Below are 69,872 nucleotides of genomic sequence, written 5' to 3'. Positions count from 1 at the left end.
TGTCGTCGTCAGCAAGCGGGTCCGGGCTTGCGTTGTGGGAGTCTGTGGTTAGCTCGGAGGCCGGTGGAAGAGTGCCGCCCGGCGCAAGCTCCGCGCTCTCGTCCATCGAATCAGATTTGCATCAGACCATGTCAATTTGCAGCTTGACCCTAAATTTGCAAAGAGGAATGAATGTCAAATTGCCACTTCAACTTCACCGACGTATTGCCAGAGGACTAACGTTAATAAAGTGGTGCATTGACGCTTTACTTTTTTCAGCCGACGTAAGCTCGACTAATACATGTATTATTATCTACTTTATTAGTGTAATACCTACGGCCCGGATACTGGCTCCTTGGTTGCATGGCAACATCCGTGCAAGTCGGAGCTGTCCTTGCCGTTTGGGTCCTCATGTCCTACACCACCTCTAGGGTCGGGTAGTCCGCGGCTGTTTAGGGAGTACGGTCTCGAGTAGTGGCAGGAACGGTAGCACAAGATAACTTAATACACCAAAAAGCTTCTTGTTTGTTTCTCTCACTCAGCTTAGGCAAGAGGTAGTAAATGTAAGACTGAGACTAATGAACGAGGGCCTACCGCCAACTCGCTTTTCCTATACACGACACCGCTTAAGTATATCTTGATCCAAAAGAGTCCTTCTCCATGACATCCGTCCTCGTGCGGCGACAGGAAGGTCCGAGACGCGGTCCTCCTTGCGCATCCGGCCTTGTCCCCAGCCACGTAAGACGATAGGAGGGAACTCGCACACCGTTCCAGTACTCCACCGTAGCGTTCCAATACAATCACACCATAGCTTCACCAGTCTCCTGTGCGAAGTGAGTGGGAGCTTGCGGGGTCAACGGGAACCAGCCTCCCGCCGTCGCAGCACGCTGACCTTCGCCGAGGTCCCTTGTCACAAAAGCCGGCCCGCCAGCGCCTGGCACGACGCCTACATTCCCGGGTACGGGACATACTCCCCGACTTGGAGTTTGCCGTCCTCGGCGAACGGATGGCCAACGCTGGCGGCGCAGGCGAGCCATTGTTTCGGGCGCACCCGAAAGGTCAATAGGACGTTCCGTGGATTGCTCGGTTCCATAGGAGTTACCCAGGAATGCTTCCGTAGTAGGGGCCTCTTCTTCCGCCGCTTGAAAGTCGCGTAACCCTTCGATACCATCCTTGTATCGCAAGCGTTCCAAGCAAAGCGCCTCGGCACGCCTACGCTTCGAAGCGTTCAGTTGGGTGTTAGCCAAAGCTTGACGGACCACACTCTGGGGAGCCATCGAAAGCAGCGGGATATCCTCTTCACACAGACGCAGGGCGTGCGAAATCACACCGGTCACTGCGACGAAGAGAGGCCCCAGCAGGTCCCAGCGAGTCCATTCGTAACAGTAGTCGTACGTCACTAGCAGCATAAGTCCGATGGCAACACCGATAGGTCCTTGTAGGACGAACTCCACTAGGTCGTAGAGGTTAATAGGTACGAACAGCAGCAACGACAGGCACAGCAACGCGACCCAGCAGACGAACTCGCCAACGCCATAACAACGAAGTAGAGTAGCCCGGCTGGCTTCCCATGAAGCGTTCCAGTAACGCTTCGCAGAGTCCTTGGTGTCCACGAGCACGTTAGGTAGGTACTCGGCGAAGGTGACCTTGCATGCCATCCACCAACTACGGAGCATCCTCCCATAAGCACCGTATCTCGCATCCTCGTCCTGAAGGACCCAGGTAGGGGCGTTAAAGAAAACACTCCAAGCCGCGAAAGCGTACACCGAACCGCGTAGCTGGCGGAGTTCACGGTCTTGCAGAGTGTGTCGGTAAGAAGAGGCACACTCTCCACAAATTTCGAGGTTCATGGATAGAACGCGCCAAACCTGCGTCAGGAATACCCCACCCGACGCTTCTTATTGGGAGTCGTCAACACCCAGGCGCGGATCACGCTGGTGTATACTGGGCATAGCTTCCACCGCGCGTATTTCAGGACGAGGCTTGCTTGAACCCCCATTCCTTGTGAAGAACTTTCACAAATGAGAAGAAGACACGTCCGACTCCGTCGTGTACCGTTCCTCCAACTGCGTGGTCATCGCCCATCAATCGTTCACAGTCGACACCTGGGAGAGGGTAGTCGATAACCAACGGCGAGGTTCTCGAGAAACGCCAGAGACGGCAACCAGTCTGTCAATTTTCCGCCTCATTCGGCAATTTGCCTCCCCGCGACGCAGACGCCAACACCCGACGACCCGTCTCCCAGCACCAGCGCCAGCGGTATGGTCGGCTCCCGGCGATAAGGATCGCTACAAGAAACTCCGTGAGGTCGTCGAGGAGGAGTCCTCCGACTCGTCCGAAGGAACGCCTCGGCCGCAGGACTCCGCCGCCGATGTCTGCTTCTGGCTGGCGATGCGCGACGTGCTCGCCATCAACGAAGAAGCTGTGGGGATGGGGATACTGGACGAGATAGCGGCGGCCATCATCCAGGGCAGCGGTAAGGCCAGCGAGGCCTTGACAGGTCCAGTTATGATCCTGCCTTCACCCTCGCGACAGCACGCCCGCGGAAAACCACCACAGGATCACCGCTTCGCTAGAGTCCCGCTCCCTGCGCCACAGAAGGCTAGACCGGGCTCGGGAAAGAAGAAGACGCAGGGCTCTCAAGGCACGTCGTCGCAGGGGCGCAAGGACCGGTCTTCCCCTCCCTTCGACTTACCATTCGAACTCGCCGACAGGACTCCCCCGCGGGTGCGCCGCGATCTCGAAGAGATATATCAAGAGGCCGTTTTGCTCGGGCTGGAGCCGTTCATGATGGCTTTCCCGTGGAGAGGGTCCGTCCTCTGGTACAGTCCCTTCGATTTTCCCTTAGTGCACGTAGCGCATTGGCGCTTCTGGAACCGGAACCGCGCCCGCTTCTGGGACTGGCAGCTCAATGCGCCTCTCAAGAACTCCAGCGCTCGCCGTAAGGCTAAGATGTTGGCTCTCGTGGCCCGCGTGCGCTTCCTTAGTATCTGCATCGAAACGTGGGGTTACTACGGCTTTCTTGAACTGTTCGAGAGGTGCACGAGCCGGCGTCGTTTAATGTGGATGGGCGGGCAACCAGGCCGGAACACTCCCGATGCCAAGTCGTACCGGGGCCCCGTGATCGATAGTTTGACTCGCCTATATCAGCACGACCAAAACGGTTACGTTCGACGCATCCGGGGCGCTCTGAAGCCTTTCGGCATCGACGAGGGCGGCTTTGCTACTATGATGGAGCTCTTACTCCACACGGGCGCCCTGGATCCGAACAGCGCGAAGGCAGACAGTCAGCTCTCGGATCGCGCCTTGGCTCGGGTACTTCACGACGTCAAGTCCAAGGCCAAGCACGCTTCTCATTGGGTTGGAGATCTCTCAGACGGGGTGTGGCACGCTCTTACTCACTGTCCACGTCTCAAGAAGTTGGAGGTCAAGATAGCCCGCGAACTCCGCGATGGGACGCTCAAGGCACCTAGGATCGCTCTCTTTGATTCCTCTGAAGCTGATCAGGACGGGTACGCACCGCTCGAGCGTACCAACGGAACCTCCACCGCGTCTTGGGCAGGGGTCGAGGAAGAAGACGCCGAATCGGAGGACGAAGAGTCCGAGAACGAGGACGACGGACCCGACGGAGTTGACGGCAAAGACGCACGGGGCTACGAACCCTGTTCGGACGAGAGTGGGGCCGGTGGCAAGCGTCCCGTTAAGCGTCTGCACTTGTCATGTTCTCCTCCTAAGTCGAAGAAGTCGGCCAAGCGTTCCACGTCACGCTCTCGTTCACCACGGCGTTCGTACAAGCGGAAGAGTCGCTCGCGGTCGCGCGAGCGTTCACTTACGCCCGAGCGACCTCCTTCCCCCAAGCGCGCAAGCGGCAAGCGCAAGGCTAGCATCTCGTATTCGAAGCGATCGCGTTCGCCTACTCCTGTAAAGAAGAAGTCCCGACGCGCACTGTCGCCCAAGCGTTCTCGCCATCCGTCACAGTCTCGGTCACGATCGGCGTCTCCGGAGAAGAAGAAGTCGAGGCGCACGCTTTCTCCTAAGCGACCGGCGCCGCAGTCCAAGTCTTCGACCAAGCGGGATTCGGCGCAGGCCATTCGACAGTGTTCGGCTTCTAAGTCTCCTCCTTCAAAGGAAAAGGGGGCGGCGGAGACTGCTCCTTCGAAGCGCTCCAAGTCACGATCGCGTTCGGCCTCGCCTGCCAAGAAGACTCGTCGCGCATTCGCCCAAGCGTTCGGCATCGCCGGCGGGGTCGTCGTCCAAGAGGGGAACCTCGCGAGTCTCGCGTCGGCGTTCGTCTCCGAAGCGTTCCCCACACCGTTCGCTCTCTCCGCCTCCTGAGACGAAGAAGCCCGAAGAGTAGCCAGACAAGCAAGCAGCGGAAACTCCGTCGGCCACCAAGAAGAAGCCCAAGGATTCCGAGGAGCGTGCCGAGTCGCATTCACCTTCGCCTAAGAAGGCTACGGTGTCTTCGGACCGTTCGTCGTCCAAGTCGCTACCATCGAAGAAGTCAGCGTAGTCACGCTGTCCAGCGTTCCTTTCCCACGCCCGTAGTGATCCAGACCGTCCCAATTAGAAGCGGGTAGGAGAAGTAGTGTCGTTTCATAACTAGTTTTTCGTTTTGTTTTTCTTTCAACAAGCCCCTTGTAGAGTTCATCTCGCGTCCGATGACTTGTTGGTCTCTCTTCGTAATGCATGAGGCTTGAAACCGTTTCGTAATATCCAGAAATATGCAAAATAAAAGTAGGGAGTGTTTCACTGCACACTCCCCCTCAAGACTGACTTTAGAGTCCACCGTGACTCGAAAGGCCAATCTCACTCCACTACTCTTTAGAAGAGTAGTTCATCTTCGTCCACAGCGGCGTTAGCTTCTTCCAGGCGCGCGCTGCGGCGAAGTTCCGGAAGCCCAGCCTCCTTCCTTCTCGTATCTTCGAACGCTTTAATCAGAGTGGCGTAAGTAGGCAGTAGAGTATTTCTTGGTCTCCATAAAGTCTCGTAAGTCGCCAATAACACTAGGAACTGTTCCTCCCGATTCTTCTTGCGTCTCGCAACGATATCTATCACAGGGCAAGGCACACCTGTCAAAGCCGTCTCCTCACCACCAATGAGCAGTCTTTCCACGTAACTAGTGGAAGGGAGATCACCTTCGGTCAAAGGACCGTCGTCATCCAACCTCCGGCACTTCAGACGGGAACGGTCTACTCCAGCGTCCACGGAAACGCTTCAAGCGGTTGACATTGATGGTCACCACTCGGTTCGGATGGGTAGGAATGGCTATACGATAAGCGTTTTCACCAACTGTTCCCACCACACGATAGGGACCATGCCACGAGAAGGCTAGCTTCTTGGTTGTTCGTTCGCCACGTCGAGCCCTGAAATACTGGTACACCCACACCGGGTCGCCTTCTGCGAACTTCACGGACACTTGACTGCCCAAACGTTGTTCGTGCCGACCTTGAGCTTTCAGAAGTTGGCGTTCTACCATGCGTCTAGTGTCACGGAAAGACAAGAACAGTTTCCGACGATAGCTAGCGACCTCGTTGCTCTTCCACTCGTTGTTCGTATTGAGGAACGCTAGATCCAGAGGCAATACTGGGTCTCTACCATAGAGACTGAAGAAGGGCGAATCCCTCAACGCCTCATGATAGGAAGTACGGTAAGCAAAAAGTACCCGCGGCAAGTACAAATCCCAGTCGGTCTGCGACTCGTTGACGTACATTCGTAACATTCCCAAGAGCGTACCATTAAAACGCTCTACCAGTCCTTGCGTCTGAGGATGATAGGCAGCGCCAAACAGCTTCTTGATTCCGAGAGTCTCGTAGAAAGAGCGAGCCAATCCCGAGATGAAGCTGGAACCTTGGTCACTGAGCAGCCGCTCAGGAACACCATGGCGGGAGATCACTTCGTTCACCATCACTTCCACGAACGTCACCGTATCAAGCCGAGCCACCGGGAACGCCTCCACCCACCTAGTGAAGTAGTCCGCGAAGACCAGAATGAACTTGTTACCTCTAGGAGTAGCCACCAAGGGGCCTACAGCATCAACGACCAACAAGGAGAACGGTCCGGATAACGCTTGCACAGGCATCTTCTGCATGAGACCATTCTTCCACGGTCGATAACCTTTACCACTTCCACAGACAGTACACTCCCGAACGTACTCAGCTACATCCTTCTTCCAACCGTGCCAATAGGCATGCTTACGGACTCGATCCATCGTCTTGGTAACTCCCACGTGTGCCGATAACACATCCTTATGACAGTGGTGAAGAACGGTTGAGATGAACGGTAGCGGAATCACGGGCACTTCGAGGTTGGACGCGGGTCCAGCTCGAGCCTTCAGGTGTACTCGACGCATCAAAACACCGTTCTTCACAGTGTAGTTAGGAGCCATCAGTAAGACCTTCGTCCGTAGCTGGGGATCCAAGGCGAGAGCTCCGTCGTTCAGGAACGCGATCATCGCCTGAATCCAAGGCGTTCTCTTCTGCTCTTCTAAGAATCGAGTCTGCTGGAGTCCGAAAACATCGACCGGGGACACCAAGAGCTGTTCCTCGGGCTCGTCTTCCTCCGCAGGCGCGACAGGGTCAGCACTCGCAGCGTTCTCGGTACCGGACTCTACCACGACGGGGTCTACACCGGGAGTCGAAGACTCCCCGACTTCGGCTGAATCCGGCTGAGCGTCGTTCGCATCGTTAAGCAGATCCGACATCGAGATAGCACTGATCGTTTGAGAGTGAAGCCGAGATAGACCGTCCACGTGACCCATGGACGTCCCAGGTTTGTGGAACACCTTGAAACGCAGTTGAGACAGCTCCATCGCCCACCTTGCCAGTTTAGCGTTACTAGTACGGTTAGTCTCGTTGAAAACCCAGGTCAACGCCTTGTGATCGGTATACAGGTCGAATTCGCACCGGTCCAAATAGCAGCGGAACTTTCGAGAGGCCCAGACAATTCCCCAGCATTCAATCTCCGAGGTGCCGTCCTCCTTGCGAATCCAGTTCTTCTCGGATCCTACTAGCAACTTAGAAGCGTACGCCACCACTCGCTCTGGCCCATCGACAGTCTGCATCAAGCACGCTCCAACTGCTAGCTTCGATGAGTCCACATACAGCTGGAAGCGTTTCGAGAAGTCAGGATACGCTAGGATAGGAGGTTCCACCGGTTTGCGTTTCAGTTGTAGGAATGCTGATTCACAGTCTTCGGTCCAGACGAATTGAGCTCCCTTCATCTTCAAGCGTTCGATCGGAGCCGAAATCGCAGCGTACCCAGCAATGTAGCGTCTGAAGTAGCTCGTCAGGCCCAGGAACGCTCGAACCGTATGCAGATCGTGAGGTCTCTGGACGTGCATCACTGATTTCACCTTTTCAGGGTTAAGCAGTATGCCCGAAGGAGTGACGATGTGTCCCAGGAACGCCACTTGGTCCCGGGCCCACTTGCACTTCTTCATCTTGAGCTTGAATCCAGCGGATCGGAAACGTTCCAGTACTTGCTTTAGCCGTACTAAGTGAGTAGGGAAGTCTTCGCTGAAGACCACACAGCCATCGAGGTACACCAGACATGTTCTCCACTTGAGATCCACCAGAACCGTCTCCATCAGGCGCTCGAAGGCCGGAACAGCATTGCACAGTCCGAAGGGCATCACCAGCCATTCGAACAGACCGTACTTACAAGTGAAAGCTGTTTTCTCCACACTATCAGCAGCCATAGGGACGTTCCAATATCCAGAGGCAATATCCATAGTTGAGAACAGTTTGGCGTTCCCTAAAACGTCCAGGATATCGTCTATAAGGGGCATGGGGTAACAGTCCTTGATGGTGACAGCGTTCAACCTTCGGTAGTCAATACAGAACCGTATCCCTCCGTCAGGCTTGCGGATCATCAGAACTGGGCTGGCCCACGGACTGGTAGACGGTCGTATGAGGTTCTGACTCAAGTATTCTTGGATCTCAGGACGTCGCCCTCGGCCTTGGATACTCGGTAAGGAGGTTGTTTAATCGGCGCGTAGTCGCCCGTGTCGATCGAGAATTCCAGCAAATCAGTACGTCCAGGACGCATAGAGGTCTCAACGAACATGTCCTTGAACGGTTGCAAAACTTCGCGGAACAGTTCTTTCTGTTCGTCTCCGAGCTTAGAGCTCTCCAAGTCGACTTCCAACTTTTCCGCGGGGCCACGGTCCTGGTCAGGCGGAGGCGTTTCGGTGTTCTCAGACCTCGCGTCCGCGGTACCTTTGACAGAGAGGATCCAGTCAGCAGGCTCTCTGGGGATAGCGTACGAGGGTGGCTGCGGTAGCTGAGGGATCGACTTCGCCAGACTGTTCGAACCGCGCTTGATAGTCGAAGTTCCCAGCGAGAAGGCCGACTCCGGTACTACCGTTAAAGAGGCCAACAGCGTTCCCCTTTTAATAACCACGTCTTCCTCCGTAGGGTTGCACACTTCTACAATCACTCGACCCTTGCAGACTGTACACAGTGAGCGAGCGATCTTGACAGTATTATCCAGAGTCGCGAGACCCTCGACGAGAACGGTCGTACCGTCTTCGACCTCACCCTGGACGTCAGCGACTACAAGAGCTTGCGCTCCACGGTAGACACGAACATTAGAAGTGATTCGAGACAAGTAGCATTCTTCGACGCGAGGAGAACCGATCGGGAACACCTCTCCAGTGTCCTTCAGCGTCACAGTGTTAGCGTCCAGATCTACCACGGCTCTGAATTCCCGTAGAGCGTTAGTCCCTAGGATAGCATCCACGTGTAGAGTATCGACGACTGCGAACGGAATTCTTCTCTCGACGGACCCTAGCGTCACCGGCAGGTCAATGACACCTCTGATGGAAATAACGGATCCGGACACTCCCTTCAGGCTTCCAACATAGGGCATCCTTGGAGCGTGACTTAGGCCTAGGCGAGCTAATACGCGGCTGTGCACCAGACACGCTACTGCTCCCGAGTCGATTAGTAGTTCCGCAGGAGTGTCTTCTATGAAACCCCACGATAACGCTTCTACTCCGCCAACAGATCCAATCACACGCTTGCCGTTCGGGACCACAAAGTCGTCATCTTCGGTCGAGGTGTCCGCCATAGAGTCAGGCACTTCTCGGAGTCCAGGATTTCTCTTCGGAGCGGGTCGGTCGGCCACAACGTTCACGTAACCGTATAAACCATTTTCCGAGTCTCCCGACGAGCAGCGTGACCCAATAGCTTCAGAGCGTCGGCCGAAAAGAGAAGAACAGTCAAAACTAACCCGTTTCGCGAGTGGTGTCTTCTCAGGGTCAGGTTCTTTCGGACGACATTTGCGGCAAGGGGACCTCCGCTCTATGATCTTCACGCGCTGTTTGTCTCCTTCCTTCCTATATAGCTCCATGATTCTCCGCACCAGCAGATTCTCCAGCTCGACTGCAGACGGATCAAGGAAACGCTTGAGAGTGTCCCGAGTCCTGGTCTCAAGGTCCTGCTTCCATACAGGAACGCTTCCCTCTTCCATCAGTTTCTCGGTCCTCAACTCTTCAGCAGGGCAACCGGGGCACAGCGATCCTTTCTGAATTTCTTCGGTCTTTACGAAATAATAAACAGTCTGCCAGATTAGAGCACGCCACCGCTCAGGCACTATTCCGTCAGAGATGAGAGCATCGTGGTCCTCCGCGGAAGCACCAGAGGGGTTACCCGGTTGTCGGTTGAAGTCTAAGGCGATATTGGTCTCGATCACGGAAAGGTCCACGACTTCCGGTTCCTCTGCAGGGGTTGATCCACTCGATTCAGGAAAGTGAACGGTTTCCACCTTAATCTCCTTGAGGGGACACACTTTGGGATCGGTTCCTCCTCCCTCGTCTCGGCCATCCGAGTCGGTCGTCACTACGGGATCGACAGTGGTTTCCACCTTAATCTCATTGAGGGGAAACACTTGGGGATCGGTTCCTCCACCCTCGTCTCGACCATTCGAGGCGGTCGCCACTACGGAACCGACATGATCCGGAGGTTCTTCCTTGAAATTACGGTTGGCACGCTTGGCCGCGCCCGTCGAGACCAGCGTCTTGCGATACCACTCCAACCAGTATTCAGGGGTAGACAATCGTCCGGGTGAAGACTCACGCGTCCGCTCCAGTTTCTCCTCAGGAACGCCAAGAAGAGTACTGAGCTCGGCTAGAGACAGTTCCTTAGACCGTTCAGCGATCTCATCTCGTCTTCGTTTCAGCTCGACCTCGTCCAGGGGAAACAGTCTATCTTCGAGCTCTTTGTCGTATTCCTCCTTCTCGTCAGTTGCTCCCATGTCCTTTCCTTCTTGTAGGGCATCCAGTTCCTCCTTCGAGAACACTCGCGCGTACGAAGGCATTATCTCGGGTTCTTCGGCAGCGGTTACGATCTCTTTAACGTCTCTCTCCGGGCTAGTGTTCTCTTCCAGGCTAGTCTCCGAGTCCGTTCTTTCTAGTTCAACGCTACCGTCTGGAATGCCTTCCTCAGCGACTATAGGCTCTTCCGGTTGGGTTTGAACGAACACTTCTCTCTTTTCTTGACTGTGTCCGCTCCGAACCAGGTGACTCCTCGGGTCGTTAATGATGTTAGCGAGCTTACTCACACTCGACTCCACATTCTCGTAGTTATCCTTCACTATTGGGGCTCCTCGTTCCACTGCGTTCTCAGGTTGTAGTTTTATCTCTCGCAGGTAACCCGGTTCCTCAGGTATTGTTTTCTCGTTGCGTCGGCCACTCATCTCGTTACTGTTACTGTCTTCTTCTTCGGCACTCTCTTGCACTGCACTTTCTCGTTCCACACTCCACTCTTGGCTTGCTCCGGGGACCATCGACGCACCGTCTCGTACGGGCTCGAGGGCTCCAAAGGTCATAGGTATTCCTTGCTCTACTTTTCCAGTTACACACTCTCTTTTTTCAGGCGATTCACACTTATCCAACACGGTGAGTTTCACTCCACCCAGCATAGGACGCACTTCATACCTCGCGGCCGACTCCTCCAAGGAGTTCAAAGTGTTCCTACTTGTGTCGTTCCATTGACAAGAGGAAGGAGCGACACTCCCTTCCCCTCCCTCTCGCCCCCATCACTGCTGTCGGGGCGCTTGTCCTTGAACTGGTGTAGACACTTGAGGAGCAGCCGTTCCAAGAGTCTTCAGAGACGCCTTCAAAGGACAGTCCGAAAGCAAGTGACCAGGTTCGTCACACAAGAAACACTTACGACCGTTCCTCGGCGGGCTGTTCCGATAACCGTTCGTAGGGGGATGTTCACACTCGACGCTGATATGACCCGCAGCCTTACAGTTGGTGCAAGTCGCCCTACCTCGGCGACAGTTGAGCCGGTTACATCCAAGAACGTGACACCTACCACACACAATCTGACCGTCTTGAGTGTACAAGTCCGGGCCATGACGAACGCCACGGAACGGGGTAGTAGGGGTGGTCGCGGCCGGTTGAGCCTGAGGTATCGGAACACTCTGAGCAGCAGGAGAGTAAGCAGCAGCCACATTCATGGCAGGAGCCGGGTAAGCAGCAGCCAGAGGACGTTCCAGCAACTGTTGCTGCTGTTGCTGTTGTTGCACTAGCAAATTCTGGGTCTGTTGCATCATGTTCATCATCCGTTCCAAAGCAGAGTTCTCGGTGTGAATCGTCGAAGTGTTCTCGAACTCATCGTCGTGGTCAGAAGGGAGATGCATGTTCTTGAACAGTAACTGCGTTACAGCACCACGGATAGAGTCAATCATACTCCCGTCGAGAGCGGCTCTCCACTGCTTGTTTCGTAGTCCCGTTAGGAAGTACTGGTAGCGTATTTGCTCGTCGTAACACTGAGCGTCGTCACACAAGCCCGAGATCATGTCGCCCCACACTTCGGCGGACATTCCTCGAGGACGCTTAGTGTTCTGTAGCTTCTCGATCAGCTGCAACGGGGTCTGGCAGATAAACTGGTTATGGAACCGGGTCCGGAGAGTATCAAAAGAGTTGATACGAGAGTACGTCCACCAATCCTCACCAGTCTTGCCCTTCAGGCACTCGCGGAAAGCACTGAGACGAATGGATTCCTCCAGACCCACTGTAGCACGCTCAAAAGAGTCCCAGAATGTCTTCGCCTTCTCGACCGACGCTCCATCAGAGTAGAACGGCTGAATCATGCGGATAGCGTTCCGGATGTTAGTAGGCATCCCGAAAGGCACCACTGCAGCCGACGGCGCGGGATGACTGTACCCAGAGGCGTAGTTACTGCCATAACTTCCGTTAGGGCCGCTCCAAGGAGCTCCTCCAAGGTTAGCCGACGAGTAACCAGGCACAGCGGTCCCGTATCCTCCAGACGGACCAACTCCAGCAGCAGAGGGTTGAACAGTCGGACCGAACCCACTCATCGTCGGGGAAGTGTTTACCGGGCCTGGACCTTGGTTAGGCTGAACAGTCGCGAAAGAGACGGCAGGCGCCCCTCGTGCTATCTCCTGGAGACACTTGGGACGCTTGAGTTACCACCGGGGAAAACCCCACGCCTACTCCTCTGCTAGGAGCCTGGGCGTTCCAGCTAGCAGCGCCCGGCTCACTCACCCACGAACTTGGGGCGACGGTCACGGGAGTGCTTCTCTGCGTCGCGTCCGACGTGAGGAAGGGATCAGCTCCTAGTCCCACTGTCATCGGACGCTGGATAGTGTACCCTTGATAGGACGGTATCGCCATCCGGACTCTCGCGGGGGAAGGGATCACTTGCCCGCCGTTCGGGGGCACATTTCCCGTGTTTCCAGTGTTCCAAGGCTGCGAGGGCTGCTGCAAAGCACCAGGGAGGCTCGCCGCCACCTCAGGAGGCGCCATAGATTGGAGCCATCTACACGCGTTAAGCCAGCCTTCAGTCGAGTCGGTAGATCCGGGTGGGAACGCCACGAACGTGTCAGGGTTCGAGTCTTGAGGCACCGCGGGAACGCTCGTCGAGGTGTCTCTCGGGACCGAGCTTTCTTCAATCCTTCCAGTACCCGCATCTGGGCCACTCTGACCACGTACTCGGACACCGGCACGCTGTACCATAGAGTGCACGGCCCCAATACCTTCAGTAGTAGTCAAACTCGGTCGGGAGGGATCAGTTAGGATCTCCTGCGGTCCAGCGACCGTTTCTTCGTCTCCAGACTCGTCGTAGACGTCTTCGTAAGGGCCTTGCGCGGAAGACATCTCAGCCCCAATGTTTCTCCGTCAAAGTAGTAGTAGTACACGCTCTTCTGCGAGTCTTCACTCAAACGAGACCTTCTCCAGCAAGCAGACTACCCTGCTCCTCCACCAAGTGTCGTACACCACCTCTAGGGTCGGGTAGTCCGCGGCTGTTTAGGGAGTACGGTCTCGAGTAGTGGCAGGAACGGTAGCACAAGATAACTTAATACACCAAAAAGCTTCTTGTTTGTTTCTCTCACTCAGCTTAGGCAAGAGGTAGTAAATGTAGGACTGAGACTAATGAACGAGGGCCTACCGCCAACTCGCTTTCCTATACACGACACCGCTTAAGTATATCTTGATCCAAAAGAGTCCTTCTCCATGACATCCGTCCTCGTGCGGCGACAGGAAGGTCCGAGACGCGGTCCTCCTTGCGCATCCGGCCTTGTCCCCAGCCACGTAAGACGATAGGAGGGAGCTCGCACACCGTTCCAGTACTCCACCGTAGCGTTCCAATACAATCACACCATAACTTCACCAGTCTCCTGTGCGAAGTGAGTGGGAGCTTGCGGGGTCAACGGGAACCAGCCTCCCGCCGTCGCAGCACGCTGACCTTCGCCGAGGTCCCTTGTCACAAAAGCCGGCCCGCCAGCGCCTGGCACGACGCCTACATTCCCGGGTACGGGACATACTCCCCGACTTGGAGTTTGCCGTCCTCGGCGAACGGATGGCCAACGCTGGCGGTGCAGGCGAGCCATTGTTTCGGGCGCACCCGAAAGGTCAATAGGACGTTCCGTGGATTGCTCGGTTCCATAGGAGTTACCCAGGAATGCTTCCGTAGTAGGGGGCCTCTTCTTCCGCCGCTTGAAAGTCGCGTAACCCTTCGATACCATCCTTGTATCGCAAGCGTTCCAAGCAAAGCGCCTCGGCACGCCTACGCTTCGAAGCGTTCAGTTGGGTGTTAGCCAAAGCTTGACGGACCACACTCTGGGGAGCCATCGAAAGCAGCGGGTTATCCTCTTCACACAGACGCAGGGCGTGCGAAATCACACCGGTCACTACGACGAAGAGAGGCCCCAGCAGGTCCCAGCGAGTCCATTCGTAACAGTAGTCGTACGTCACTAGCAGCATAAGTCCGATGGCAACACCGATAGGTCCTTGTAGGACGAACTCCACTAGGTCGTAGAGGCTAATAGGTACGAACAGCACCAACGACAGGCACAGCAACGCGACCCAGCAGACGAACTCGCCAACGCCATAACAACGAAGTAGAGTAGCCCGGCTGGCTTCCCATGAAGCGTTCCAGTAACGCTTCGCAGAGTCCTTGGTGTCCACGAGCACGTTAGGTAGGTACTCGGCGAAGGTGACCTTGCATGCCATCCACCAACTACGGAGCATCCTCCCATAAGCACCGTATCTCGCATCCTCGTCCTGAAGGACCCAGGTAGGGGCGTTAAAGAAAACACTCCAAGCCGCGAAAGCGTACACCGAACCGCGTAGCTGGCGGAGTTCACGGTCTTGCAGAGTGTGTCGGTAAGAAGAGGCACACTCTCCACAGATTTCGAGGTTCATGGATAGAACGCGCCAAACCTGCGTCAGGAACACCCACCCGACGCTCCTAATGGGAGTCGTCAACACCCAGGCGACGATCACGCTGGTGTATACTGGCCATAGCTCCCACCGCGCGTATTCCAGGACGAGGCTTGCTTGAACCCCCATTCCTTGTGAAGAACTTTCACAAATGAGAAGAAGACACGTCCGACTCCGCCGTGTACCGTCCCTCCAACTGCGTGGTCATCGCCCATCAATCGTTCACAGTCGACACCTGGGAGAGGGTAGTCGATAACCAACGGCGAGGTTCTCGAGAAACGCCAGAGACGGCAACCAGTCGGTCAATTTTCCGCCTCATTCGGCAATTTGCCTCCCCGCGACGCAGACGCCAACACCCGACGACCCGTCTCCCAGCACCAGCACCAGCGGTATGGTCGGCTCCGGCGATAAGGATCGCTACAAGAAACTCCGTGAGGTCGTCGAGGAGGAGTCCTCCGACTCGTCCGAAGGAACGCCTCGGCCGCAGGACTCCGCCGCCGATGTCTGCTTCTGGCTGGCGATGCGCGACGTGCTCGCCATCAACGAAGGAACTGTGGGGATGGGGATACTGGACGAGATAGCGGCGGCCATCATCCAGGGCAGCGGTAAGGCCAGCGAGGCCTTGACAGGTCCAGTTATGATCCTGCCTTCGCCCTCGCGACGGCACGCCCGCGGAAAACCACCACAGGATCACCGCTTCGCTAGAGTCCCGCTCCCTGCGCCACAGAAGGCTAGACCGGGCTCGGGAAAGAAGAAGACGCAGGGCTCTCAAGGCACGTCGTCGCAGGGGCGCAAGGACCGGTCTTCCCCTCCCTTCGACTTACCATTCGAACTCGCCGACAGGACTCCCCCGCGGGTGCGCCGCGATCTCGAAGAGATATATCAAGAGGCCGTTTTGCTCGGGCTGGAGCCGTTCATGATGGCTTTCCCGTGGAGAGGGTCCGTCCTCTGGTACAGTCCCTTCGATTTTCCCTTAGTGCACGTAGCGCATTGGCGCTTCTGGAACCGGAACCGCGCCCGCTTCTGGGACTGGCAGCTCAATGCGCCTCTCAAGAACTCCAGCGCTCGCCGTAAGGCTAAGATGTTGGCTCTCGTGGCCCGCGTGCGCTTCCTTAGTATCTGCATCGAAACGTGGGGTTACTACGGCTTTCTTGAACTGTTCGAGAGGTGCACGAGCCGGCGTCGTTTAATGTGGATGGGCGGGCAACCAGGCCGGAACACTCCCGATGCCAAGTCGTACCGGGGCCCCGTGATCGATAGTTTGACTCGCCTATATCAGCACGACCAAAAAGGTTACGTTCGACGCATCCGGGGCGCTCTGAAGCCTTTCGGCATCGACGAGGGCGGCTTTGCTACTATGATGGAGCTCTTACTCCACACGGGCGCCCTGGATCCGAACAGCGCGAAGGCAGACAGTCAGCTCTCGGATCGCGCCTTGGCTCGGGTACTTCACGACGTCAAGTCCAAGGCCAAGCACGCTTCTCATTGGGTTGGAGATCTCTCAGACGGGGTGTGGCACGCTCTTACTCACTGTCCACGTCTCAAGAAGTTGGAGGTCAAGATAGCCCGCGAACTCCGCGATGGGACGCTCAAGGCACCTAGGATCGCTCCCTTCGATTCCTCTGAAGCTGATCAGGACGGGTACGCACCGCTCGAGCGTACCAACGGAACCTTCACCGCGTCTTGGGCAGGGGTCGAGGAAGAAGACGCCGAATCGGAGGACGAAGAGTCCGAGAACGAGGACGACGGACCCGACGGAGTTGACGGCAAAGACGCACGGGGCTACGAACCCTGTTCGGACGAGAGTGGGGCCGGTGGCAAGCGTCCCGTCAAGCGTCTGCACTTGTCATGTTCTCCTCCTAAGTCGAAGAAGTCGGCCAAGCGTTCCACGTCACGCTCTCGTTCACCACGGCGTTCGTACAAGCGGAAGAGTCGCTCGCGGTCGCGCGAGCGTTCACTGACGCCCGAGCGGCCTCCTTCCCCCAAGCGCGCAAGCGGCAAGCGCAAGGCTAGCATCTCGTATTCGGAGCGATCGCGTTCGCCTACTCCTGTAAAGAAGAAGTCCCGATGCGCACTGTCGCCCAAGCGCTCTCGCCATCCGTCACAGTCTCGGTCACGATCGGCGTCTCCGGAGAAGAAGAAGTCGAGGCGCACGCTTTCTCCTAAGCGCCCGGCGCCGCAGTCCAAGTCTTCGACCAAGCGGGATTCGGCGCAGGCCATTCGACAGCGTTCGGCTTCTAAGTCTCCTCCTTCAAAGGAAAACCGGGCGGCGGGGACTGCTCCTTCGAAGCGCTCCAAGTCACGATCGCGTTCGGCCTCGCCTGCCAAGAAGACTCGACGCGCGCATTCGCCCAAGCGTTCGGCATCGCCGGCGGGGTCGTCGTCCAAGAGGGGAACTTCGCGAGTCTCGCGTCGGCGTTCGTCTCCGAAGCGTTCCCCACACCGTTCGCTCTCTCCGCCTCCTGAGACGAAGAAGCCCGAAGAGTCGCCAGACAAGCAAGCAGCGGAAACTCCGTCGGCCACCAAGAAGAAGTCCGAGGATCCCGAGGAGCGTGCCGAGTCGCATTCACCTTCGCCTAAGAAGGCTACGGTGTCTCCGGACCGTTCGTCGTCCAAGTCGCTACCATCGAAGAAGTCAGCGTAGTCACGCTGTCCAGCGTTCCTTTCCCACGCCCGTAGTGATCCAGACCGTCCCAATTAGAAGCGGGTAGGAGAAGTAGTGTCGTTTCATAACTAATTTTTCGTTTTGTTTTTCTTCCAACAAGCCCCTTGTAGAGTTCATCTCGCGTCCGATGACTTGTTGGTCTCTCTTCGTAATGCATGAGGCTTGAAATCGTTTCGTAATATCCAGAAATATGCAAAATAAAAGTAGGGAGTGTTTCACTGCACACTCCCCCTCAAGACTGACTTTAGAGTCCACCGTGACTCGAAAGGCCAATCTCACTCCACTACTCTTTAGAAGAGTAGTTCATCTTCGTCCACAGCGGCGTTAGCTTCTTCCAGGCGCGCGCTGCGGCGAAGTTCCGGAAGCCCAGCCTCCTTCCTTCTCGTATCTTCGAACGCGTTAATCAGAGTGGCGTAAGTAGGCAGTAGAGTATTTCTTGGTCTCCATAAAGTCTCGTAAGTCGCCAATAACACTAGGAACTGTTCCTCCCGATTCTTCTTGCGTCTCGCAACGATGTCTATCACAGGGCAAGGCACACCTGTCAAAGCCGTCTCCTCACCACCAATGAGCAGTCTTTCCACGTAACTAGTGGAAGGGAGATCACCTTCGGTCAAAGGACCGTCGTCATCCAAGCTGGGGTTGGTCAGTACTCCCTCCGGCACTTCAGACGGGAACGGTCTACTTCAGCGTCCACGGAAACGCTTCAAGCGGTTGACATTGATGGTCACCACTCGGTTCGGATGGGTAGGAAAGGCTATACGATAAGCGTTTTCACCCACTGTTCCCACCACACGATAGGGACCATGCCACGAGAAGGCTAGCTTGTTGGTCGTTCGTTCGCCACGTCGAGCCCTGAAATACTGGTACACCCACACCGGGTCGCCTTCTGCGAACTTCACTGACACTTGACTGCCCAAACGTTGTTCGTGCCGACCTTGAGCTTTCAGAAGTTGGCGTTCTACCATGCGTCTAGTGTCACGGAAAGACAAGAACAGTTTCCGACGATAGCTAGCGACCTCGTTGCTCTTCCACTCGTTGTTCGTATTGAGGAACGCTAGATCCAGAGGCAATACTGGGTCTCTACCATAGAGACTGAAGAAGGGCGAATCCCTCAACGCCTCATGATAGGAAGTACGGTAAGCAAAAAGTACCCGCGGCAAGTACAAATCCCAGTCGGTCTGCGACTCGTTGACGTACATTCGTAACATTCCCAAGAGCGTACCATTAAAACGCTCTACCAGTCCTTGCGTCTGAGGATGATAGGCAGCGCCAAACAGCTTCTTGATTCCGAGAGTCTCGTAGAAAGAGCGAGCCAATCCCGAGATGAAGTTGGAACCTTGGTCACTGAGCAGCCGCTCAGGAACACCATGGCGGGAGATCACTTCGTTCACCATCACTTCCACGAACGTCACCGTATCAAGCCGAGCCACCGGGAACGCCTCCACCCACCTAGTGAAGTAGTCCGCGAAGACCAGAATGAACTTGTTACCTCTAGGAGTAGCCACCAAGGGGCCTACAGCATCAACGACCAACAAGGAGAACGGTCCGGATAACTCTTGCACAGGCATCTTCTGCATGAGACCATTCTTCCACGGTCGATAACCTTTACCACTTCCACAGACAGTACACTCCCGAACGTACTCAGCTACATCCTTCTTCCAACCGTGCCAATAGGCATGCTTACGGACTCGATCCATCGTCTTGGTAACTCCCACGTGTGCCGATAACACATCCTTATGACAGTGGTGAAGAACGGTTGAGATGAACGGTAGCGGAATCACGGGCACTTCGAGGTTGGACGCGGGTCCAGCTCGAGCCTTCAGGTGTACTCGACGCATCAAAACACCGTTCTTCACAGTGTAGTTAGGAGCCATCAGTAAGACCTTCGTCCGTAGCTGGGGATCCAAGGCGAGAGCTCCGTCGTTCAGGAACGCGATCATCGCCTGAATCCAAGGCGTTCTCTTCTGCTCTTCTAAGAATCGAGTCTGCTGGAGTCCGAAAACATCGACCGGGGACACCAAGAGCTGTTCCTCGGGCTCGTCTTCCTCCGCAGGCGCGACAGGGTCAGCACTCGCAGCGTTCTCGGTACCGGACTCTACCACGACGGGGTCTACACCGGGAGTCGAAGACTCCCCGACTTCGGCTGAATCCGGCTGAGCGTCGTTCGCATCGTTAAGCAGATCCGACATCGAGATAGCACTGATCGTTTGAGAGTGAAGCCGAGATAGACCGTCCACGTGACCCATGGACGTCCCAGGTTTGTGGAACACCTTGAAACGCAGTTGAGACAGCTCCATCGCCCACCTTGCCAGTTTAGCGTTACTAGTACGGTTAGTCTCGTTGAAAACCCAGGTCAACGCCTTGTGATCGGTATACAGGTCGAATTCGCACCGGTCCAAATAGCAGCGGAACTTTCGAGAGGCCCAGACAATTCCCCAGCATTCAATCTCCGAGGTGCCGTCCTCCTTGCGAATCCAGCTCTTCTCGGATCCTACTAGCAACTTAGAAGCGTACGCCACCACTCGCTCTCGCCCATCGACAGTCTGCATCAAGCACGCTCCAACTGCTAGCTTCACATACAGCTGGAAGCGTTTCGAGAAGTCAGGATACACTAGGATAGGAGGTTCCACCAGTTTGCGTTTCAGTTGTAGGAATGCTGATTCACAGTCTTCGGTCCAGACGAATTGAGCTCCCTTCATCTTCAAGCGTTCGATCGGAGCCGAAATCGCAGCGTACCCAGCAATGAAGCGTCTGAAGTAGCTCGTCAGGCCCAGGAACGCTCGAACCGTATGCAGATCGTGAGGTCTCTGGACGTGCATCACTGATTTCACCTTTTCAGGGTTGGGCAGTATGCCCGAAGGAGTGACGATGTGTCCCAGGAACGCCACTTGGTCCCGGGCCCACTTGCACTTCTTCATCTTGAGCTTGAATCCAGCGGATCGGAAACGTTCCAGTACTTGCTTTAGCCGTACTAAGTGAGTAGGGAAGTCTTCGCTGAAGACCACACAGTCATCGAGGTACACCAGACATGTTCTCCCCTGGACGTCAGCGACTACAAGAGCTTGCGCTCCACGGTAGACACGAACATTAGAAGTGATTCGAGACAAGTAGCATTCTTCGACGCGAGGAGAACCGATCGGGAACACCTCTCCAGTGTCCTTCAGCGTCACAGTGTTAGCGTCCAGATCTACCACGGCTCTGAATTCCCGTAGAGCGTTAGTCCCTAGGATAGCATCCACGTGTAGAGTATCGACGACTGCGAACGGAATTCTTCTCTCGACGGACCCTAGCGTCACCGGCAGGTCAATGACACCTCTGATGGAAATAACGGATCCGGACACTCCCTTCAGGCTTCCAACATAGGGCATCCTTGGAGCGTGACTTAGGCCTAGGCGAGCTAATACGCGGCTGTGCACCAGACACGCTACTGCTCCCGAGTCGATTAGTAGTTCCGCAGGAGTGTCTTCTATGAAACCCCACGATAACGCTTCTACTCCGCCAACAGATCCAATCACACGCTTGCCGTTCGGGACCACAAAGTCGTCATCTTCGGTCGAGGTGTCCGCCATAGAGTCAGGCACTTCTCGGAGACCAGGATTTCTCTTCGGAGCGGGTCGGTCGGCCACAACGCTCACGTAACCGTACAAACCATTTTTCGAGTCTCCCGACGAGCAGCGTGACCCAATAGCTTCGGAGCGTCGGCTGAAAAGAGATGAACAGTCAAAACTAACCCGTTTCGCGAGGGGTATCTTCTCAGGGTCAGGTTCTTTCGGACGACATTTGCGGCAAGGGGACCTCCGCTCTATGATCTTCACGCGCTGTTTGTCTCCTTCCTTCCTATATAGCTCCATGATTCTCCGCACCAGCAGATTCTCCAGCTCGACTGCAGACGGATCAAGGAAACGCTTGAGAGTGTCCCGAGTCCTGGTCTCAAGGTCCTGCTTCCATACAGGAACGCTTCCCTCTTCCATCAGTTTCTCGGTCCTCAACTCTTCAGGGCAACCGGGGCACAGCGATCCTTTCTGAATTTCTTCGGTCTTCACGAAATAATAAACAGTCTGCCAGATTAGAGCACGCCACCGCTCAGGCACTACTCCGTCAGAGATGAGAGCATCGTGGTCCTCCGCGGAAGCACCAGAGGGGTTACCCGGTTGTCGGTTGAAGTCTAAGGCGATATTGGTCTCGATCACGGTAAGGTCCACGACTTCCGGTTCCTCTGCAGGGGTTGATCCACTCGATTCAGGAAAGTGAACGGTTTCCACCTTAATCTCCTTGAGGGGACACACTTTGGGAATGGTTCCTCCTCCCTCGTCTCGGCCATCCGAGTCGGTCGTCACTACGGGATCGACAGTGGTTTCCACCTTAATCTCATTGAGGGGAAACACTTGGGGATCGGTTCCTCCACCCTCGTCTCGACCATCCGAGGCGGTCGCCACTACGGAACCGACGTGATCCGGGGGTTCTTCCTTGAAATTACGGTTGGCACGCTTGGCCGCGCCCGTCGAGGCCAGCGTCTTGCGATACCACTCCAGCCAGTATTCAGGGGTAGACAACCGTCCGGGTGAAGACTCACGAGTCCGTTCCAGTTTCTCCTCAGGAACGCCAAGAAGTGTACTGAGCTCGGCTAGGGACAGTTCCCTAGACCGTTCAGCGTTCTCCGCTTGTCTACGTTTCAGCTCGACCTCGTCCAGGGGAAACAGTCTATCTTCGAGCTCTTCGTCATATTACTCCTTCTCTTCAGCTGCTCCAATGTCCTTTCCTTCTTGTAGGGCATCCAGTTCCTCCTTCGAGAACACTCGCGCGTACGAAGGCATTATCTCGGGTTCTTCGGCAGCGGTTACGATCTCTTTAACGTCTCTCTCCGGGCTAGTGTTCTCTTCCAGGCTAGTCTCCGAGTCCGTTCTTTCTAGTTCAACGCTACCGTCTGGAATGCCTTCCTCAGCGACTATAGGCTCTTCCGGTTGGGTTTGAGCGAACACTTCTCTCTTTTCTTGACTGTGTCCGCTCCGACCCAGGTGACTCCTCGGGTCGTTAATGATGTTAGCGAGCTTACTCACACTCGACTCCACATTCTCGTAGTTATCCTTCACTATTGGGGCTCCTCGTTCCACTGCGTTCTCAGGTTGTAGTTTTATCTCTCGCAGGTAACACGGTTCCTCAGTTATTGTTTTCTCGTTGCGTCGGCCACTCATCTCGTTACTGTTACTGTCTTCTTCTTCGGCACTCTCTTGCACTGCACTTTCTCGTTCCACACTCCACTCTTGGCTTGCTCCGGGGACCATCGACGCACCGTCTCGTACGGGCTCGAGGGCTCCAAAGGTCATAGGTATTCCTTGCTCTACTTTTCCAGTTACACACTCTCTTTTTTCAGGCGATTCACACTTATCCAACACGGTGGGTTTTACTCCACCCAGCATAGGACGCACTTCATACCTCGCGGCCGACTCCTCCAAGGAGTTCAAAGTGTTCCTACTTGTGTCGTTCCATTGACAAGAGGAAGGAGCGACACTCCCTTCCCCTCCCTCTCGCCCCCATCACTGCTGTCGGGGCGCTTGTCCTTGGACTGGTGTAGACACTTGAGGAGCAGCCGTTCCAAGAGTCTTCAGAGACGCCTTCAAAGGACAGTCCGAAAGCAAGTGACCAGGTTCGTCACACAAGAAACACTTACGACCGTTCCTCGGCGGGTTGTTCCGATAACCGTTCGTAGGAGGATGTTCACACTCGACGCTGATATGACCCGCAGCCTTACAGTTAGTGCAAGTCGCCCTACCTCGGCGACAGTTGAGCCGGTTACATCCAAGAACGTGACACCTACCACACACAATCTGACCGTCTTGAGTGTACAAGTCCGGGCCATGACGAACGCCACGGAACGGGGTAGTAGGGGTGGTCGCGGCCGGTTGAGCCTGAGATATCGGAACACTCTGAGCAGCAAGAGAGTAAGCAGCAGCCACATTCATGGCAGGAGCCGGGTAAGCAGCAGCCAGAGGACGTTCCAGCAACTGTTGCTGCTGTTGCTGTTGTTGCACTAGCAAATTCTGGGTCTGTTGCATCATGTTCATCATCCGTTCCAAAGCAGAGTTCTCGGTGTGAATCGTCGAAGTGTTCTCGAACTCATCGTCGTGGTCAGAAGGGAGATGCATGTTCTTGAACAGTAACTGCGTTACAGCACCACGGATAGAGTCAATCATACTCCCGTCGAGAGCGGCTCTCCACTGCTTGTTTCGTAGTCCCGTTAGGAAGTACTGGTAGCGTATTTGCTCGTCGTAACACTGAGCGTCGTCACACAAGCCCGAGATCATGTCGCCCCACACTTCGGCGGACATTCCTCGAGGACGCTTAGTGCTCTGGAGCTTCTCGATCAGCTGCAACGGGGTCTGGCAGATAAACTGGTTATGGAACCGGGTCCGGAGAGTATCAAAAGAGTTGATACGAGAGTACGTCCACCAATCCTCACCAGTCTTGCCCTTCAGGCACTCGCGGAAAGCACTGAGACGAATGGATGCCTCCAGACCCACTGTAGCACGCTCAAAAGAGTCCCAGAATGTCTTCGCCTTCTCGACCGACGCTCCATCAGAGTAGAGCGGCTGAATCATGCGGATAGCGTTCCGGATGTTAGTAGGCATCCCGAAAGGCACCACTGCAGCCGACGGCGCGGGATGACTGTACCCAGAGGCGTAGTTACTGCCATAACTTCCGTTAGGGCCGCTCCAAGGAGCTCCTCCAAGGTTAGCCGACGAGTAACCAGGCACAGCGGTCCCGTATCCTCCAGACGGACCAACTCCAGCAGCAGAGGGTTGAACAGTCGGACCGAACCCACTCGTCGTCGGGGAAGTATTTACCGGGCCTGGACCTTGGTTAGGCTGAACAGTCGAGAAAGAGACGGCAGGCGCCCCTCGTGCTGGAACTCCTGGAGACACTTGGGACGCATGAGTTACCACCGGGGAAAACCCCACGCCTACTCCTCTGCTAGGAGCCTGGGCGTTCCAGCTAGCAGCTCCCGGCCCACTCACCCACGAACTTGGGGCGACGGTCACGGGAGTGCTTCTCTGCGTCGCGTTCGACGTGAGGAAGGGATCAGCTCCTAGTCCCACTGTCATCGGACTCTGGATAGTGTACCCTTGATAGGACGGTATCGCCATCCGGACTCTCGCGGGGGAAGGGGTCACTTGCCCGCCGTTCGGGGGCACATTTCCCGTGTTTCCAGTGTTCCAAGGCTGCGAGGGCTGCTGCGAAGCACCAGGGAGGCTCGCCGCCACCTCAGGAGGCGCCATAGATTGGAGCCATCTACACGCGTTAAGCCAGCCTTCAGTCGAGTCGGTAGATCCGGGTGGGAACGCCACGAACGTGTCAGGGTTCGAGTCTTGAGGCACCGCGGGAACGCTCGTCGAGGTGTCTCTCGGGACCGAGCTTTCTTCAATCCTTCCAGTACCCGCATCCGGGCCACTCTGACCACGTACTCGGACACCGGCACGCTGTACCATAGAGTGCACGGCCCCAATACCTTCAGTAGTAGTCAAACTCGGTCGGGAGGGATCAGTTAGGATCTCCTGCGGTCCAGCGACCGTTTCTTCGTCCCCAGACTCGTCGTAGACGTCTTCGTAAGGGCCTTGCGCGGAAGACATCTCAGCCCCAATGTTTCTCCGTCGAAGTAGTAGTAGTACACGCTCTTCTGCGAGTCTTCACTCAAACGAGACCTTCTCCAGCAAGCAGACTACCCTGCTTCTCCACCAAGTGTCCTACACCACCTCTAGGGTCGGGTAGTCCGCGGCTGTTTAGGGAGTACGGTCTCGAGTAGTGGCAGGAACGGTAGCACAAGATAACTTAATACACCAAAAAGCTTCTTGTTTGTTTCTCTCACTCAGCTTAGGCAAGAGGTAGTAAATGTAAGACTGAGACTAATGAACGAGGGCCTACCGCCAACTCGCTTTCCTATACACGACACCGCTTAAGTATATCTTGATCCAAAAGAGTCCTTCTCCATGACATCCGTCCTCGTGCGGCGACAGGAAGGTCCGAGACGCGGTCCTCCTTGCGCATCCGGCCTTGTCCCCAGCCACGTAAGACGATAGGAGGGAACTCGCACACCGTTCCAGTACTCCACCGTAGCGTTCCAATACAATCACACCATAGCTTCACCAGTCTCCTGTGCGAAGTGAGTGGGAGCTTGCGGGGTCAACGGGAACCAGCCTCCCGCCGTCGCAGCACGCTGACCTTCGCCGAGGTCCCTTGTCACAAAAGCCGGCCCGCCAGCGCCTGGCACGACGCCTACATTCCCGGGTACGGGACACTCAGGCACATCTAGTGTCGGATTGCGGTCAAAGGATCCCTCCGGGATCATCTTGAAGCCTGCGTAGTCCACAGGCATCATGGGCCAGTCCTCAGCGCGTGGGAAGTGCGTAAGACCGAACGTGTGCCACAGCACAATGTCCTCCCCATCCACCGAACGGTTACCCTTCACGTAGCTCGGAAGACCGGCAAAACCTGGGTGTTGATTGGGCATGTAGCCGGCGCCAGAAGCACCGGTTGACCTTCCGGAAAAAGTGCGTAGCCCGTAGAGCGGCCAAGACGGTTCTTAGCCTCGCTTGACGCAATACGCCACACTCGCCCCTTATCCATTGCAGCCACACGCTGGGCATCACTCGCATTTTTTAGCCGGGTCGCTGTGCGAATGAACGCGTTGCCATGCGGATTCTCGGGACTGATCGGCAGGCGCTTGGCTTCCAATTCATCAACGTGGCACTTGTTGCCGTCGATGGCCACATCTAAGCGTGCTGAGAACAGGTGCTGGTAAAATGGTGCGCCAAGACGAGGAGCCATCTCGGTCGCGTACTCGTACTCGCCCTCCGGTCGGCCAGACGTGAACACGATGCCCGTAGCCTTGCATTCCAGCTCGATTCTCCCGTCCAGGTAGAAGTACCAGTAAAAGCCATAGTCGTAGTTACCGACTGTCCCAAAGAATGATACCACAAAGCGGCGCTGGCGACGCACTGTACTGGTAGGCGGGGACGCCAGCACATCCGTGTGCTTCCGGAGCGTACCGAAGTCCTCTTCGTGCATGCAAACAGCGTTTTTAATCACAAACGGCTCGCAGAAATTATCCACGACCGTCACGTCCAAGTACTGGATCTTGCCAAGGCAGTCACAGCCCAGAACGAGCGAATTTGCGAGACGTCCGAATTGATACTCGCCAGCATCGAAGTAGTTCTGCCAGTCGTGAGTGGGTGAAGGCTCACCGTAGGGCACTACCATCTCAGACACCGATGCGCGGTTCAGAATCTTACGCTTGCGACCACGGTCGTTGAACGAAATGTCATGTAAGGTGAGTCCTTCACGGCCGTTGAAGCCAACGCGGATCTCCCAGTTCTGTCACGACACGACGTTGTCCTTGACAGTGAAGCTGGCACCTTGGGGTTGTTTGATGTGCAGTGGCTTCATGTCTGTACGCATGGGACCCGTAATCTTGGGGTCCAGGTAGTCGCCCGACTCCATCGGGATGTGAGTGTAGCCCGTATCAACTAGCTTTAGCACTTTACGGTTCGTCAGATCAGCGTGCGCTACGAGGCCGTCGATCGGATGGCCGTACATGGCATGTGTGATCTCAACTTTAAGAAAGCTCAAAACACGGATCATACGGTTGCCCTCTTCGCCTTCGTAGCCGAAGACACCGGCCGAGAACTGTTCACCACGGACCATATCGAGGTCGGTGATGCCCCGCTTGGCCAGCGCAGCAATGTAGTCCGGGTCAGCTTTGCAAATGGAGTCGCCGTCCCAATAGTCCTGATCCAAGATCGGGATCTGGCCGTCGGTTTTGGGATCCAACTCTACCTCCTTGACAATGCGGCGGGCCACGACGTCCACCACGAAATCTCGCGTGACGTTCGTAGTCTGGTCGAGCACCAACACTCCGATCTCACGAGGGATCTCCGTCAGCTGACCAGCTTCAAAGAACTTGTCCAGCGTGGCGTGATCGGGCTCGAACAGCATCACGTACGCGTAACGCATCTCAGGACTTGAGTACCCGGCGTCCGCGAGTACTTGTTTCACTGTACGTACTTCATCGGCAGTGACGGGGTCAAGAGGATGCTTGATATCCTTGCAGAGTGGGTGGGCACTTGGAGCCATAATGGCGGCGTGGTTGTGGAAGGGAGAGGTGCAGGAGGAAGCAAATCCGAAAATGAGAGACTCGATAGCGGTTGCTAGCGTGTTCTATCCGAGCCTTGCGGCCGCAGTTGATGTTGAGTTCTCTCCATCTGGACTCCATAAGCGCCATGAAAATGATGTTACGCATTTTCATCGCCAAACATGCATCGCATAAAAGGCGTCGAAGTTCCAATGCCTCTCAGAGAACTTTGCACTTTGCAGCGAAAAACGCAACATAAAATGTACTGCGAACTTACTGGTCGGCCATGAAGATGCAAAGATCAGTTCGCTGCCGCAAACCTCGCCGCTGTATACAATTTGGAGCACTTTGCAGTCACCAAATCACCTAAGACCTTCACTCCCACTTCAACCAATCGACCATCATTCCTACCGCTAGCGCCTCAATCCACATTTTTTGTTCAAGGCTAACACGATGTCGGAAGCGAAGGATAGCGTGGTTGCTTTACTTGTGCGCAACTGGTCGTCTTCAGAGGAGGACAGCAAAGACCACAGCGACGACATTGCTGTTGGTGATGCTCAGGCGATGGTCCCAGCTTCCCTTAACACCCCAAGTATCCGTAGGTTGCCTACACAGCGTATCTTCGGCGAAGGCGTGAGGTCGACGGATCAAGTCGCAGGCGATGACCAAGATAATCTGCAAGTACACAGTGTTTCTGCCATAGCAGGAGCCCCTGCTGCTTTTAATAATGCGTTGGTTTGAGGATCTAAAGCGTCAACTCAACTTGATGGCCGTCGAAGACGTGCTTTCCAAGACCTGCTTAGCGATCCTGTACAAGACTTGCATCCCGGTCCAGGGCATCAACTTTATGAGGAACGGCCTGCTGCTTCGGTTACTCTTAACGCCCAGCAACGTGCAAACCAAGCACGCAAACCGCAATCAATCCAGAACTGGGTAACAAACTTCAAAGCACAGGAAGCCGTGCTCGAAAGCTACTCCTACACAGAGGTGCATATAGCCCCCTACGAAAAGTTAGGAGCGCGTGTCGCTGAGGCTGCAGAGCACCTTAGAACGTCATGGGGCTATACGGCAAACCACCGGACGATTCAAAGCTGGGTCGAAAGTATGCTGAAGGAGCACGTGCTCCATGAAAGAGAGCATGACGCTGAGACCGGTCAAGAACATGAACGCTCGGCAATCGAGGTACATGTACTGGTTACAACAAATTTAGGTATAAAGCTTACGACGCTCTTGGTTGTAGATTCGTATCCGAGAGAAGCTCACTGAAATGGTAGAGCAGCAGAAGGATCATCTTGCGACCAAAACATCGAATGCGGCAAAGCGGAAGAGAGACGGTGAACTGCGTGACGCTGGCCTTCGTCATCGTGAAAATGTAGCCCGAACAGTTTATGACAAAGAGGTATCTGAGCTGGGAGGAAGACGTTTGGTGCTGACAGATGACGGTGCTGTGGCAGGTTTGTTGCCCTCGATGATAAAGACTTAACTCCTCTTAGCACAATTTTATTTAGCTTCTAGCGACGAAAGTGATGGTACGAGCGTCACAAAGCGGCAGCGCAGAAACCCCAAGCACCAGCTCCAAATGGAACGCTTACTTGAAGAAGATCGGGAGCAAACGGCAAAATTGCAAGAGCGCCGCCTTGATTTAAAGCAGAATCAATTCAATGCTGACCTCGAAATGCGAAAAGAGGAGATAGCACTCCGTCGACAGGAACTAAAGTTGCGTCACACTGAAATCCAGAACGCAAACCAACAGAAACTAACGGAGATGGAGATGAGACAGCAAGAGTTCCAGATGAGACAGCAAGAGTTCCAGGTTGAGATCAAACGAAAACAAGATCAGTCCAACAAAGAGTTCGAATTCAAATTGAAGAAGTTGGAGCTTATGCTGAAGGACAAAACGATGGCTGTCGACGCCAAGCAAAGCAATAATTAATCCGCTTGGAAATGAACACCACTGAGGTACTCCTCTAAAGTAGGAGGCGAGCACGAAAAGTAGTCCGAACTCTGGTTACGTACGTCCCCAATGACAGGTCAGGCAATTCGTAAAAAATACAGCCATCAGCCAAAATGCTTCGACAGGCATCGCTTCAATTCTCAGTTGACGTTCCCAGTCCAGAAAAGCAAAGTTTTGAGCTACTTGAGCGTAACCCCATTCGACAGATACTCGCACTTTAGCCATGCGCTTGTTGAATGCAGTCGCCCACGGCGTCAAATTTCTTCCTCGAAACATGGTCATCATGATGTTGTTGTTGGGATATGCCGAGTCCGGGAAGACAAGATACTCGTTCCGTCGAATGACGTCATGGCCATCTAAAAACGGCAAGAGATTTGAAGCTCGAAGTATGTATCCATCTCCGCGTCGACCGTCTTCGCACCGGTAGCAGTGAAGAATTAATCCTGACAAAATAAAAAATATATAACTCGTTTCTCAGTAGCAAAGCCAAAAGAAAATAATACCGTCTGGGGCTTCAAGGGTCTGGTACTTGAAGCAGTGATACTTCTTATGTCCGCTGAACTGGGCTTGCTGGTCATGTGTTGGTCTGCAGTTTGCAACTTTCTTAACGTCAATAATACTCCACACTCGTAACTCGTCCGGAACACCACGCCGTTTAAATGCCTGAACGTAGTTTCGAAGTCGTTCGGCCGTTGTAGTTCGCGAAAACAATATTTGTTTTTTTGCCGCTTTCAAAATATGATGAATCATGTAAATGGTCATCCGGCACAGAGCTGATTTGAAGCGATCGTATCGAGCCTGGAGATCCTCTAGAGTTCGTGGGTAACTCAACCTTTCTAACAAAAGGCAGACGGCTACACTACATGTTAGGAGATTTTGATTATAAAAACTACAGCTGTACCTTCAGTTGCTGAGAATCGATCTCCATGCTCTGGTGTGATGAGAACGTTAGGGACCCTTAGAAGTATCACCAAGCGCTTGATACCAGCGTGGTCAAAGCGAAAGCTCTTTCGACAATCGGTGTCAGACATTGCGTTGAGGTCGAACGCCATCATGGGTAGTGTTGGCAAGTCTCGATGTAAGAAGTACCCCAAGGAAACAGCGACACGCCAAGCATAGTCCCCACCATATCTTTGGATAAGCAGTAGGAACTGCAGTGCGTCCTTGACTCGAAGCACGCGGCTTTTTCCTCTCCACTGTAAGGCTATCACGATTGCTTCAAGCGGCGAGTAGCGCCGAAGAAGACGACGCATGACTCGTGCTGCATACAGTTCTCTCTCTTCAGGGACGTCATCCACGTCGATGTCGTTCGCGATGAGATCCCGCATCGTGTCTTGATCCCCGATTCCGCACTCGAAACGCGCTCTCAGGTGCAAAATACAAAGCACAATCGCTCGTAACACGTTTTCACTTTGCACTGCAATTTGCCCACGAACTTTGTGTGTACAAGGACAGTACATGGACATGCAGAAACGTGCGGTAGGTTCGATGCAAAGTGTCTGCAAACTGCAAGCCTCAAGTCTTGCGGCCGCAGTTGATGTTGAGTTCTCTCCATCTGGACTCCATAAGCGCCATGAAAATGATGTTACGCATTTTCATCGCCAAACATGCATCGCATAAAAGGCGTCGAAGTTCCAATGCCTCTCGGCGGTACAGCGACGGACAGAATGTAACTGCCGCCAAAACTAGCAAACTGTTTACACTGACAATCTGCCAATGCCGAAGAAAAGAGCAATAAACAAGGATGGGAGGAGCGTGCACATGTACATAAAACAACAGCATTTACTGTAATTAGCAAAATCAGGTGTATCGCACAGGGGTTAATGGTAACTCCAAAATCGGTAAAGTTAATATTGTGAAAATATCACCTGTAGACCAGTTAATATAAAAAATATTACCTAATATTTTCTTCTGAGACAATATGATATTATTAAATATCAACTTAATATTAGTTAATACGATATTATATTTTTCAATGATTGCGTAATCGGGCTACATTAACCAATCATATGTCGTTAACGCTCAACTTGCTGAAATATTACTAATCAACCATGAGAGGGACAATTGTGAGAGTGACGGCAAGGTTGGCGTCGTGTGTTGGCACTGCTGAGCGGATTAATCTAGCGCCACAGACAGCAGGTTTGTTAGACGCACGATGTCGACGAGGAGATCGGTAGAGAAAAAGAAAAAATGTCTTGATTTCACTCTTCCAAAGTTAAACAGCTGCAAGGGTTTGCAGTTTTCCATCTCGATCGCCTTTGTCTGTGTCACAGTGAAATACTAGAGCAAATACTCGTCAGTCTTAAAGCCTACTGCTTTTCTAGAACCTGATCGAAAAAGTTATTTGGTTCACAGAAGGTAAGCTGGCAAGAAACGTACTTAAGTGGGAAAATATCATAAAATATCATGTAGTATCTAATATTTCTCTGTTCTCCGAGTTAATATAAAAATATTATGTTAACTTTTGCAAAATTGAGTTACTATTTATATTTAACATCAAAAATAGTACTATTACTATCAAAAATATCATATGATATTTGGTTACCAATAGCCCCTGGTATCGCAATCAAACAATTTCGTACAAAAAGTAGGATAACATTTTTCTGGCAAATCTTGCTCGTTAATCTTTTTATTCAATCAGTGCTGAATATTGCAAATGGCCGTTCTTTCATGTGCAGGTCCTTTTTGTTATCAAAATTTTTGAGATTTTGATTCAAAAACTCAAACCATTTGTGACAGTTACATTCTGTTTGTCGCTGTGCGGGAGGCGTCCAGATGGTGTTCAAGTTCAGCACGATTGGCCGCATATTGCCCCACGTCCAAGAGTAAATATAAAATTCACACGAAGGAATCCGTACAGCACAACAATTCATCTCCCACAATACACACGGACAGTCAATTTGGCTGTATTGTGGGGGAAAGACACTGGCTGCCAATGCCTTTCTGCCCCTGCCCGACTGCGCGCAGTGGAGTACATGTAGACGATGCTAGACCTGGGTGACACAGCGGTGTCACTGCTGCCTGGGGTGTCTTTGAGGTCGCCGGAATGTGGTTTGGGAGTAGTGTAGGGCTCAGGTGGTAGCCGCAATACGTGCGCCACACCACACTCAAATCATCCGTAGCCGCCGGCGAGCACTGCACCTGCGCGTGCATCACCGTTTCCAGCGCGTCAGCCGCCGGCGAGCACTGCACCTGCGCGTGCATCACCGTTTTCAGCGCGGCGACGCGAAAGGCCACCGCGTTGCCGTCGTTATCAGCATTGACGAGGCCCCAGACCTCGATTTCCCGGTCTCTGTCGACATCAGCAGCGCTATTCCACTGGATATGATGACGAAGCGGTTAACGGACCGCTTTGGAAAGCTATTCCGCCCCGAAGAGACAAAATGGCGGGAGCAGCGCACCTACAAACTGCAATCTGGAGCCGTACCGGCTCCATCGCGAACCATATCACTAAAAAATATGCTGGAGAGCGCGGTGACTGCTTCAGTAGAAGCTGCCTACCTGATTTGCGTGAGGAAATTGTCCCCAAGAGCCCTCGGTCGGACAGTTGCAGCTCGCAGGACCCGATCCCGGATATGGTGCCTTTGCCACTGTCCTCCACATCCGTTTGCGACTTGACGTCGGAGGCAAGCCAAGTGAAACCAAATACAAAAACGGAAGAACACAGCGCACGCGAGGGAACAATCTAAAATACGTCTATTATCCAGATTTTCAACTTGGTGTCGTCGAAGGACAAGAACACGATTATGTCCAGTGCGGATTCGAGTGGCGCAGCCCCTGTGAGCGACAACGAGGTGCAGGAGGTGGCTGCAAATGTGCAATCTATTCCAATCCGCTACGACCGCGCCAAAATCCGTCACCAAGCAAAGAAAAGAGGCGGGCGATGGCACGTGTCACGATCGCGCAAGCGTTGTAATCAGGTGAAGTGTGCCATAACTCGCAGCGGAAACAAGATCTACCATGCGAATACAGTCAAAGCAATAAATTCAAACTATAAAAGGTCTCTCGAGGTTAAGCTACGCCTAGTTAGCCTACACGCACGTCGATCTTCATTCACCGATACGAACTTGCCGAAGGAAACGCGGACCCTGCAAAAAGAAGTGCCGTGGCCGGCGGGCGTCGAAGAGATCTCGGGATGCAAGGTCAATGGCGTGAAATTCCCGGATACCTATATCCGGGGTATCTATATCGGGAAATTTCACGCCATTGGTTTTGCACTCCGAGATCTCTTCGATTGACGATTGCACGTGTGTTGGAGACTGCTTTCTCGATGTTTGCAACAACATGTTCACGTAAATGTTCTGCACTCCCACTTGTTCCAACCTCGGAGCAACGTGCAGCAACGCTCCGAGGACTCTCGAGACTCTAAAGCTGCTTGATACTGGCCGAGTAGGCCTTGGCGCCTACACTCCGACCAATCTCGACGTTGGGGACGTCGTTGGTGAGTACTGCGGTGAGCTAAGTAAGCTACCCTCGATTGTTACCGGCCAACCTGACCAGGCGGTGAAACGTAACAGCGGCTACACACTACTATACAACGCAAAATCTACCAAAAGAAACTACGTGCACGTCGATTGGTTAAAGTGTGGCTCTATTACACGCTTTATATCGCACGCCTGTGATCCCAATGCAGCATTCGTGGAGCAGCAGTTGCGCCGCCAAGTCAAGGTCCTTATCAAGATGATCAAGGATGTCAGGGCCGGCGCGCAGATTACAGTGCACTACGGCAATGAACGCTGGCTCAAGTGTACGTGTGACGACTGTTGGATCGAGCAGAACCAAGAGGAGGGCGAGGACGAGAACAAGAAAGCGTCGGATTGAGTGAAACGCACTGTTTAGTAAGTAATTAGCACCTTGCGTGTCCACAATGTCGAAAATGGAAACAAAACCGTTTTGATATAGCTCTCGGTTTTAAAAAGATCCTGTTTTGGTAGCACAACAAAACTTACACAGCGGGTATTGTAGCCAGAGGCATGTAATCCTACTAAACACTGTGTTTGTAAACAGTATCACCTGAGATAAAAAACATCAACATCACCACAAATTAAAATTTGTTTAAAAGGCAAGGAGACTTTACTTGTACCAACAAACAACATGTAAATAATGAAAAACCTCGTTTGAAAAGAAACAATCACACTTATATTGGCATATATATCAGCGGTCGATAGTTGTAGAAATCAAAGCACTGTATCACTATAAGCTCACTGCCGGCCCAATTGTACGCGGGTGACCAGGTACTGCCAGAACGGCAACACCTGACCTATTCCGCTTTCGTCAGCTTACTAAAACATCGCGACCACTGCTATCCACGTGAGAAGTGACCCGGAAAGCGAAAAGAATGTGAATGCATGAGCCAAATGCAAAACAATAGTCACAAGGGCCGCGCTGACGCTCCACATCCACCGACCAGCCCCCGGGTGGCTCTCTTTCATAATTTTTTCGTGCGTAGTTAGCTTCAAGCTGCGCAGACACAGCGATGCCTTCTTCGCTGCATTTGTTTGGAGCAACAGGTACACGCGGAGCAGGTAAGGAAACAACACGCAGCGTAGAATAGGCTCCAGCTCGCACATTGTCCACGTTTTGCCTCTCTGCAAGCCCCAACAAACGTGCTCGCACCAACTCATCCACTCTGTGGCGAGGTTTGGCGACGGACACACACCGAACTCGAATGCACGCCCGCTGCTGGATCGGTCTTAGCAGCAAGCACTGAGTTCGCGAAGTAGGGACCTTATTTTTAGCCGGCATCGTAGTGTGTAGTCGCGCTTTAAAAATGCGCTAAAGGTTTCGGCGGGATTGCTATTAGATGCGAAGTCAATAGAAGTAGCAAATACTTGCCAAATCCTGATTCGGCCAGTGAGCCACTGGTGATACATATAATTGGCAAAATGATGCAAAATGGGCTGTCAAGGCCACCGCATCAAAATTGCGCGCAGCATCTCCAAAAATTCAACCTCACCCCGCGCGAAGTGTAGGGCGTATATATCACGTAGTAAAGCAGCCGAAACACTTGTGGAAAATCATTTAATATGCTCCTGGACCTTCTCTCCTGACATGAAAGAAGCACACGAGGAACTGTTAGGACGAGCTCGCTCCAAGCACCGCCAAAAGGGCGTTGCACTGCGCCTTGTCGCCATCCGCCATAGCGAAGTTGACTAGTAGCTTTTGGTGTGATCCAGTAGTAGCGACGCCGCAAAGCAAGTAGCGCAGACCGAAAAACAACCTCAGTTTGTTGAGATATTACAAATAGAGCAGCAACGTGAAATTTACGGATACTCCGACCACCAGGACCGGATATTCGCATTGATTTATCTTGTACGTTGCCTCTAAATGTAGAATGGAGCTGTCGGTGGGCACCATGAGCCTCAGAATCGGCGCCTTTGTCGAGAGACCCACAATAAAGGGTCTCTCGTTGGAGCCGTTGCCCACAACGGGCTTGTCTCCATTATTGATTTGCCACCCAAACATGAGCGCATCCGTCATCTCCTCGGAGCCATTGTATGCCCGCTCGTTGAACCAGGCACGCAGGTCGTCCACGCGGTCGTGATTTTCTAGATACGTACGCGAGTAGCTGTTTACGAAATTCTGAGCACTCTTTAGGGATGGTAGTTCATCTAATGGGTGGTGGACTTGGGACAATGCATGCCTAATAAGCATGGGCAGCAGGTGGTTGTCGGCGAGCTCGCGACAGTAGGAGTTTTGAGTAGGTGTCAGCTTCTTGCGCCTAGGGGACTTGACGCAGGTGCTGTGCGTGTTGTACTCGAAGATCGATGCGTGCTCTGTCTCCAGGCACGTAACGATTTTCCCTCTGCAGGCGAACTTGTGGCTGCTAGCCTCGCAGCACGCCTCAGAACGGCACACAAGTAAGTGATAACGCATCTTGTGCTCGGCAAAGCGTGCACGCAATCGTTTGGCTTTTGTCGATGTCGAACGGCTTCATACTCTCAAGCATGTCGTCGGCAGCAGCGTCGACCAGGACGGCCCTCTCTTCCCAGGACACCCGCTTCGGCATGGTCGCTCGGGTAGATCTGGGGCGTATTGCAGCCTTCAACTGATGTGACTCACATCGCCAGCCACATTGCCTAAAATCGATCTCTGGTTGGCTATTTACAACCTACCCGCATCTCGTATGCGCACTTCCGGCGCATTGCAATGAAAACACTTCTTATTGTCAATAAGAAGTGTTTTCAGGCCTCTTAAAACTAGGCTTTGTGTTGCGAGAAAATACTGACTACCTAAACGAAGTTTTGACAGCCGCCTAGTTGAAACCGGAAAGTTCCATACAAACCACAAGTGTAAAAGCTAACCACCGCCTGCGTGAAGCCCCAAAGCTCTTTAAACAGCTCTGGGTGTTGTCATTGTTCTATAATTCTCTCATTTAAGTGGTTTCACAACCGCCCAGCGCCTGTTCATTGTTCCCTTCTTCTCTCATTTCACGATTTCCGCTATGGCTCCACAGAAGAAGAAAGGGAAAGCTCGTACTCCACTACTCAAGCCTCGTCCGCTGAAGCTTAAACAAGCCAAATTACCGCAGTCAGAGCCACGTCAGCGATATCTTACGTCGTACGAGACCGAACTTGGGCTCCAGCCAGTACCCACTATTAGTGGCGAAGTTTTAGAAGCACAATGCAAATTTTGTACAGCCTTTGGAAGGGAAGAGAAGCCAGCTTCTTCGACCGGGCCTTTTGATGTCCTGCTAGCGAAGGCAACACGTAAGAAGCCTGCAACTAAAAAGGTTTTCCGGTCTTTTCGCAGAGATAACATCGTCAGTCACATGAAAGATCAGCACAAGACTAAATACGATGAGTTTATCTCTCTTCCCAAAGGAAGTCGCGTTCGACTAACCTTTTTCGATCGTCCAGCAGGTATGGATGTATTTCTTGGCGGGACTTACAGTTGTCATATCGAGATCCCAAAAGGTGTAGTGGACTTAATTCGCGAGCTATACTTCAATGACGAAGGTGAGGACAGAGAGATTACACTCGCATCTGAAGAAGTTGGGCAATCCGACCTTGTAGATGGGGCGGAGTTTGATGAATTCTTTGAAGACACGAATTGCAAGCACCTACTAGTTATTTCTGATCGTCTCCAGTTTGAGGCTGTTATTAAGTTCTCGAATGAAATGGTCAGCTTTCGCTCAATTACGAATTTGTTTCGGATTATTGGCGACACCCTTCAAAACTACAGGCTTGGCCACCCATCTCAACATGAAGTTGGTCGATATATTCGCTCCATCGTATCTATTAACCTGGCTGCCCTAGAGATTATTTTTTCCAAGGTGTGGGGGGTTTCTCTGCTAGTTGACGGAGGTACCCATGGATCTGAGGGTTATTTCGACGTCCGTGTAGCCTTTGAATTGAACGGGAGCATTTTTAACCAACACTTACTTGCAATTCCTATGGGGACACTTTCTCACAAAGCTGCAAACTACGCAAAGCGAGTGCTCTTTGTCCTGAATAAACTTGGAGGAGACAAACTAATCCGAAAATTGATCGGTGTGGCAAGCGACGGAGCCGCTACGATGCTAGGATGTCATGGCGGGTTTGCAAAACTTATCGAACATGCATGCGAAGCGTAAGTTGAGGGTGGTCTTAGTGTTAACTGGTGTGGTAGTCACCAACTGAACTTGGTGGTTGGGGCTTTCATCGAATCTCTCATAGATCTCGTTGATTTCCGCCATATCCTTGGGCAGGAGATCACCTTCACGAGAAAGTATGAAAGTGTAAAGACTGTTATTGGTAGATGCCCCACTTACGCTAACACTCGTTGGGAATCAATTTCGGAATGCTGTGAGTTTCTATCAAGTAACTACGAGGAAATCATGCAGTTACACGATATTAAAGATGTAAAAGCACCAACTTTCTCGTGGTGGTTGATTCTTTTCGCAATTGAGGAGCTGGTGGACAAAGTCAAGCAATGCTTTAGATCAATGCAGTACAGGACCGTCACGATGAAGGACCAGTACGAAGCGTTGGAGAATCTTGTAAGGTACTTTCAAATGAAGTTCGAGGAGCAACTAGAAGGCGATGAGCCTTCGCTCTGTTTTGAGAAGATTTCCGCTCACATCCGAACCGCCTCATTTTTCTCACTTCCATTGTATGACGAGAAGATTGACGATATCGAGCGACGACGGCTAGTAAATGGACTTTCAAGTGCGATTGGCGGGTTTATTACTGGTGTTAATCAGATCAGGATTGAGGTGAAAGGGGCTGTGTCAGCTACTCTTTTGACGCTTCCTAACGACCTTGTTGCAATGAAAGATATGACCAAGTTTGGTCAGCTGATTTTGCCTTACAAGAAAAGACTGAGAGTCCAATACGGAAGTGGGGTGATCAGCTGCATTTGGAAGCAGGTCCGTAAGTTGCGTGAAACGTACGAGCTCAACCCGGACTTCAAGGCTTATGTCGACAGGTCTTACACCAAAGGTGTAGTCGAAGCATGGCGTATTGTGAACGGTTCTGGTGAGTATTCACGTTTAGTTTCGTTTGCGCTGGGGCTGGCTTCGATTCCACCCGGTACCCATACCGTGGAAGGTGATTTCAGCTCACTTAAAGGTGTCAAAACTGCCCACCGAGGATCGCTGACCAACTATGCACTTGAAGGTCAGTTGCAGGCAAAGCAATACTTCGATCTAATTCCCCTCGCGAACTCCATTGCAGCAGAAACTCTCATCACAAAGTGAACTTCGAAGATTCTAGGCTTTTCATACATTTCACCATCTATCCCATACTATCATCAACATTAAATACCACCCTAGTTCGTATAGTAAATAAGGCACGAAAAATCCTAGTTGAGCATCTGCTAGGTTTTTAGGTAGTACTGCCTAGTTTTGAGAGGCCTGCGCACAGCAAAGTGCAGCACAATAAGTTATTGTGCTGCACTTTGCTGTGCAGACACATGTATACGGTGCCAGTAAGATCACACTGTGCCATGATTGCACTGTTGTGTGTCACTACCATTCCCTCCACGTCCATCTAGTCACGGGCACTAATGTCGTTCAAACTGACTGCATTAGTTCCGAGGATTCCCGTTTTTTATACCGACAATCATTTTTTTTTGGGGGGGGGGTCAATGGAAGTTACCTCCCCCGCCACTCTTAGCGTAGCTAGGGGGGTCAATGTACCCTTTTTTATTGGGAAAATGATGTACCGTACACGTGATACATGTAACCATTTTCAAAACAGAAGTTATGAAACTTGTAATTTAGACCGGCGGGACTCAGCCATGACCGACCCTAACTTACCAGCATAGATTAAGTGAATCTGCAGAATAACAACGAGCCGTCGGGTGGCGACAGCAACGCCCATCGAGAGACATCATTGACGTCGACGTCAGAAGGATGCTATTGCATGTATTAACCCTTTAAGACCTGAGGTCGTCCTGCCACCGACCGTCTCCGGTGTTACAGCGAACAGAAAAGAAGCACCGATACGTATACCGGTAGAAGTGCACCACGTGACGCGTTCAGCTCCGCGCCACCCTCGGCCAATTACAGACTCACGAGAAAGGTATCCGCTATTAAAGAGGTGGTGGTGCTGAGAGACAAGAATGCTTAACCAACGCCGACTTCCGCGCATGCTCGCTCTCCTTGCCGGTGAAACTCATGGTCATTTTCCAATTGGCCTCTCCGTCGCACCCGCTATCTGCGCTTCAATATGACCCACCTCAGCCGGAACAGCGGTGCATCGCTCGACATCCTAGAGTCCAAAGTGGAGCCACCGCAACGACACTCCAAGGCGCTGCAGTTATGGGCTCTAGGAATCGGCGCCGTGATCAGCGGCGAATACTGCGGATGGCAATCCTCACTCGTCGCTGGCTTTACCGGCATGCTCATCGTGATGGGCATGATGGCGGTGCTGTACGTGACGCTGTCGTTCTCGTGTCAGCGACGATTCCCGCCGGTGGAGGCCCATACATCATCGTGTTGCATTCCATGATGGAATGCAACACGATGATGTATCCATCGGACCCCGTGCGGCGTTTTTCAGTGGCTTGGCGGAGACGCTCAAGGTGATCGCCGTCAACTCGTCGACTTTCTACACCATCTACTCGTATCTTCAGACGCTTTTCAACGTTGACCAGACGTTCGCTCCCGCGTTCTTCATCGCGTTCGGTATTCTTTTCGGTGGTCTCAATTGTACGGAGTTCAGGCGTCATTCCGGATGCAGGCTTGTTCAACGAAGCTCTGCGTGCTGTTGCAGCTCATCATGTTTTTCTCGGCCATCCCGCATCTGAGCTACAGCCGATGGGTCGTCGAGCAGAACTGGGAGAAAACGGATCTGATAAGAGCAATTGAAGCATTTCCGTACCCACGTGGTTATACCTCGGCATTGAAGAGCTACCGTTAGCCAGCGACGAAACAATCGAGCCTGAGAAGAGCATTCCTCGCGGGCTGCTCTTGTGCATCTCGACTCTTGTGGTCCTATTGTTCGGCACGGCAGTCTTCAGCTCGCTGATTGCACAGGGTGCTGCTGCTATGACCGAAGTGTCAGCGCCGCTCGTTACGAGCTTCCAGACGGTTTACGGCACTGGTGCAACCACAACCTTCGTCAAGTGAATGACGGTCATTGCGCTGTGTCCAAGTCCCAATTCGTACGTCTTCTTCATTGGACAGCTGCTGTTTACCATCGCCCGAGACGGGCCGTCTCGGGCGATGGTAAACAAGAAATTTGGGGTAGTAGCTGTCTGAGACGGCTACTAGTAGTATCACCCCAAATTTCTTGCGTACGAGCACCCAAGTCGCGGCACGGCGATGGGTGCGCTGCTCTTTGGTACCGTCAGCTGTATGCTCATCGCTGTCGCCCTACACTTTGCCATCGGCGACGACGACCTCGAATCCGTTCTTATAAACTTGACACTGCTGGGAGCACTGATCTCCTATATCTTTTAGCTGCTGTCGTTCGTGTACTTGCGAAATCGGCAGCCCGACCGATACAAAAGCCCTTTCCGGTCCTTGCTGGGGCCTAACTGGTTGGGCGGGGGTCTCCATCTCCGCTATCCTGTGTACAGGAGCACTATCCTTCCTGGCGTCCGATTGAGTTTACCCGGGCCTGGGTGTTTTCTAGGATCGAGACACAGGATCTCTGGGCCTCCGCCTGGTTATGGCCTAAGGAAATGAATGGAATCCTGAGTACCCAAGAGGCCTGGCCCCTCCTCTCGACCGTCGCATGATTCGAGTGACTCGTCTTGATTACCACTGAACATTTATCTCTGCACCTTTAGCTTGTACGTAGTACTGTACTTTGAGCGCTAAAGTATTAACGCCTCCGTCACACAATACCCATAGTTCCGGCTGCAACCTTTATAAACGTCAAACGCCAAACATGTAATTCAACTGCCCCATAAAGAAGATGTACGAATTGGGGCTGGAAGTCAACGCAATGACGGCCAACCACTTAAGAACCGTCGTCGTGGTCCCGTAGCCGAAGAGGGTTTGGAAACTTATAACGAGCAGAGCCGAGACGTTGGCCATGGCTGCATCAGAGTCGTTATGAAAGAAACAGTCCTAGGGGGACGTTCTTCTCGGGCTCGATGGTCTCGTCACTAGCGAGTGGGAGCCCCTCGATCCCCAGGTAGAACCACATGGCGGAGGGAATAGCGTGAATGGTGCTGTCCAGACTTGTAAACTCCCAGTTCTGCTCGACAACCCACCTGTTGTAGCTCAGATGCGGGATGGCCGAGAAAAACATGATGAGCAGCAACAGCACGCAGAGCGTCGTTGAACAAGCCTGCATCCGGAACAACGCCTGAACCCCAAAAATGTTCAAGCTCAGCAACAAAAAGCCAAATGTGACGACGAATACCGGAGCGAACATGACGTCGATATCGAACAGCGCTTGCAGGTACGAGTAGATAGTGTAGAAGGTCGACGCGCTGACCGCAATGCCTTTCAATGTCTCGGCCAGCCCGCTGAAGAATGCTGCACGAGGACCAATGGCATGCAGTGCGAAGATGTAGGGGCCACCTCCAGCAGGAATCGTCGCCGACAGCTCTGCAATTTAAAATGATAGCATCACGTAGAACCGTCACTATACACAAGATGAGCAGCATTCCGTCGAAGCCGGCGATGAGGGACGACTGCCAGCCGTAGTATTGGCCGCTGATGACCGCACCGATCCCTAGAGCCCACAGCGGAGGAGCTCTCGCGTATCGGTGCGGCGCCGTGTTGGCTTCTTGAAATGTCGACGGAAACACGGCACATACTTGCTAGTGGTTACTTGAATTCGAGTCGAGTTACTCTTGCTCGATGGGCGTGGGTACTCCTAGGATGATAGCAAAGTGAGGAGCTATTAGGCGTCGTGCTCATCACTGGAGCGAGAACGAGACAGTGCGCCCTCATTGGCTTGCAGAGCGCGTCATTTGTTCTTCAAGCTGCAGCAGGTAATACATGTTTGACATGAGATAATTACCAACGCGGACGCCTTATGGCGGCAACTAGGGGGCTCATTATCTTCTTCCCCTTGGCGCTACCAATGGCAGGGGTGCTCCAATTTTCATCATTATTAGCCACAACGACTGCACGGCTTAAAAGGAGGGCTTCTTGTCCATAAATAAAGCTTCTTTTTAACCCGGTGGTGGAGGTGCGAATATATGCAGCAGGTCAAGCTGAAGCGATCACGCACGATGCACATCATACACGTATCTGAAATTTCAGGTCTGTTTGCCCTGGCTAAGGACAGATACTTTCCTAAGGTTCTCGCCTACGAGCACCCAACTTGAGGCACTGCAGAGGGTGCCCTAGCCGTCATGTGTGAGGCCAAATGTGGCAATCAGCGTATGCGATTTGTCAATCAAGGACGATGGAGACACTGATTGGCTGAGTCGTGGATCTAAAGATCCATGTTGAGTCGACATGTCGCTTTAATAATACTACAGTATTAATTATCAGGCTGAAGTTGCATAAACGTGTCGCGGCACGACTATCGCCAAAAAACTAATTTTTAATAGAAACGCATATTATATCCTAAGAGACAGATATGCCGAAATCACCCCACTTGTGAGAAAAGGGTACTCGCTTAAATACAAGGGAATGAAGGCCGTTATGTAGAATCCTGCTACATAAAGCAGGAATCATCGTATGCTAGCCGTGTTGCATACTCTTGCTCGCGCGTGTCCAGCTCCCGTATTTTTTCGAAAACTAACTGGTAGCTCGAAGCAGTTTCTGACGAAGCTGCAGCGACGACAGCTCTCGTGTGTGGTCGCGCTATAGTTTGCGGACATTTTTTGTACTAAAGCTGTGTTTGTTCCGCTCACGTTGTGCTGTCAGCTTGAGCACGAGCTAGCTTCGACCACTCCTACATCGATGGGAGCAAGCTTCTCTGTAGTTTGGTTTCCACGACGTAGGATTCCATGTTTCGCTACAGTCTGTCTGATACGTGTAAACATTCTATTACAATTGAGTTGAGATTACGCTTGAAATAGCTACATGTAGTCTGTTCGCCAACGCATCACTGTTGGAGTGCCTGGAGGAAATATTGCCAGGTTGATGGCATTAAAAAACAGTAAGCTAGCTTTTTTTAAAAGATAAACACCACACTTTCGACAAACTCTTCATTAACAATATTTTTTAAACGCGGCAACAGTCGCCGCCTCAACTATTCGACAACTGCACTGCATTCTATCACACCTAATGCACTAACGCATGCGAGCACCTCATATCTGCTAGCTTGCTTCGCGCAGCTTGGCCTCACTTTCATTGCAGCCACCTCCAAATAGTGGTGTCAATCGACCCCTTAAGCACCGGGAACGGGCGAGCTCTTCTTCAGCTTCAGAGCCGCCTGCGCAGCCGCCAGACGAGCGATCATTACGCGCATCGGAGAGCACGATACGTACTTGAGGCCCACCTTCTCGAAGAACTCGATCGACTGCGGGTCTCCACCGTGCTCGCCACAGATACCCAGCTCGATCTCAGGACGCGTCGCGCGGCCACGCCCCACGGCCAGACGCACCAGCTCGCCCACGCCCTCCTGGTCCAGCGTCTCGAACGGATCCTTCTCCAGCAGGCCATGCTTCACGAAGTACGAGAGGAACTTGGCTTGCGCATCGTCGCGAGAAATGCCGAACGTCATCTGCGTCAAGTCGTTCGTGCCGAACGAGAAGAATTCCGCCACCTCGGCCAGTCTGCCGGCCTGCAGCGCGCCACGCGGTACCTCAATCATTGTACCAACCTTGTAGTCGAACGACTTGCCGTGCTTGTCGATCACGTCCTGCACCACCGACCTCACCAGCTTCACCTGCTGTTCCAGCTCCTCGATCGAGCCAACTAGCGGGATCATGATGTGCGGATGCACCGCGATACCCTCGCCCACCATCGTCACGGCGGCCTCTGCGATGGCCTTCGCCTGCATCTCCGTGATACCTGGGTGCACGATGCCCAGCCGGCAGCCACGCAGACCCATCATCGGGTTTGCCTCCTTTAGACTGGCCAGACGTGACTCCACCGTCTTTTTGCTCACCGTCATCTCCTGCGCCAGCGTCGCGCACAGCTCGTCAAGAGCACTGCCCTCGTGCGGCAGGAACTCGTGCAGCGGCGGATCCAGCATACGGATGGTCACTGGAAGACCGTCCATGGCACGGAAGATGCCTTCGAAGTCACTCTTCTGGAACGTACACAGAGCATCCAGAGCCTCCTGCTGCGCCGGAGAGTCCAGCTCCACAGCACCGATCATGCGACGCACGGCAGCGATACGCTGCGCAGAGCTAAAGAACATGTGCTCCGTGCGCGTGAGGCCGATACCCTGTGCGCCATGCGCACGGGCCTCGCGAGCGTCTTCGGGCGTGTCTGCGTTCGTAAACACCTCCATGCGGCGGTGCGCGTCCACCCACTTCATGAACTGCTCCAGCTCTCCGCTCATCACAGCCTTCTGTAGCTCCTGCTTGCCCAGAACCACCTCGCCTGTCGTACCGTTCATGCTGATGTAGTCTCCCTCACGCAAAACCACCTCGGCGCCATCCGCCGTGCTCACGCGCATCGTCTTGGTGTTCGCGTCAATCGACAGCGCGCTGCAGCCGCACACGCACGGCTTGCCCCAGCCTCGAGCCACCACAGCAGCGTGCGATGTCATGCCACCACGCGATGTCAGAATACCCTCGGCAGCGTGCATGCCACCGACGTCTTCCGGAGACGTCTCCTCACGCACCAGCATCACGTTCTCGCCGCGTGCGAACCACGCTTCTGCGTCTGCCGCCGTGAAGACGATCTTGCCCACAGCCGCACCCGGTGACGCCGGCAGACCTCGGCATAGTACGTCCTTCTGGTACGCCTTCTCGTTGGCGAAGCTCGGGTGCAGAAGCTGGTCCAGGTGTCGTGGCTCCACCAGCATCACAGCCTCCTCCTCCGTGATCAGCTTCTCACGCCACATGTCCACGGCGATCTTCAGAGCCGCAGGACCCGTGCGCTTGCCGTTGCGCGTCTGCAGCATGAACAGCACGCCGTCCTGCACGGTAAATTCCGTGTCCTGAATGTCCTTGAAGTGGGTCTCCAGGTTGTGCACCGTCTCATCCAGCTCCTTGTACACGACCGGCATCTTTTCCGCCAGCTCCGATATGGGCTGCGGCGTACGGATGCCTGCTACCACGTCTTCACCTTGAGCGTTCAACAGGAACTCGCCGTACAGCTTGTTCTCGCCGTTGGCCGGGTTACGCGTGAACAGTACACCTGTGCACGACTGGTCGTTGATGTTGCCGTACACCATGGCCTGCACGTTCACAGCCGTGCCCTTGAGACCTGTGATCTTGTTGATTTCACGGTATTTGACGGCGCGCGGGATGTTCCACGAGCGGAACACGGCTTCGATGCCCATGCGCATCTGCTCCCATGGGTCGGACGGGAACGACTTGCCGTGCTTCTCATACACCTTCTTGTACGTCTGCACCAGCTCCTTTAGGTCGCTGGCGGTCAGCTCCACGTCGAACGTCACGTGACGCTCTTGCTTCATGGCCGACAGCTCAGCCTCGAAGTCGTCGTGCGGGATCTCGAGCACTACGTCGCCGAACATCTGCAGCAGGCGACGATAGCAGTCGTATGCGAAGCGGTCACCACCGCGTTTGGCCACCCCCTCGACGATCTCGTCGTTTAGACCCAGGTTGAGCACTGTGTCCATCATGCCTGGCATCGAGATGGCCGCGCCCGAGCGCACCGACACCAGCAGCGGGTTCGTCACGTCAGCGAACGTCACACCCAGCGCCTTCTCCATCAGACGCACGCCATTGTGCACCTCGTTCATCAGGCCGTTTGGCAGGCGTCCGCCCACTGCGTAGAATTCTTGGCACACCTCCGTCGTGATGGTCAGTCCGGGCGGCACGTTCACGCCGTTGCGCGCCATCTGGCACAGGTTGGCACCCTTGCCACCCAGCAGCGACTTCATGCTGCCATCGCCCTTGCTTTCGCCCTTCACAAATGTGAAGACGCTCGAGTGCTGCAGCACTTGACTCATGCTTTCGGATGTTTCTGTTGGGGTTGCTTGCTTGCTTGTATGCTTGCTCTTGATTGAGTTAGTTGAGGAATGAGCTTGGACTGCAAGATAGTTTTTTTAATGGACATCGCTCTGAGAGCGAACTTCGGTTGTTGGTGGTCACGAAGTTTTCCATTGAGTTGCTGGCATCAACTTGTTTTGCGTGCGTGGATGTCTCTGATTTCGTGCATTCAGATACGCATCGCTGTGCCCAAGCAGGTGCTTCGAGCTAAAGTGGAAGCACTCAGAATACCAACCACCGAAGACAATTGGTGATCGCCTGCGTACTACGCTACGCAGCGTAGTGAAGCGTTTGGATACCGACGCTTCATGTTGAAGTGCTTCCAGCACAGAGATACGCATGCCACAAAAAACTACGTACCGGCGGACGTTCGATTTTTGGTTGTAGATCCGTCTAAGTACATCATTGAGGACACGCGTTGAATATCCAACTCGGAAAAGCTTCGATTGCTAAGGAGAACTTCTTCTCCGAAGCAATTTATGCTTTGTGTGCAATTTAAGTGAGCCGTTGGTAGGGTGTCTACACGTGAAGCGCTGCTTATAGTAATTAGATTTGAGTGTGTTTGGTCCATAAAACAGCTTGTGTCATGAGAAAAGAATACAAGTTAATCGGTGGAGCTCACAGTGAAAACTTGACGTACGAACCTGCTACTGAACAGCACACTCGTACAGTAGGTAGGTGGTCATCGCAAGTGAGAGACGCGCGAGCAAAACGTTAACTTAACATCTTAAAGTCTTTAAGATGTATAAAACTACAAACTAGAGCTTCAAACTTTAAATGTCGACGAACGAAGCTTTGAAACGTCATCTATGTCCTAGAGGAACCTATTATTATAGCCTGTTTTCAGTAATACGCAGATACTAGAAAGCGTAATTATTCACATGAGGCCGAAAAGATCCGCAGGTCGACGAGCTAAGTCAGCTTCAAGTTGAAGATTTCTTACATAAATGATACGAAGCTGCGTCACGCTGCGTAGAATTCTTGGCACACCTCCGTCGTGATGGTCAGTCCGGGCGGCACGTTCACGCCGTTGCGCGCCATCTGGCACAGGTTGGCACCCTTGCCACCCAGCAGCGACTTCATGCTGCCATCGCCCTTGCTTTCGCCCTTCACAAATGTGAAGACGCTCGAGTGCTGCAGCACTTGACTCATGCTTTCGGATGTTTCTGTTGGGGTTGCTTGCTTGCTTGTATGCTTGCTCTTGATTGAGTTAGTTGAGGAATGAGCACGAACTACCTGCGAAGCAAGATAGTCAATTTCCATTATTCTCAACAATGTACGCAGATGCAGCTCCACAGTGGGCGGACGCCTGCCAAACGGCCTGATGAACGAGGTGCACAATGGCGTGCGTCTGATGGAGAAGGCGCTGGGTGTGACGTTCGCTGACGTGACGAACCCGCTGCTGGTGTCGGTGCGCTCGGGCGCGGCCATCTCGATGCCAGGCATGATGGACACAGTGCTCAACCTGGGTCTAAACGACGAGATCGTCGAGGGCGTGGCCAAACGCGGTGGTGACCGCTTCGCATACGACTGCTATCGTCGCCTGCTGCAGATGTTCGGCGACGTAGTGCTCGAGATCCCGCACGACGACTTCGAGGCTGAGCTGTCGGCCATGAAGCAAGAGCGTCACGTGACGTTCGACGTGGAGCTGACCGCCAGCGACCTAAAGGAGCTGGTGCAGACGTACAAGAAGGTGTATGAGAAGCACGGCAAGTCGTTCCCGTCCGACCCATGGGAGCAGATGCGCATGGGCATCGAAGCCGTGTTCCGCTCGTGGAACATCCCGCGCGCCGTCAAATACCGTGAAATCAACAAGATCACAGGTCTCAAGGGCACGGCTGTGAACGTGCAGGCCATGGTGTACGGCAAACATCAACGACCAGTCGTGCACAGGTGTACTGTTCACGCGTAACCCGGGCCAACGGCGAGAACAAGCTGTACGGCGAGTTCCTGTTGAACGCTCAAGGTGAAGACGTGGTAGCAGGCATCCGTACGCCGCAGCCCATATCGGAGCTGGCGGAAAAGATGCCGGTCGTGTACAAGGAGCTGGATGAGACGGTGCACAACCTGGAGACCCACTTCAAGGACATTCAGGACACGGAATTTACCGTGCAGGACGGCGTGCTGTTCATGCTGCAGACGCGCAACGGCAAGCGCACGGGTCCTGCGGCTCTGAAGATCGCCGTGGACATGTGGCGTGAGAAGCTGATCACGGAGGAGGAGGCTGTGATGCTGGTGGAGCCACGACACCTGGACCAGCTTCTGCACCCGAGCTTCGCCAACGAGAAGGCGTACCAGAAGGACGTACTATGCCGAGGTCTGCCGGCGTCACCGGGTGCGGCTGTGGGCAAGATCGTCTTCACGGCGGCAGACGCAGAAGCGTGGTTCGCACGCGGCGAGAACGTGATGCTGGTGCGTGAGGAGACGTCTCCGGAAGACGTCGGTGGCATGCACGCTGCCGAGGGTATTCTGACATCGCGTGGTGGCATGACATCGCACGCTGCTGTGGTGGCTCGAGGCTGGGGCAAGCCGTGCGTGTGCGGCTGCAGCGCGCTGTCGATTGACGCGAACACCAAGACGATGCGCGTGAGCACGGCGGATGGCGCCGAGGTGGTTTTGCGTGAGGGAGACTACATCAGCATGAACGGCACGACGGGCGAGGTGGTTCAGGGCAAGCAGGAGCTACAGAAGGCTGTGATGAGCGGAGAGCTGGAGCAGTTCATGAAGTGGGTGGACGCGCACCGCCGCATGGAGGTGTTTACGAACGCAGACACGCCCGAAGACGCTCGCGAGGCCCGTGCGCATGGCGCACAGGGTATCGGCCTCACGCGCACGGAGCACATGTTCTTTAGCTCTGCGCAGCGTATCGCTGCCGTGCGTCGCATGATCGGTGCTGTGGAGCTGGACTCTCCGGCGCAGCAGGAGGCTCTGGATGCTCTGTGTACGTTCCAGAAGAGTGACTTCGAAGGCATCTTCCGTGCCATGGACGGTCTTCCAGTGACCATCCGTATGCTGGATCCGCCGCTGCACGAGTTCCTGCCGCACGAGGGCAGTGCTCTTGACGAGCTGTGCGCGACGCTGGCGCAGGAGATGACGGTGAGCAAAAAGACGGTGGAGTCACGTCTGGCCAGTCTAAAGGAGGCAAACCCGATGATGGGTCTGCGTGGCTGCCGGCTGGGCATCGTGCACCCAGGTATCACGGAGATGCAGGCGAAGGCCATCGCAGAGGCCGCCGTGACGATGGTGGGCGAGGGTATCGCGGTGCATCCGCACATCATGATCCCGCTAGTTGGCTCGATCGAGGAGCTGGAACAGCAGGTGAAGCTGGTGAGGTCGGTGGTGCAGGACGTGATCGACAAGCACGGCAAGTCGTTCGACTACAAGGCTGGTACAATGATTGAGGTACCGCGTGGCGCGCTGCAGGCCGGCAGACTGGCCGAGGTGGCGGAATTCTTCTCGTTCGGCACGAACGACTTGACGCAGATGACGTTCGGCATTTCTCGCGACGATGCGCAAGCCAAGTTCCTCTCGTACTTCGTGAAGCATGGCCTGCTGGAGAAGGATCCGTTCGAGACGCTGGACCAGGAGGGCGTGGGCGAGCTGGTGCGTCTGGCCGTGGGGCGTGGCCGCGCGACGCGTCCTGAGATCGAGCTGGGTATCTGTGGCGAGCACGGTGGAGACCCGCAGTCGATCGAGTTCTTCGAGAAGGTGGGCCTCAAGTACGTATCGTGCTCTCCGATGCGCGTAATGATCGCTCGTCTGGCGGCTGCGCAGGCGGCTCTGAAGCTGAAGAAGAGCTCGCCCGTTCCCGGTGCTTAAGGGGTCGATTGACACCACTATTTGGAGGTGGCTGCAATGAAAGTGAGGCCAAGCTGCGCGAAGCAAGCTAGCAGATATGAGGTGCTCGCATGCGTTAGTGCATTAGGTGTGATAGAATGCAGTGCAGTTGTCGAATAGTTGAGGCGGCGACTGTTGCCGCGTTTAAAAAATATTGTTAATGAAGAGTTTGTCGAAAGTGTGGTGTTTATCTTTTAAAAAAAGCTAGCTTACTGTTTTTTAATGCCATCAACCTGGCAATATTTCCCCTCTTCCCTTCCAGGCACTCCAACAGTGATGCGTTGGCGAACAGACTACATGTAGCTATTTCAAGCGTAATCTCAACTCAATTGTAATAGAATGTTTACACGTATCAGACAGACTGTAGCGAAACATGGAATCCTACGTCGTGGAAACCAAACTACAGAGAAGCCGAAGTAGTTCAAGCACCCTAAGGTTTTTGCATAAATAGTACCGTTAAGGGCGCTTGAGGATATGAGCGCCCTTAAAGTATTCATGATATTTTCAGAATTGTCAAACTTACACGTGAAATTTTAAATTCGCCGAAAATTACCAGTGTGTACACTACAATCTCAACTAAGTTCGAAGAATGCTGTTAAGTGCGATGAATAAATCAGTGCCACGCGTCGAAAGCTGTCACTCACGGGAAGAATTCTACCTGTTTTCCTGCTAGACGATCACTAACGGACGCGACAGTTGACTGAGGATCGCAACTTAAATGTCTGAAGGTACGTATCACAGCTTCTTTGCTATATTTGTGGTCATTACAAAAAAATCCCATGCTTCTGTTGTTTAGATGACATAGACGCCCTTTTCGAGCTGAGCTCTTCTTCTTCCGGGTCTGAATACGACGACCGTGATGTTGACATCACACTTGATAGCGATTCGAGTGATACGTTGCAGGAACTTTTGGACGAAATTGGTTCGTGCTGTATTGCGAAAAATTATAGTATATATCTATAGTTTAACTGTTTTTGATACTTCGGACAGATTCAAGCCGGGCCTCCAAGAGGAAAAGTCGTCTGCACCAACTAACAACACCTACCAAACGACGACGGCACGCTGAAAGTGACGGCTCTGGCGAGGACAGTGTCGCGGAGACTATTTGTTTGTCGTCAGCAGATAATGAACAGGGCAAAGACACAAACATAGCCGTCCAAAATCCTAATGTCGACCGAACGCCAAGGGTCAGACGCAGCAAGTCGTATCCCGAACGTTTGGCAATGGAAACGTCTCGTGTGAGCTTTGTAAACAAAGTTCCGCCGATGTGACAGCTCGAGTTTTCGACATGGACCGAGTTCGGTGATGTTATGGAGAAATATTGCAGCGAACACTTCCTTCTATTCAGTACCAGAGACTCACAGACGGTGAAAAAACACAATACGTAAGTAAGATTTATAATATAGTTTAATACTTTTAAATTATATCAGACTGACTAACAATAATGCTTGTTTTTATGTTGTACATTATAGATTGGTCAAGCTGCAGATACCAAACAAGATGCAGCACAGCTACAAGGTGTTTCGTTGTACCCATGATTGTCCTCAGAAGTCTCGAGGTAAAGGCTTGAGAAGTACGCCAACTAGATACACTGGGTGTAGAGCTAGAGTCACGGCCACTGTGATGAATACTGCAGACGAAGACCATGATCCAAAGTGGCGAATCGTCCTGCGGAACTGGGTAAGTAATTATTTGACAATGTCGCTGAGAGTACGAAATAGTAACAGTATTATAATAAGACATGGACCATCGTCGAACAAATGCATCAATTTACTCCAGCTATTTTGGAGCAGGGTCTGTAGCTGAAAATAGCATGGCAGCGGATCAAGTTGGCGTTCTTGCGGATGCCAACACGGGGTCACATCACATTCAAGAGTTTCTTTCCGGTGCTTTGGAACGCCACGTGACATCCCAGCAAGCACGCAACATTGTCAGAAAGGTGTTGCAAAGTACATCTGCTGACAAAAAACTTTCGGATATGCTGGATACCTTGGCATGTTCTGATGACAACGAGGTTCTCGTTCTTCAAGATCAGAACGACGTGACGAGTGGCGTTGTGATACAAACTGCCGTACAGAAGTTAGCGTTTGAACAGTGGGGAGAGACTCTTTGTATGGATTGGACTTATGGTACAAACAACTTGGGATTTCATCTTGGTAAGTTTTTTTTCATTTATTTTTGGGGCGCCCTTATCTCTATAGTTGAGCGCCCTTATCTCTGGTGCAGCACCTTTAATTATTTTTGTGTTTAATTCCACACAGGGAGTCTTCTTGTTACCAGTGCAACGGGGCGGGGTGTGCCGGTGATGAAAAAGAATCTACTATGGAGGCGATTCTTCAGTTTTTCAAGAGGAAGAACGAAGGTTGGGCACAAATAGAGACTTTTGTCATTAACAAGGACTTTAAGGGGTGGAGAGTGTAGGAGAGGTGCTTTCCCGATGCAACCGTACTCTTGTGTCAGTTTCACACTATGGCGAACTGGAAGAAGGTCGTCAAGCGGGCAAAGTATGATCTTACGGGCATTCAGCAAGATGAAGTCGAGTTTTCTATTAAGCAGATGATGTACAGCACTACAACAGCGGCTTACAATAGATTACGAGATGGATTCGAAGGTTTGCAAGGGCGAGTGTCCGGATATTTGCAGCAATCCCTGTCCAGAGATTTTTCAGTATTTCCAGGAAAATTGGGAGTGGTGTAGTGATATGTGGGCCAACCATGCGCGCGGAAAATACTTCAAGTGAACATTGTGAATCACTTCTTGTCGTCTATCCGAAGAACTTCCACACAGTCCCGTCCTGTTCAAACCATTCCTCTTTTTTTGCAGCGCGTTGCGGGCCATCTTTCGAACGATACGCTGGCGAAAGTTTCGTCTCAATGGGACCTGTTCATGGTGAGCAAATCTGAGGCCACCTGTACGCAAATAGGACCTACTCAAGCGGAATGGAAAGTGTATTTAGCTGGACAAGAAACCATAGTAGACGATACTTTATGGTCGTGCAGTCGCCTTTTTTACAAGAGTCGGCGACTGCCTTGCCAGCATATCATGACGGTTGCCAGCAAAGGACATGGATTCATTTCGCTACCTGCGCTAGCAGTGCCCGCACGATGGAGTATGAAAACTACTGAAGAACTTTACGACTCACTGGAAAAGGATTTGAAGTCTGTTCGCCAAGTGATTCATATGGTGAAGGCTCGACCGATGAACTTAAGGGCGCTAAAGCCCATCCTGCACCCTTAAAAAACAGCTTCACCTCCAAAGCGCGAGTCGGAAAGCGTTGTGTGGAGTATGTTCGTCTTCGACGCCAAGAGGAAGGTAATATGGTAGTGCTTTCAGGTGCTGAGAAGTATGCAAGGGCCCAAGCTCTATTCGGACCAGTAATTGAGAAGCTGAGTGGGTTATCTACCTTTGAATTCTACGAGCAGATGAACAATTGGAAGTCTTTCACCGAAAAACAACTTGGTGATTGTGCTGAGAACACATTCTCAACTGGTGCAGATTCTCCTTTTACTGGAGCTGACAGCGATTCTGACAGTATATTTGATCCGCTTGACATCGCAGATGTGATGGCCGAAATGCAGGCCGATCAGGAATTGGGAATGGAGGGTGAGTCATTGGCGGTGTTGGCACGAGAACGAAAATTTGCGAATGGCGAGCCTTCCCATCCTCCGTCGGAAAAGTCCGAGCTTGAAGCCACCCAATTATCCGAAACACCAAAAGAAGACAAAAAAATGTATGGCGAGATACACACGAAAAGTCTATTTCGAACAGCAATGCTTTGGAATGTAGCAAAGGCCGCCGCTGTGAGGACCAGCTAAGCGAAAACCAAAGTGATACGACCCAACCACTGAATTCCCGCCGTGTTGAAGTGATGAAACTTCCAGATCCGAAGCCTCGTACTCGAAAGAAGACAAGACAGGGGTGGATTGCCAAGCAACCCAAGTTGGCTGTTGTTCTGCTTTCATCGAAGGTTACTGTATCGCTGACCCAGATCATCCAGTGGGCTAAATATTACCCGAATGTGGAGAAGGTGTCAAACGTGCTCGACCAGTATCCTGTTCGCATGGATGACAAGTTTCTACAAGCCCGTCCTGTTACGTGCAAAGTTGCTGATGAAACCAGTGGTGACATCACAAATGACCATGCATTTGTCATACCTGCCTCTCTCTTGAAGAAAGCGTCTGCTGCAATAATCTTAAAACGCGAGGAGCTGCAAGCGGCAAATCAGGAAGCTCCGTGGGGTATGCTGGTCTCATTTGGCTCAGAAAATCTCGTTCTACACAGGTGGGTATTTTTTAATATTGATGGGTTAAGGGCGCCCTTTATGTGTTAAAGGCGCCCTACATGTGTTAAGGGTACTTTTAGAGAAATAAGGTTGCACCAATTTACACAAACATTACTAACCCCTGTTTGTATGGAGCTTACAGCACTTTCTTAAACAAAATTGAGAATTTTTACGTACTCAAGGCAAAGGCCAGGGGATTTATCGAGGATATCAAGTGGCTGAACCAAGATTGGCGCCTTGTTCAAGCCCATCCAGTCGAACCTTTTTCCTTGGAGGTTAAAACAAGTGGACTACTACATTCAGAATCTGCAAAGGTTCACCAAGCTTTGGCTGAAGACGTGCTTCAGAGATATTCAAACTGTTCGCTGATGACGATTTTGAAGAGCAAGTCGGGGTCCGCTTTCGTTAATTTTATGGATGTAGCTGCCATAATTCCTCGCAACGCAATGCTGAACGACGCAGTAATCGGGATGGGGATACAGATGATCACTGACACGGTTAAAGGAGCTGTTGGTTTGTCTTCGTTGCTGATATGGCCAAACCAGCCAAAACAGTGGCTATCGGAGACACCATTCGTGATTTTGCCATTGAATCTGGATAGTATTCACTGGGGTGTTATCATCGTGGAGGTGGCGTTTCCAACAACATTACGCGTACATTTTTACGAGCCTTTGCACCAACGATGTTATCGAAGAGAGATGAAAAATGCCTGGAAAAACACATTGATGCCATATTTGGAAAAATGGCACACAGGAAGTGGGGCCAAGGAGCAATTTCCCAAAGAAATTTTAAAAAAGTGGATTGACGAGCCTACTCAGCCCGATGGCACAAGCTGTGGACTTCTGATGTTGGGAATGGCTTACGCTTTCTTGCGCAACGCCCATAGGTTTGAGCGTCATCGTATCACGGAGGCCTACGTAAGAGTTATGCGGTTGAGATTGACGTGGCTGCTGCTGTGTACAACAAATCCTGCCCTACGGAATGAAGAGGAGTTTAAAAAAATGCAGAAGACGGATGAAGAAGTTACTAAGCTCACACGACAATGATCAGGTGTTTCAATGCTCGAGGTACAGCTTCACGCGAAGAGATTGCTCATTACTATAAGAATAAGAAAGAATAAAAAGTTAAACGTTTTGGTTGAGAAGAGTTTAGCAACATAGAATTCAGCATCCACTTCACTGAGCAGGAGGGTAATTCATAAGAACTCTAATAACACGCCCCAGCACCATCCCATACGACGACGGAAAACCTCTCGGAGTTGGAACCTCTCCGATGCTTGCATACAGCTCATTGATGATCTCTGCCTCGCGAAGCAACATTGCTTCGAGCTCCTCGCGAGCGTACAGCACGTCATTGAGCGCCTCCATCATCTTCTCCATCTTGTCGTGTATCTCTTGCAGAGCCTGTGATCTTGAACGCAGCAATTCACGCGCCAGAACTTGTTGATCCATAGCAATTACCTTTTTCTTTGTTTGCTGTTTTGGAAAAGAGATCAGACGATGTTACTGTAAATTTTGTAGCATCATTTTATTTTCGTAAAACTTCGCCTCTTTCGGCAGATTTTGTGGTATTTTATTATCATTATTAAGGGCGCACTTCAGTGTTAATGGTGCTTCACTGCAATAAAGGTGCTTCAAGGCTGTCGTATTGTCGTAACGTTAGGGTGCTCTAACGCCATTCCAGAGAAGCTTGCTCCCATAGTGCCGCGACACGTTTATGCAACTTCAACCTGATAATTAAAACGTACCGGTACTGTAGTATTATTGACGCGACATGTCGCTAATTAAGTCTAGAGAGACACAGCTATTCTATTTGGTCTTATAGACGACTAGATGTCTGGTATTGCCTAAGCCTGGTTAGCAACGGCGGTGCCTGTAGGTCCGGTGGTTGTACGAGGCTCACCCCAGGACTGGGATGCTCTCTTGGTATTTTTGTTAGTACCCGTAAGCATAACAGCAATTGCGTTCCTTGCTCTTGAGATTCAGGACGTCAGCTTTCTTGCTTCCCCAGGGCTTGTAGTTGTCTCGTGGCTGTCGCCCAAAACACCTGGCTACTTGCTTCCTCTGTGGTCTGATCTTGTTGGAAGACCACTCTGTTTCTCTGTATCCATAAGCTTGTGAGACAAATGCTACAGAGTATCTCCCATATTCTCAACCAGATGGCCGTAGTCTCCTTCGCCGCATCCGGAAATTGAAGCCACAATTGCTTCTGGACGTGTTGTGATATATGCGGAGCTTTGCGGCTAGCGCATTGCGTCTGATACCTCTTAATAGTCCCTGGTTGCCAGCATTCCCCTGTCCAATGCTGCAGGAGCTTGCTCCAGCAGGCTTGTGCGCACGGACACTCCCAGAAGATATGTTCTATTGTCTCCTTTGTCCCTTGACATGCTTGTAGCTTTGGACAACTGTTGTCTTGACGACGGCCTTCATGATACAAGCTAAGCTGCCGGACTGCTACGCGATAACTCACCCATACTTGGTATTCAGTGAGCTGGTGTTTGTGGGACCAGACTTGCGTCGGCGTTTGCTGCATTACTGCCTTTTGCCACCCGCTCGTTGCTACTATTTCTTGTAGGCGTTGTACGTGCCCTCGTAGTTGGCCAGTGTCTCCTCTGTACTTCTTGAAGGGTTGCATTTTCAACACTGCCAGTACATGTTTGTTTGCGACGCTGGGTTTAACAGTCCATGGGAAACTGTAAATCCTTGGGTGCGCGAAGAAGACTGAACAAGTAGTCTCTCCTAATCGTTCTAGCTCTCTCAATTCCTCCTGTGGCTGGGTCTCCACTGGACGCGATGTTACTGGTATCCATGTTATGCCATTGGGCATCTGCTCCAACGTGATTGTTGTTGTTTCGGCTTCTGTACCAGAAGCTCTCGATCCTCGTGCTCTTCCGTCCTGCAAGATGTGCCAGATAAAGCCCTTCACGAGCGAGGGTGGATGCTGCAATGTGAGTTTGTTCGTCACCTGGAGAACTGCCCCAACTGCGATCGATGGCGCACTGAGTAGGATAGCTAGACCCCACCTGCGCAGCTTTACTTGTTGATGTTTCGCTTCTCCCTCAACGGGAATTGAGAACTCGTAGGTAGTGTCCGTGGTACGTGTGATATGTAGTGCTCCCACCGTGCAACTTTGTATCCTGTCGAATTTTTTCCGACTCAGGGTGTGACCTCTTTTATCAAGAATCCACGGATTGGCATTCCAGTTGAAGGCTGGCCAGAATATTGCTTCTTCGGTTGTCATCGCTCGCCACGGTGTCTCCAGCTTGGTTGGTAACTCTATGATCCATCTCCCCACTACCGTCCAACTTAATGATTCCGCTTCCAGTCTATCGATGTTCTTCTGGTACGCCAGGATGGAGTCCGCTGTAAGTTCCTCCGCGGGCTGCATCCAACTACTGATTAGTTGCTGTATGCGTTCACCTGGCCTCCATTTGAGTGTGCTAATCTCTCGTGCTGTCACTTGGGTGGGTGAGATTTCTTCACCCCACTCTTCGCTCGTTCCCCTGAATACCCACTCCTTCCAGGCGTAGCAGTAGGTGTCCTTCCGCTGTACTATTGTCTGCTTTACGCGCTGATTTTACATGCTATCGGGATCGATACCAGACCCCCCCCGCTTGCTTCGGTGTAAATACGAGTCCCGGGTTGAGTTCATGACGACTTTTATCCGCTGCAGTACTATGTCTCCACAAGAACTGCTTTTGGATATTCCGGATCTGGGTTTCAGCCCAGTGGGGCATCTCGAACGCCGCTGTGAACAGCACGGACGGCATCATGATGACGTTCAAGATCAACACTCGATGAGCCCCACTAGTCGCTAACTTGGTAGCTGTGGCTAGTCGTCGTTGGATGTTACGGATACGAGTTGCCCAGTTCACGTCGGTTAAAGCTCCAGTTCCTACTTGATAACCCAGGTACCGCACCGTATCTCCATGCTTCAATACGGGTAGTCCGCTAAACTGGAGCATTTCCACCGCCTTGTTGAGGAATATAAATTGACTTTTTGCTGGCTGAACTTGCAGGCCAGACAATTTGCCAAATTGGTCCACGATGTGCATTACTCGGGGAATCTGTTGAGCTTGTTGTAGGAAGACTGTAGAGTCGTCTACGAAGGCTGAGAACAGGTGCCGCAGCACCCCTGTTCCTGGTACTTCAATATCTTCTAATACTGGATCTTGCTTCATGGCCAGTGCGAGCACCTCCGCTGCTAAAATAAAAAGCAGAGGCGCTACTGGATACCCTTGGCGAATACCTGACACTACCGATTGAGCCCGCGATAGCTCTCCGTTGACCAAGAACCTCGCTGAGGTTCCGTCGTGAAGCCGTCGTAGCAAACTAACGAAGTTTGTCGAGAATCCAAATCTGAGCACCGCTAGAAAAAGAAATTCTCGAGAAACTGTGTCATAAGCCTTCCGAAAGTCCAGCAGGAGAATGACCTTGCTAAGCCGTGCTGCTAGATCCGGTTCTCTCCTCGCTGTGGCGATAATAGCCAACATCATCATGACCGTCTTCATCTGTTGACGGCCGTGCACGAAACCTTGTTGAGAATCCCCAATAGGTTTCCCTAATACTGTTTGCATCCTGGCGGCTATGACTTTCATGAATACTATTTATCCTGTCTGCAGCAAGGATATCGGTCGGAAGTCCATCGCATCTGTTGAATCTCCTTTCTTTCGCAACGGGATGATGAGTCCTTCAAGGAATAAAGGAGGCGGCTCTGCACCTATAAGCAATTCATTTCCTAGTGCTACCATTGCCGGTACGAGTACCGGTTGGGCGTCTTTGAAGAAGTCATTGTTCAACCCATCCGGTCCCGCTGCCTTGTGTCTGTTGAGAGCTGTGATTGCCGTTAGCACCTCCTCCTCTGTTATGTCTGCTGTCAGATCTGCATTTTGTTCTGGCGTCACTTGTCTCTCCGTGGGTATGTTCACAAAGGTATCAAACTCGCCTTCTAAATGCTCCAGCGGAATTTGACTGTGCACATGGCCAAGAGCTGGTTTCCATTCTGACCCAAATTTGTCCGCTACATTCATGGTGCGGTCAAACTGTTCTCCATGATTGTGCTGAATGTCGGTGATGGTTTGATCTTTTTCCCAGTTGAATACTCTCTTAAAATTCCAGCGCAGTTGCTCAATTGTGCGCTCTAACTTCTGTCCCAACCTGATCTCATATTCTTCTCTGGCCTCTTCCTCTGTGACCCGCAAGAGCTCCCTTCTGGTGAATAAATGCGCTCTGTTCTGAGCGTTAACGCGGTGTTTTGCTCGCTCTCGGCTTCTCCGCTCACTACGCTGCACGCTTTTGATACTGTGGACACACTCTTCCACCGTACGATCCCAGGTTCTGCTCGTTACCTGTTTTCCAACGCCGCTTTCGATGAGGTCTTCCATAAGCTCCGCATGTACTCGAGCTGGCTGTGAGGACCGAATCGGATAGGTTACCTTCCTATTAGAGAGTTGTAGTTTCCCCGACTGCACTTCATTTCGTAAGTGTAAGCATACACACTGATGATCCGATGGGGCCGCTGGTTCCCGAACTTCCACACAATGTACTCGATTAGTCCATGCGGTAGCAACGTAGAAACGGTCTATCCGACTGGCACATTCTGCTCCCCAGTACGTGAAATACTCAGTTGGATCAATGTCCTCGTCATCTGCTGCTGCCTCCCCTTCAAGCGTCACAGCATCTTCCAAGTTAAGGTGACTCACCAAATCTCGTAATGCTGTACTTTCCGGCTTAGCGCTTCGCTGACCTCCCAACCTATCCAACGGGGGACTCTGCACACTGTTGAAGTCTCCTGCTAGCACTACGTCACATTGAGGCCACTTCCATAATCGAAGTTGTTTCCACATCCTTTCACTCTCGGCTTGGATGTTGGATGCGTATACATTGACCACAAGCTGTCCACTAATCCGGACTGCCATTATTCTGCTACTCCATTCGCCCGTGTTCCATAGTTTTGCCACACTCGAGTACTCGGGGTTAATCAAAATAGCAACCCCCCCTGTCTTGGAGCTGTGCACACTCCAAAACGAGAGCGGCAGACTGTCCTGTCCGTTTTGTTTTCCCCATAGTCGCTTCCAGGATTTCTCGAGTTGGTCCACCTCATCCTTCGAGGTGATATGCGTTTCCTGCAGCATCCAAGCCATTGGTCTTGTCCGGACCGGTGTTTGCCTCCACGCTCGCAACCACCTGAGTCGGGTTTCTCGTTTAAAGCCCCTTGCGTTCTGAGTCTGTAATCTCGACGACTCCTTCTTATCTTTCTTTTTCCTTCCTGCACCCTCTCTTGCCTCGCGCAGGGTAATCAGACGCCCGTAGACATCTCCAGCAGCCCCACCTCCTCTTCTCCCTGTCGAGGTGGCTGCTGTTCTGTACCACCCTTAATAAGGATGATCGCGCTCAACGGCCCTCTTCTCTATGGTCTTGGAAAAGTAGCGCGCGAGAGCATACCAGTCCACCGAGTTCGTTTCTGCAGAATACGCTTACCGGAATTCAGCCACGCTTTGGAGTGCCGCCAGGTGACGCTGCAGACGCGTCAGCGCTCCGTTTTCGCTTTCCTTCTCTCGTCCCGTTAGTGCTCGAATTTCTTTTTCATAGATTAAGGCACATAGGAGATGTTGAGCAAGACGCCTTTTGTTCCCCACGTCGCACAGTTCCAGGATTTTATCTTTCCCGTAACCGCGACTCCTGATCTTGGTCCAGTCTTCACTGCTATCCACTAGAGGGGCAAGGTTGTTCGGTGGGGCCCTCGCGAACCGTGCCTTCCAGTCGTCCAGCCATCGGAGTGTTCCCCGGTCCTCTGACCTGCTTCGGTACGCAATTAATCTAGCCTGAACACAGTCGCGGCGCCACTGAGCTGTCCACTCCATTAGCGTCTTGCCACTGAGCGAAGCCATAAGTTCCTTCGGAAATGGAAAGCGTTGAACCATGTGAAGCAACATGGTAGGTTCCTCACGAGCCGTGTGAATCCATTCCTCCTCTGTACTCTGTTCCAATGGAAATGGAGGTTTTGCCGTCGACGGCCAGACCGACCGCATTTGTTGCCAGAGTTCCGGCCACGCTTCTCTCACCGGCTTGTTTGTTAGCGTAGGTTCCTTCTGCAGATTGGCTGGTAGAACCAATGGCTGTGTATGTTGCGGATTATGGTCTCGTTTGGCTTTCACGTCCGGACGAATGGCTTCACACTCCACGGGGGTTAGAGTGTGCGCCCTTTTGGCCAGTGCCTTGGGTGGGAGATGTTTTTGCCGGCGTAAAACGACGTCTGATTGCGTGCTGCTCTGGCTGCCCTCTGAGGATGGCGCATAAGCAGACGACGCTTCGTCCTCCACTTCTCCATCTCCGATACGATCTCGCATAGCGTCGTCCTTATGAGCTGGCTGAACCGTTGATTTCCATTGTTGCAACACTGCTCTGGAGATTTGGTACTTCTGGAGGAGCTGTCTGGTGGCGGAATCATGCTCGTTGGATAGGTTTGCTTGAACCAACATCTCCCTTTCGGCATATGCTAGTTGTGATGCTGTATTCACCAGAAATGCTAACAATTCAGCATGCCTGGCAGGCGCTGCCTGCTGGAGAATCCCGTGAATTTCACATTTCAAGTCATGCGGGATCGATAGCCCCATGCGTCTACGGCGGAGTTCATCGACGTCCCCCGCCCAGGTCGTCGGATCCCCTGGGTCATCCCTGTTATGCAGTTCGTTGTCAGTGGAAAGTGCTTGACTGTAGTCTGCTGCCATATCGACATCATCGTACCCTACTAATGGAACGGCTCGTTTTTCCTCCTCCAATGATCCTGCCATGACCGGTGTAGTTAGAGGTGCCGAGTGAATGAATGCTGAGTAGTGTCTCCCCCAGAAACGTAGAACAAGTGGTGCCTGCCGGGGTTCGTCAAGTTTAGCTTGGCGTATCCGTTGAAGACACTCATGGATCTGAAGTGGAATTTGTTGTCCCGTCTCGAATATTTTCTTTCCTCTGGTCATACTGCTCGGCCTGTATTCTGAGCAGTACCAGAGATTTTTGTCGTCTGTGTCAAATGCCAATACGAAGATGCGTCGGCGGAGAAAATTCGCCGCTATCGCCATCAACTCACTAGACCCCCAATTGTGCCTCGGCACAATGTCATGTATCTTTGATGGCGAGGCCGCGTACTCTTGCAAATACCACCGAAACTGCTTGCTCGATTCCTTGGAGTCCATACCTTCCCATCCTCTCCCCCTATTGACTAATGTTGTAGTGCGGGTAAAGTGATCAAATTGCTCCATGCAGTTGAGTTGGCCAGCCCAACATATCCCTCGTTTGATCGCCGCTGTCATCTTCTCCATCACATCGGGTTTAGCGGCGAGGCTTCGGTTTGAAATGGCCTGTGCTATCGCCATTGCCATGCAATTCCCTGACGCTGGAGTCGAGACTTCTTTCATTCCCAATTGCTTCTCCATCTGTTCGAACGTCGTGATATCCTTCAAGGATTGATCTGATACCGGCCATGGATGCACGTGACAGTCCCCTAAGGCTTGAATGATACTTTCAATCACTCCATACTGACGCTGTTTTAAAGCAATGAGTTGCGATGTGTCCGGCAACTTCGGTAGCTTTGTCTTCACGAGGTGCAGTTTGGCCTTTTCCGCTGCTGTGATGGCTGGTTTCCGTTTTGTTACTTGCTCACTACCGGATGAAAGCTCGACCACGTCCTGGACCGGTGGATTTTCCTCCGGCTTACTCTGCGGTTCGGGCTCCTCGTCATCTGCATCATACCGTTTCGAGAAGTGTGTTTAGACTTTTACCCCCTTGCGCGGTAACGTGGCTGGATGTGCGTATAGCGTTCTGCCCTTGGCGAAGGGCACTTGTATCCAGTGGTTCCCCGGATGGCGTTCCGCTGGTGCACTTGCGCCTGAGAAGTTTCTCACGGGAGTCTCTGGGGGAGAGCTCCTAGCTTCTGGCCCTCCCTCCTGCTGTGTGTGACGTACTTCCAGTTTAAGCGGAGCTACTGGTGTAAGGGATGCTTCTTCCTGGCGATAAGCCGCCACCTTGACCTTTAATCGCTCTTGCATGCTTCGCTGCATATCCTCTATGTTGCCAAACGATTTGGCCAGGCTGCCCAGGCTCGCTACTTGCAAGTCGTCAGCCACTCTACTTCCTTCCCCTTTGAGCGCGTCGTCTGTCAACTGACAGCGCTCCATGATGTGACCGAGGTTTCCACAGCGGAAACATTGTAATTGTTTTAAGGCGTACGGATGCTTTAATATAGAGTTCTGCCAAACCATATAATTAGCACGATTCCTCGAAGATATTCCGGGCATTCCGCTGGTTTAATCGGCATCGTCCATGCTGTAGTCCGCATTGAATTTGGCGTGAACGAGTCTGTATTCACCAGCCCAAAGGCCACGGCTAGGTGCTTGGCCAGGAATGCTGTGAGCCGGCCTATATCCGTGAGCCTTGTCAGGTTGTGGATCTCCACTTCGTATTCCCTCTGTGCTGTTCTGCGTACCCCATCACTGTTCAGCTGACGATCCCATACTGATCCCGTATCCGGTCGGTGCATGTTCGTTAAGGAATACATGATGCCTCTGAATGGAACCTGCATACCTTGGAACTTGGCGGCTGTTGGCCGGTCGAAAAAGAAGCTGTGAATGCTTCTCTTGATATCATTGTACGCTATCGTCTTGGCGAGATTGAGCATGTGCTGCAACTCGTGCACATTAATTCGAGCTTTGGCTGCATCCAGCGAGATGTCTTCCTTAATCAGTCGAGTCTGCTGCCGGCTCTGTCTCACTCTTGCTCTTCCCCTCAATTATAGTACTAACTCGCCTTCCACTTGTTGCTGAATGGTGGTGTGAAGCCGAAGTCGCTCTTGAGAATCAAGCACGCTGTTTAGGAAGTCTGGCATCCACCTGCATGCTATGGTGCCCTCTGCTATGCCTACTATCACTTTCCACTCGTCTGCTGATGCCTCTCTTAGCTGACAATATCCGTGATTGGCGTGAGCTTGTTCACATAGCGCCTGTAGCTTGGCAATTTTCGGTTTTGAGAAACACGCGGGGTTAAACATGAAGAAGTCGTAGTGACCGCCCTGTCCGCCTGTTGCTGGGCCCCTAGATGAGCTGGACCCCGCTGCTGATGTGCCTGTTTTCACCTTTTCCGCCCACATATTGAGTGGGGGAGTCCGTGCCCACCGGGCCTTACTCGTCCTGCTGTACATAATGTTCTTGAATGTCCAGCGGGTGTTTAGCAAGTCTTGGGTCACTGCTACGATGCATTTCTTCCAGGTTGCAAATGTTCCATGGTCTACAACATTGAGCTCACGAAACAGGTTATACAGCAATGCTCTCCCATCCCCTCGCAGTTTTGGGTATCTCTTCTTATTGGGGGCACAATGTCTTCCTCGATACTGACTGTACGGTGAATGATCGCATAGAGTTCAGCAATAGAGGTGACCCACTCCTCTCTAGGTTGTTCTCCTGAGTTTGCCCTGATGATCGTCACCATCGCACTAAACATCTCTTCAGGCTCAACCGTGTTCACTTCTTCTAGGATTGGCAGGGTGTCTGCGGCTCCCTCCTGGGCCCCCAGCTCTGAATCTGCAACCTCATCGCGTTGTGGCTCTTGTACTCCTTCCCTTTCGACGGGAGATGCGTCCGACTGCTCTGAGGCTTCTCGGTTCACTTCGGTGATATTAGAGTGGCGACTTCGATTGTCCTCTGCCCCTGATCCGGATCGTCTTTCCGTCTGACTTCTAGTATTATCTCCTCCTTTATCATCGGCCTCCGTATCATTTGGCTCTAGATGTGCGATTGGGTTCCGCGTCACCGTCTGCACTTCCTTCTCAACGTGCTCGGTCATGCCCTCATCCTCATCTTGCGACTGCTGCGTCTCTGGAACGATCGAGTCCTGCGACCATTGTGCCGGCGCCTCTTCATCCCCGACCCTTTGATCTTCTGATTTTTTTTTGGATTTTTTCTTTTTTCCTTCCTGCTTGCCTCCCTTCTCCTCCTGCTTCGTCTGCTTCCACCTTGCCTTTCGTTGCGCTCACTGCACCCGTCACTTGTTTATTGTGGGGAGCGTTGTTGCCTCGTCCCCGGTCGGGAGGAGGAGGCTTAGGCGGCTTTATCCTGTCTTCGCAAGTACTTGTGACTTGAACCAGTCCTTCCGTAGATTATACTCTGCCTCGGGTAATCCGTGTACCCACTGCGTCGCAGATTGGAGAATGTCGTTAATAAAGTCTAAGTCAACATGGATCTTTAGATCCATGGTCTCAGCCAACCAGTGTCTTCCATCGCTCATGATTGGCAAATCACATACGCTGATTGCCAAATTTTATCACGTGAGTTCGATAGCAGAAGCTGAACCAAAACAGTATTAGCTCGGGGTATGTTTTATTGAAGTAAGCCCGGCTTGCAATTACAGTATCAACAAGAAAACGTAAGCATGGAAGCCGCCTACGCCTTCAGGTACCAAGCAAATGGCTTGTCAGCTACGTAGTGGTGGCACATATTGCTGACATCTTTGAAGAAATTCAAAGCAAACAGCCCCGCGTGGAAAGATTTGCGGTGTACAAGAACTTCACTGAGATCTCCGTGCTCAAGAAAGCCTTTCCCGGCGTCGCTATCCTACGGTATCCTTTCCATGTCTAGAAATACCTACGAGAAGAAAACGCATGTTCTGATTATGGATTCTGTGCATGGCGGAAGGGACAGCTACGCGGTGTGATGACCCTGATCGTCTATGCTAAGACGAGTATGGAGTATGAGACGCATTTGCGCTACATTGAGTACATGTACCTTGACGCCGTCGATTAATTGATTCCACAGCAGAAAATCTCAGCTGCTGTTGATTCAAGCACAGGGGATCATGAAAGGGCATCAGATAGACAATTGCCAAGTCCAGTCGGGCAGCAGTCGGACCATTTACGCCAGGTGGGGAATCAGTCGGGCTCCGTCGGGAGCATGGGGCATATAGCAACTTCTCACACACAAGGAACGCGCGGTTCTGAAGACGCTACTATTCTGGGGTCGGCAGTGCGTGCTTCACATCCGTTTGTCCCTCACTGTATGATGAATTGGGACGTGCTTGTGATATAGTATACGTCCGGACAACCCTTTTAAAGGCCGTAATATGCACGCCTTAGTACACACGAGTACTGATCGTGAGTTAACTCACACGCGTGCTCGCTGACAAACTTCGCCACAAGAGTCATTCAAGATCATACCCGACGTGCTGCACGCTCACCTTCTCGTTCACTTCGTCCAAGAAACGTATTTCTTGAAGACTCTGGTAGTACATGATACAGGCTATACTCATCCACATACATAAAATAATCCACCCACTCTTAAGCTGCTCCCACGAAGCCTCCATTCTGTTGCTCTTGCTATTGCAGCCTTGTGAGCGCACGCTTGCTGCCATACCGGCACGTCTTCTACCTCAGAAAAGTGCTAGGGAAAGAAACAGCATTCCCGTTGCAACGCTGACGCATCGGAGGTTGCTTAAAGCAGCTTGCTTTCATCCGCCAGGCCGTCGATCGAGCTTGAAAAAGCCTGCGATAGGTCTACGTATCTCGAATTGTTTGCCGTCCGTCGGGTGTTACTCGCGGCCGCTCGCCCATGAGGCTCGAACCGAACGTATCGCGAGGCGTCAGCCATTATTAGTCAGTATGCGATACGATGACGGGGGCCTCTCCGGTCCGAAAAAGAAATCCTTTTTTTAAATCTCGCATGTGTGGTTGGTCAATGTCCATTCTGACAGGGGTACGATTGGTTAAAATGAGTTCGTCTGAGGATTTGTATGCACACGGATTGAGATTGATAGACACACTAAAATTGATTCAATAGATTTTAGTGACATACCACTAGATTAAGCTCGTTTCCACTTTTTCTAGTATATTTTAAAGGTTAATTCTAAATATGTTTGACGTCTAAGCAAAAAAATACCACCATGATAGTTCAAATGTTCAGGTATCGGCAAAATTGACGGGAAATTTGTTAGAAAAATTTGTGCTGACGCTACTTAAGTAGAGCTTTCAAAGTAGCTCAGCCACGCTTCTGCTGAAGCTGTACGACCGAAGTTATCGCCGATTTAAAGTGCTGGTATTTCGTTTTCGGACCGGAGAAGTATAGCGTAAGCGGGTGCCACACTTGCAGCAGATTAGCCATGACATACAGCTGCTTAAATCTCGTGAGACGAAAAAAGCGTATTGAAAGACTCAGCTACCCCTAATTTCGTGCACTGAAGTTATCCTTAATTTTCTTCTTGCTTGTTGTATGAATTAAGACTACAATCACCATGATACAGGGGGCTATCACTCCTCTCACATAAATCGTTTGCTTATATCTTTCGGGGTCGCCCGACGCGCCGAGTGATTATTCATTATCGAATTGGCGGCCGGGGTGGATAAGACGAGACTACTAGCTTCTTTGGAAAGTACGTTGCCGCCCTTTGCATATCTGTGTCTGTGGCTAGTCCAGATGTGTTCAGGTGTCATGGTTGGTCGCGCCCACTCTGCGTTGTTCTGGGCACTTCGCTGCATTCGACATTCGTCGAGCGACGAGGAAAATACACCACCGAATATTCTTCGTGGGAAAGAGCCCGCAAGTACCAAGCGTGCTGCTGATGTTGCGAAAGCTACGAAGGCGGAGGAGACTGCCAGTTCGACAGGAACTGCAACACCTCCTTGGCTATCTCCAAAACGTGTCAAACGGGCTGTAGAAAATGGGACGGTGACGTGTGGCGGTCAAGATCAATTCACCACTCCAATTTTTTGTCGCCAGTGACGAAGCACCCTGTAACTAGACCTACGACGTCGTCTCCGAGACAGCATGGCCTCGAAGCGTGCGCATGACGACGATGAGAAGGACATGATGGACGCGAGTTATGCAAATGCAAAACGTGCACGGGCTCTAAAACAGCTACGGTGTTCAAGAAGAAGCAGGAGCACCTCGAGACTGCTAGCAACAACATGAGAGGTAACTTGTTTGAAATGATGATGTTTCTCCGCGAGGAAAATGAGCGCAGAGCCGAGGTACGCCGTGCTGATAATGAACACCGTCGTCGCGATGAGAACGCCGTATGTGAGGCCCGCTTCCTCGCTGAAAACGCCGAAGCCGAGGAGCGGCGCCGTCAAGATAAGCTTGAGCTGGAGAAACGCACTCGCCGTGACAAAGAAGAATTCCGAGCCCGCACGCAGGAGTTGATGCTCTTCGTCAGTGCCGTCGGTAACAAAGAATAGGGCCACTGGTTTCGTGAATGTGCACGACGTGCTCGATACGCTCCAGAAGAGTAACGAGTACGCGGTCGGTGCGGTAAACAAAGCCAAACCCATCGAGCTGTTAGCGACATGATCTCTGACGAAGATGAAGCATGTAAGAAATAACGAGGGCTCTTCATTTGTAGCGCTATGCTAACAAATATCGTCGGCCAACTCGCAATACAGAAACCATCAATGTTCATTTGTGACCTTTTCACTTTTTGATTTCGCTGAGAGCAAGCTGTTATCACTCACTGTTCGGAGATATGGAGAAGTACACGGCAATCGTTGTCTCTGCCTAGAATTGTGAATTGAGTAAACGTTACGCCTTGCCTACGAGTAGCAGTGTCAACAAAGTACACAACGTCCTCATTTGAAGCTGTAATACGAGACCTTAGCAATAATCAGCGACATTATCATCGATATGAAACCCTACTTCATCTTTGTGGGCACCTCCATCTCACCTGCAAACGCTGTCCGGATCTGTGAGATACCTACGGCTCGGACACGAAGGTTGGCCATGCGGACGATATTAGTGATGCGAAGGCCGCGAAGCTCTGGGTCCCATGGTAGAGGAAGATTGAGACGGCTGTAGACTTTCTGCATACTTCCCATGCCCCACTCCGCGGCATGACGCAC

The 69,872-nt window shown here is 52.4% G+C and overlaps 9 protein-coding genes across 9 annotated transcripts; 3 read left to right on the top strand and 6 right to left on the bottom strand.

Moving 5' to 3' along the window:
• Positions 1-25,461: 25,461 nt before the first annotated feature.
• Positions 25,462-26,399, bottom strand: PITG_03731 (copper amine oxidase, putative; the record flags this gene model as incomplete). The annotated part of the gene is made up of 3 exons (XM_002906731.1): positions 25,462-25,794; positions 25,824-26,287; positions 26,381-26,399. 3 exons carry the CDS (start codon positions 26,397-26,399, stop codon positions 25,462-25,464), a joined length of 816 nt encoding a protein of 271 aa, XP_002906777.1.
• A 37-nt stretch (positions 26,400-26,436) lies between these two features.
• On the bottom strand, positions 26,437-27,464 carry PITG_03730 (copper amine oxidase, putative; the record flags this gene model as incomplete). Its single annotated transcript, XM_002906730.1, has 3 exons — positions 26,437-26,468; positions 26,513-26,668; positions 26,747-27,464. The coding sequence occupies 3 exons, from the start codon at positions 27,462-27,464 to the stop codon at positions 26,437-26,439; spliced, it is 906 nt and encodes a 301-aa protein (XP_002906776.1).
• A 1,927-nt stretch (positions 27,465-29,391) lies between these two features.
• On the bottom strand, positions 29,392-30,744 carry PITG_03729 (uncharacterized protein; the record flags this gene model as incomplete). The annotated part of the gene is made up of 4 exons (XM_002906729.1): positions 29,392-29,429; positions 29,479-29,859; positions 30,067-30,270; positions 30,318-30,744. 4 exons carry the CDS (start codon positions 30,742-30,744, stop codon positions 29,392-29,394), a joined length of 1,050 nt encoding a protein of 349 aa, XP_002906775.1.
• A 9,324-nt stretch (positions 30,745-40,068) lies between these two features.
• On the top strand, positions 40,069-40,974 carry PITG_03726 (uncharacterized protein; the record flags this gene model as incomplete). The annotated part of the gene is made up of 5 exons (XM_002906728.1): positions 40,069-40,292; positions 40,402-40,486; positions 40,564-40,665; positions 40,752-40,840; positions 40,929-40,974. 5 exons carry the CDS (start codon positions 40,069-40,071, stop codon positions 40,972-40,974), a joined length of 546 nt encoding a protein of 181 aa, XP_002906774.1.
• Positions 40,975-41,901: 927 nt separating this feature from the next.
• PITG_03725 (Amino Acid-Polyamine-Organocation (APC) Family) lies at positions 41,902-42,860 on the bottom strand (the record flags this gene model as incomplete). The annotated part of the gene is made up of 2 exons (XM_002906727.1): positions 41,902-42,404; positions 42,827-42,860. 2 exons carry the CDS (start codon positions 42,858-42,860, stop codon positions 41,902-41,904), a joined length of 537 nt encoding a protein of 178 aa, XP_002906773.1.
• A 1,255-nt stretch (positions 42,861-44,115) lies between these two features.
• Positions 44,116-46,915, bottom strand: PITG_03724 (pyruvate, phosphate dikinase, putative; the record flags this gene model as incomplete). Its single annotated transcript, XM_002906726.1, has 1 exon — positions 44,116-46,915. One exon carries the CDS (start codon positions 46,846-46,848, stop codon positions 44,146-44,148), a length of 2,703 nt encoding a protein of 900 aa, XP_002906772.1.
• A 1,297-nt stretch (positions 46,916-48,212) lies between these two features.
• Positions 48,213-48,845, top strand: PITG_03723 (pyruvate, phosphate dikinase, putative; the record flags this gene model as incomplete). The annotated part of the gene is made up of 2 exons (XM_002906725.1): positions 48,213-48,748; positions 48,824-48,845. The coding sequence occupies 2 exons, from the start codon at positions 48,213-48,215 to the stop codon at positions 48,843-48,845; spliced, it is 558 nt and encodes a 185-aa protein (XP_002906771.1).
• PITG_03721 (pyruvate, phosphate dikinase, putative) lies at positions 48,741-50,841 on the top strand (the record flags this gene model as incomplete). The annotated part of the gene is made up of 1 exon (XM_002906724.1): positions 48,741-50,841. One exon carries the CDS (start codon positions 48,914-48,916, stop codon positions 50,705-50,707), a length of 1,794 nt encoding a protein of 597 aa, XP_002906770.1.
• On the bottom strand, positions 49,555-49,893 carry PITG_03722 (uncharacterized protein; the record flags this gene model as incomplete). The annotated part of the gene is made up of 1 exon (XM_002906723.1): positions 49,555-49,893. The coding sequence occupies one exon, from the start codon at positions 49,891-49,893 to the stop codon at positions 49,555-49,557; it is 339 nt and encodes a 112-aa protein (XP_002906769.1).
• Positions 50,842-69,872: the final 19,031 nt, after the last annotated feature.

This window comes from Phytophthora infestans, genomic scaffold, assembly GCF_000142945.1.
Source record: "Phytophthora infestans T30-4 supercont1.4 genomic scaffold, whole genome shotgun sequence".
NCBI lineage: Eukaryota > Oomycota > Peronosporomycetes > Peronosporales > Peronosporaceae > Phytophthora > Phytophthora infestans.
The sequence above is the reverse complement of the archived record's forward strand: the minus strand, read 5'-3'. Positions and strand labels throughout refer to the sequence as shown.